Consider the following 54,970-nt stretch of genomic DNA (forward strand, 5'->3'; position numbering starts at 1 on the left):
TGAGTGAGCGGCCGCATGGCACCCAGCTACCGGCTGGGCCTAAACCACGACACAGATATTGTTTAAAACTATGAATTCTAATTCACCCATTTTCAGGAGAATATTCAACTGAGGTATCAATATGTTTCCACGCTTCGGAATTTTCAGCAATGTTGATGGGGCTTTTTGGCAGTAGTAAAAAGCAATTTCTTAAAAATGGATAGAATCCAGAATATATGTAGGTTCAAGGATGTACCGTGTGGTGAGAGTATACTTTAAAAGTGTCTTGCCTTTAAAAGGTGGGGCTGAGTCATTTTTGGTTTGAGTTCGATGTCCACGTCCGCTTGATTAGTTTATAAGCAAGAAGGAATCATCTACTGGTAGTCAACTGTAATTTGTTGCTTGGAAGTCCAGTTGTCTCTCCCACCAACTGTCTTTTTGTTCAAGTGATCAGGGATACATTTTAGAATTGACAGGACTTGCAACTAGAACCTTGCCGTGTTTGTCGTGCTTGGGCTAAAGGAAGGATCTGACCACTTTTTACACAGCTAAATTAGTTCTGCATTATGACATTACTAGAGATTTAATTGTTAGCTTTATATATTCTTGATCAGCGCAGTTCAATTATGGTATAGTGAAATATGACTTTAAATTCTTTGCTTTCAGTAACTTTAAAAGTATTACAAATAATGAAAAGACAGTATTCCAGTGGGTTTGCTTCTTTCTTCATTGAAATTCTTTTTGAAACAGCAGTGTATTGGCTTTTCTAGTTGATGGCTGTATTTATCTGGAAATGCAGAATACTCTCCCAGGTTTAGACTTCCACCTCATTTATCATCAGTAATGGATGGCCTGGGAGACCAAATCCAGTAACTTAAAGCTTTTTAAGGGAGAATGAAATGCTTTACTAGCAAATCTTGCCTTTTGTGAAAACAAGCATTTATATGCAGCGTATCATAAGTTAGCCAAGTCTCAGATTCTGCGCTCAAGTTTGTTCTGGTTTGGCTCCACTGTGCTGTAACCACCCCTGGTAGTTTGTCAGCAGTTTTGGAAGTGTCCTTCCGGGACACTAGGATCTTTTCTCGAGGTTTGTACGTCTCCATTATCCTCTTTATTTGTTGCGTTTACTGCCTTGTTGAATTGTGTAGGAACACAAAACTTCCATCTCTTTTCACTTTTCTCACACTTCAGCTGTTACCGCGATCTTATACGCAAAGTGTTTTGGTTAGGAGAGAAGAGGGGTGTGGTTTAGGGATGAGGACGGTAATAGATACTTTTCCATCATACATGAATCTTTTCTTCTTTTTCTTTCTTTCTTTCTTTCTTTCTTTTTTTTTTTTTTTTTTTTTTTTTTAGTAATTGCAGAGGCTGTCTATTCTATGGTCCGCCAGGGACTGGAAAGACACTGGTTGCTCGTGCGCTTGCTAATGAATGCAGCCAAGGTGAGAGGAGAATAGCCTTTTTTATGCGAAAAGGTGCCGACTGCCTGAGTAAATGGGCGGGGGAATCTGAACGACAGCTTCGGTTATTATTTGATCAGGTAAGGTTGAAACGTGCTGTGTGTTCTGTCCGAGTGGTAACTGTAATCTTCTGTGGTCAGTATTTTTAAGAACAACTCACTCCTTTTTGGTTTTTGTCAGTTCTTTCCACTGAAATGGGTTTGTTAGTGTTTCCTTTTTCAGTGGTTTTTTTTACGGGCTTGAAATCTTGAGATGTATTAGGGAAGATTAATAAAACGAGAAAACCTCGCAAAGCAAACCCCTGCTACCCACCTCAAAAAAACCCCACCAAAACCCCCAAAATAACCATCAACAAAAAAACCCCACCAAACCCAAACCAAAACAGCCACAAAAAGGGTTTCAAGAGGCAAGAGATGGATGGTGGCTTTAGATCCGAGGGAAACAGATGCAGGCTGACGGCATAGTCATTTAAATTCCTAATGGAAGCTTGCTTTCAGAACCTGTAATTGAATTAAGTCTCGGCTCTGTTCTCGGCGGTTGCCAAATAGCTGTAAAAACTACTGCTCTGATTTGTTTCCTGTCACCCGGTCTCAGTGGCTTGACACAAGCTGCCGTCTTCTGTTACTCATGCCCCTCACTCCATTAGCCCAATTAGTAGAGATCCCTGATGCCAGTCTGAAAGATCTAGTTCCAGTGACTTCCCAACCAAAACATTTTTAATGCATTTTCTCTTTAAAATAGTCCCGGTTTACTTATGTCCATATTCCTCTGTTTTCATTCGAGGCCTACCAGATGCGACCTTCAATTATCTTCTTCGATGAGATAGATGGCCTTGCTCCTGTGCGGTCCAGTGAACAAGACCAAATTCATAGGTAGTACATTTTTGGTATCTACATAGAAGCTGCTTGATCTTTGTGAAAAGACCACCACAACCTGTTTAACTTTATGTGATACATTAATTTATCCTGAAAACTAGTAATTCAATGCTAGTAAAATTCAGATGATTTTCAAACAATAACTGAAACCAATTCACTCAGCTTGATATCAGCACAAGGCCTGTGTTAGCTTACTGGTTTTGTTATGTCCTAAATTAAGTCTTTCGCTAATTGGCGTCTCATCAAGAAAAGCTTGTCCTTTTTGAGTGGTCATTGCAGAAGATTGCGTAGAATGTAACAAAATTTACTAAACCAGTGAATGAAGGTTATATTTTTTCTGTTAGCTCTATTGTGTCAACTCTTCTGGCCCTTATGGATGGCTTAGACAGCAGAGGAGAGATTGTGGTCATTGGAGCCACCAACAGGCTGGATTCTATAGATCCTGCTTTACGAAGACCCGGCCGCTTTGATCGAGAGTTCCTCTTCAGCTTGCCAGATAAAGAGGTCAGAACTTAAACTCAACCTTAATGCTCATGTGACAAAGTCCCTCTTTATAACAAAACCACGTAACAATGCAGGATTACAGAGCAGTTAAAGTCAAACCCAGTGTTGGACAACTTGGGCAAAAGAGAGACTGTGGAGGGCAGATCCGGTACTGAATATATACCATTAAGAGGATTTCCACAAGTAGTTAGTTCTGTAATTAGTTTTGGTTTCACTGTGACCAGCCAAGAAAATGGGATGCTGCTAGTCACTGAAACATGTAAGAAAGAGTGAATGCCCCAATTAGCTGTAAATTACTGCTATCTCATCTTGAAAATGAAAGAAATGGTGTGCGCACAAGAATTCCTTTTTGCAAACAAAAACTTTTCTCAAGGCTGGTGCTGGAGCGATTGAATTTTTTTCCATTCCCAAATCTGTCCATGTTTGCTGACTGACTTAATCCACTTAGACACTTTCATCCTGAAGTGGTCTTGCTCTCAGTTCTTGGTTTACGAATGGATAGTGGATGTACCTGTGCTGGATGGTTCCCAGGCTGCGTATCCTGGGAGGGAAGTATTTTGGGAGCTGACATTCTTACTGGTAACTTCTTATTGGACAAAGATGCGAGGTACGCTGGACAGGTGTGGGGCTTGGGAAGCTTCTAGTTCAATGGCGATAGCTAAGCAATGAAAAAGTAGGTGTATAGCAACCAAAAAATATGGGGAGGAAGATAGTGTGGAACCCTGGTCTTGTGTGTTTTAATTTGGCTATGGTTGAAGGCTAGTAAAAGTGCACTAAACAGCATCTTTAACAGAAACATTTGTCTCCAGTTTTTATCTCCTTTCAGGAACAGGAGAGGAGGTGCCGTGAAACACATACACTATATGATTCCCTACTGTGGAAGAATTCTAGAAATCTGCCGTAATTAAACTGTGTACCAGGGAATACTTAAATAAAAGATCTTGCTAAGATCGGAGATGAAGATAGGCAACGTTTGACATTTTCTGGATCAGTGACAGTAGTTTGAGTCATAATTATTGTTCGTCTTTGTAGTAATTGTAGCAATTACTCTGCAAAAGCAGAGAGCGTATTAATCGAACTGTAAAATACTTAAAAGTTTAGCAGATAAACCAAGTATTTGTATTAATGTGAGGGTGTGGGGGGTTTTGTGTTGGTTTGGGGATTTTGAAGAGAAAACTTTGGACAAACTAAAATGCGACCATTTTATTTCCAGGCTAGAAAAGAGATTTTCAAGATTCACACACGAGATTGGACCCCAAAGCCATCGGACATGTTTCTTGAAGAGCTAGCTGAAAAATGTGTTGGTAAGTTTGAAAATACAGTGAGTTACTGCATGGGACTGAGTCCGAAGGAATCTGAGCTTGTAGCAGGCAGTACTCGAGCTCTTGCACCTTGCTGCAGAGTGAGGCGGCTGGCACGCCGTGGGAGCAAAGAAAGTTAGATGCTTCTTTTCTTTTAATTTTCTTTCTGTCTCTCAGAACGTTGAATGGGTTTTGGGCATCTTCCCTGGGAGCAAAGTTTTGATTAGGGGGCTGCTTAAGAAGCGCAGGATATCAGGCTGCGAGCCACGTAACAAAACTTCTCTGCAGTGCAGTAACTCTTTACATTCTCTCTTAAACTGTTAATTTTTGGCCGCATACAAAGTCTTTCAGTGTTGCGCTTGGGGAACCTTGGCCTTGACTTCTGTGTTGCCTGAGACTGATGTAACCTTTGATTCTTGTTTTCTTTGTTAGGGTGCTGTGGTGCTGATATTAAATCCTTATGTGCTGAAGCTGCCCTCTGTGCTTTGCGCCGCCGCTATCCTCAGCTATACAAAAGTAGCGAGAAACTGCAGTTAGATGTTGCTTCTATCAAAATAACAGCAAAGGATTTTGTCATGGCTATGCAGAAGACTGTTCCAGCTTCACAGAGGGCTGTGGCTTCACCTGGGCGAGCGCTATCATCTGTTTCAAAACCACTGCTTGAAAACACGTTAGCAAGAATTTTACAAGCCTTGCGAAGAGTATTTCCCCACGCAGAGTTTGCACTACAGAAGGACCAACAGCCAGGTATAACCATAACATTCACTACTTTAAAATTCTGTCAAAGCAAAAAATTCTCATTTGTGCAATCAACATACACAAACCTCTTGGCCATAATGACAGTAGAATTTCAGAATATGCATGTGCATGCTTTTATTTCAGGAACATGGTGGTTAGGTTTTAGTCTGGATTCTAAACTGAAGTGCTGGATGGGAGCTGTGAATGACTCACAATAGGCCGTAGAGAACTATGCGTTCTCTACTACAGCACCCTGTTTCTGACAGTAGCTAACATCATATTTGTCATTTGTAGAGATGGATCTGAGGTTTAAAGTATGAGGCACCTCTTTCAAAATATTTAAATAGAGGGGAAAAAGGTATTTTTACATGAATGCTTCTAATTCCTGTCTGAAGAATGTCAGGACCACAATGCAAGCATAAGCGGTTTAAGCTAAATACTGTTTTAGCTATCGTGATTTTTTTTTAGCCATAGTCTCTTAACTTAAATGTTTGTGGATCACACTGTACACTTGTACAGGAGATGAGAATGGTTTAGTAGTGTGTACTTTGGGACTTGGCTTAGCATACGTGAGCTCACACCCCTGACTGCATCAGCCCTGATCAGGTTTACTCTGTCAGTTGGTGAGAGCAAAGAAATTGATAAACTCACTCCACTCTTGATTAATGGAAATCTGTTAATAGTTAGTTATGCTAATCTCTGGAGACTGTCCTACCAGGATGACTCCCAGTAGAGCCAGGAGATAGGTTAGCATTGGTAAAACAGAGGCAGAAATCCACCAACAAAACAAAAGCAGAGAGGCTAGGGGATTGGTAATTGCATCCCTTCTCTGTTGTCTGCCTTCCATTATCTACTCATTCGGTGATCTGTGAGGAGCCTTACTTAGCAGGTGTGTTGGTCTGTATATTCTGACTCACTAGTCCTACACAAATGGAAGTTTGTGGCCATCGCACTCGCTTAATTCCCTCGCTTCCAGTGCGGGAACCTGCCCCAGAAAGAAGTGGCCTTGTTGGGTTTTTCAGGTGTCTCGGAACCACCAAAGTTGTTCCTAATCATCTTTCTTCTAAGGAGAAAAAACCAAACCACCTCCCAAGCACTTTAGGACAGCTTTGTAGAGACTTGTGCAGTCTCCTTAGGTCTGTGGTAGGACGAACTCTTCAGAAAACAGCATTCGGTGTGTGCCCTCAAATGAAGAAATAGAAGAAAAGGGATTTCCAGCACTGATTTGAAGCTGTGTTAATGCGAGAGTGAGATATGGAGTATTCAGGAAAGTTAACAAACCTCTCTTGTCTTTCAGACAGTGTAAATCATGTTTTAAGAAATTATGCAGTTGACAGTGATGAGGAATCGCCATCAATCTTTGAAGATAAGCCAACTCATCAAATACCCAGTAGAGAAAAGGAAAAATTCCTCAATTTTAGCAGGTAAATGTTGATATTAAGCTTGTGACATTTTAATGTGGAAGTTGTATAAGCCAACAGTTGAAAAAATAAGATTGTTGCCATCACTGTTGGGTCAGTTATTTTTCTCCGTTTCTATCGCTATGCTGTCCAGAAAATGTGACCAGCTGAGTTTGGTTAGGTCTCTAAGACCTTTGACTTCAGCCAGTAAAGGTACAGTGGTATTGTGCTGGAAAAAACAAATGCTCTTCACAAATGTGTTTCATGCTAGGAAAGCAAGATTACTAGGAAATTAATACACAATTCAACAATGAAACAATTAGAATGACTGAATACAATCTTGTACGTATGTAGCGTACTGCTGTAATTTAACTAATCCAATTGCATACTTCAGATACAGCTAATGCGTTTCAGCGCCCACCTTAATTTTTTCCTAGAAACGTTGTTCTGCTCCTTCCTTCCCGCTATCTCCAGTAACTACGGCCAAATTTCAGCTGAACTTGACAGATGTAGAGATCTCGTAGTTACTTAAGCTCAAGACCTACTGAAAATTGGGGTGTACAGATCCCGATTGGTGTGTGTTGAGAGAGTGAGCGAGAGCGAGTTGTATTTCTCCTCCATATCAGGTTACTGACCAGTTGTCGTGTGTGTATTTAGCTGGACAAGTCCCCGTGTGTGATTTAAGAGCCATTACTTAAGCCAGCCAAACGAATAGCAGAGATGCTGGGGATTGGCAGGATTTCTTTGGGGAGCTATGGTACAAGGTTGTAAGAAAATGAGCTTTGATAGTCTTCCTGATCACAGACCAGCTTATTATTTACTGGAACATGGAGAGTATTTACCAAAAAAAAGAGGTTAGGGAAAAACCTTTAACATCTGTGTGCCTAGTCATCACTTCATTTTGAAACTTACTATCTTCTAATTGTTCTAGAAATGCTTATTACCAGCCAACATCTTGCAGGCCACGGTTCTTACTAGTTGGAGAGCCAGGATGTGGGCAAGCTTCTCATTTGGCACCTGCGGTAATACATGCCCTGGAAAAGTTTCCAGTTTATACGCTAGACCTACCTGCTTTGTTTGTTACCGCCACATCACCGGAAGAAACATGTGCACGGGTATCTTTTTTTTCTTTTTAATCTCATAGGCTTCATGAACTGTATATAAACTAGTAAAATAAGCAAAATTCATTGTTAATAGAGGTGGCCTGGTTTGAACGTGCTGTTAGGTTTACTTCTGTCCGAAAATGCACGTTTCTTTTTAGATCATATAATCCCGAGTAAGGATGTTGTACATGGCCGTATTTTCTATTCCAAATTAAACCGTGAGGAATTTGCTAGCAGCTTGGGACTGACAGCGTAGGAGTTTCCTGTATCTTCATGGGAGGAAAGAAATTCTAGCCAATTGATAATGAAAATTCAAGTACGAAAGGCTGTGCTCTCCCCTGTCCATCTGCAGTTGTAGGGTAGGTACTTCTGTGCCTGGGTAGGTACTTCTGTGCCTGGGTAGGTCACCCCTGCTAGCGAGGGATGACGAGGGGCATAGACCTGCTGCTCCCAGCCCTGCCTGTGTCTTCAGAGACATCTCCCTTCAATCTGCCAGAGAGAGCAGTTCATGTGAAAATCTGCCTTCCAAAGCCAAAATAGCTTTAACTGTAGAAGGCAGCAGCATATAATAATACCCCCAAACACAGTAACCTTGCAGGTATTCAGCTGCCGTGTTTTAGATGCTGTGGGATACAGTGCTGTTGGTGAGGTCTAACGTATTGAAATGAGTGTCAGACAGGGGAACTAAAGTTAATTTCATGGCTCCCATGTCACATTTGGCTCTCAGTGGTAACCTCATTGGGAGCTGATGTAGCTGACTGATAGAAGAATTCGGTCCTGCTTATTAACACAGGGCTCCCGTCCTTGGAGATGTTCCACAGCCCTCTGGACATGGTCATGGACAACGGGCTGCAGGTGGTCCTGCTTGAGCAGGGGGGGTGGGACCAGGTGACTACACCCTCCAGCTGACCTCCCAGCCAGCCTCAAGTAGCCTGTGACTCTGTGAAATGGATGCCTAGAAGAGGATCCTGCCACCAACGCTGTCACCATCAGGCAGCCATCGACAGCTCCACCAGGAAGCTGCACCCCTGGAGAGGAGCCCAGGCCGGAGCAGGCCACCCACAGCCCCATTCCCCGTCCCCCTGTGCCGCTCGGGCGGGAGAGGGGGCCGAGGCATCGGGAAGGGAGGAGTGAGGCTGAGCCTGGGAAGATCAGGGCTGGGAGGAGCTGGTTTTGGTTGGTTTGGCTGCTGCTCTCCTGCTCCTTTTTGAATTGGTGACAGATGACATCCACCTTGCCCCGGCCAGGCCCCTCTGGCCCAGGACTGAGCCAGGACTGAGCCAGGACTGAGCCAATCAGCGGAGCCAGAGGTGGCCTGTCAGCCCCAGCTGGCCTGGGGCGGGGCCAGAGGCCCAGCAGCCTGAGGAGACTGGGGGGAGAGACGGGCGGGGGGCAGCTGGGGGGGCCCTGCTCACCAGCCTAAACCAGTTCCCACCAGTGTAGCACTGGTTCGGGACCCCCCTGGTAAGGGCAGCACAAAGCCATGTCCCTTTTCCCACCCAGAGGCCGGGCAGGGGAGGGCTCATCCTGCCAGCGCTGCTCATGGCGGTAGAGGAGAGAGCGGCCTGATCCTGCTGAGCGCGCGCAGGGTGGCTCCCTCGCCTCGGCTGCCCCTCGGCCTGGTGCTGTTTGACAGGCCGCTGCAGCACACAGGCCGGGCAGGTTGCCTGTTGAGCGCTGGGGACGGCTGCCCCAGGGGAATGGGGAAATGTCTCCGCTCCACCCTGCTGCGGGAGCTGGGCTCAGCCTTGGTGTGGAGGGCCGAGAGCGGGTGCTCTCCAGACAGCTAAAGACACGACTGGCTGCGTGTTTTCCTTGCGGAGAAGGACCTGGGAGTCCTGGTGGACACCAAGTTAAGGGCGAGCCAGCAATGTTCCTTCGTGGCCAAGGCGGCCAATGGCGTACTGTGGTGCACAGGGTACAGAGGGTCTGATATGCAGGGCGGACCCTCCTCTTAGAGAAGTCTGCTGCCTCCCTGGGGCCCGTGTTAAAGACGATACGAGGAAACTCCCCAGCCTGGTACAGCCCTCTGACTACTCCCCACTACTGCTCCTCCATGTGGGTGGGGACAAAGCTGCGACGCATAATGCAAAAGCAATCAAAAGAGACTTCGGGGTCTTGGGACAGTCGCTGAAGGGATCTGGAGCACAGGTTATTTTTTCCTCCCTCCTTCCAGTTGTGGGCAGCAATGTTGGGAGGAACAGACGGACACAGTCCATAAAGACATGGCTCTGTGGCTGGTGTCACCGCCACGGTTTTGGGGTTTTTGACTATGGGTTGGCCTACACGGCACCAGGCTTCAGGAACTCTGATGGGATTCACCTCTCTCAAAGGGGAAAAAGGCTCTTTGCCCAGGAGCCTACCAATGAGTCTGCCAATTCTCCTGGTGGCCCTTGGACAATTGGTAGGGTCGTTTGAGTATTCTCCCTTATTTGGCAAAACAAGGACGAGGTTTCCAAGGCGCACCTTAGCACTTGCGACCCACACATTACTCTCTTGTCCCCTGGAGAGGCTTTGGGACTTTTCTTAAGTTTAGTTGAGGACAGGAAGTCATCAGCAGGATGGGAAATCGCTGAGATGGGAAGTTGTTCTGGTATGAAAAAGCAAACCAGTGCAAGGCTGGATGAAGCAGGTGCTGGTGGAATGATTGCTGTGGGGACAGACACCCTAGAACAGAGTTTGTCCCAAACCAACCCCAGACTCCCCAACTGCCGCAGGCGGTACAGCACTAAGCTCCTGCTCGTCCTCAACGAGCTTACCCTCTGGGTAAGCCCCCAGCTCTGCCTGCCAATATCTCAGCCCATCACCCCTCTTCGCTTCCCCCAACACAGAGGTTCCCCCTACGGATACCAATGGCATTGGAGGTGCCTGGCGTGAGCTTCATGCCCACGGCTGGGGACAGCAGGTGGTGACAGGGACGCTGGTGCCCCACCAGCCGATGGGCCTAGGGCCATGGGCCGTGGTTGATGGGAAGCCCCGGCACCACGCGGCTCAGCATTGGGTGCAGGGCCTCCCTGTGGTCCACACCCTGCCCGGCAGCACCAAGAAGCCGTTGCAGCCCTCCGACAATGGCATGGGTCTCATCAAGGACAGTGTCCCCGACGTCAGCCCCCACCACCCCATCGCAGCTTTACCACATGGCAGAACCCAGGCAGAGCCCAAAGGTGAGCTCTGGGGATTGGCAGAGCCCGCGAGCAGGCATCCCATGCTTAGGAAAGCTTGCAAGGACACCGTCCCCGATATCCCCAGAGTTCCCAACAGCCTCCTGCTTGACTGCCCTTCTCAATGAGCTCCCTGACTTCTCCGAGTACGTGGCAAAGGGTGGCTGCCCCAAGGAGCAATCAGCAGTGGTGGGGCTGAGGGACAGTGTGTGTGTCGAGGGGGTTGGTTGTTTTTCCTTTTGAAACCTCTTACTTTGAAATAAGAAAGGGAAGAAAAGACATTAAGCATCTACAAAGAGACAAGGCTCTACCAGAAGTGTAGGATCTAGTAGCAAGAAGGGACTGTCAGAAGTGACTCGAGTCAGAAAACGGGAAGGGTCAGCAAGTCCTTAAGCACAATTCACAAAAGTGAAGCAATCCTGGCAGCGTAGTACTTCTGGCCATCCAAATACTTGATCGGCAAGGGGTCAGGCCTTCAAACAAGAGGACAGCAGAGCAAGGAAAATGTGAAAAGGGAAGACATATCTTGAAAGGCAATGCCTGAAGAGGCACCTCATTTGGAGGAAGGAGAGACTGGAAGAGATCTCCAGGCTCGCCATAAACTTACTGAACGCCATATGAAGCAATAAGGGGTTGGCTGGTTGCTTTCTACTTTCTTTATTCCCATTGGAAGGCTGTTGCAGAACCCAGATCTTCCCAGCATTAAGAGTTTTCTTCCAGTTTGCTGCTTCAATTTACTCAGGGCCAGGCGGTACGCTTTTTTTCAAGCTTAGTAACTCTTCTCCCTTCATGCTGTTTCCTGCTTCTGCATTCACAGCAGTCACCCCGCTCTTCTTCCACTTGCTCTTCTAGCCCAAGCAAATCAAGGACTCCCGATGTCATCGCGCATCTCCATCTCCCATGTCCCAGCAATCCCTGCAGCTCTCTTCTGCCGTCATTCCCAGGGGAGTTCATCTTTCTTGTACGGGAAGGACCAGCAGGGCAATGACGTCAGATGAGCTGTGCTCTCTTCAGTGGCATTCACCCTCCTCTACGCTCCCTGAAAATACTTTGCCTGACACACTGCAGTGTAGCACTTTGCTATCTCCACATCACACCGCTGGCTCCCAGCAGCTCTCTTCTGCTTCCCTTTAGCTACCTGTAGGTCTTCTGCCCCCTCCTCACTTTTGGCCAGATGAAGAACATCCAGCCGATGGCTCTGAACTACTTCCCCCTCCTCTAAATATCTTCTTGGTGGGCTCAGCTTTCTGCCCTTCAACTTAGTAGCTTATCAGAAGAGGACGAGGATAGCACTGGTTTTTCCCCAAGTAAGCAAATACTTCAACTGTTCACTTAAATATCAAAATTAAGAGGAAGGGAAAAAATGACAGCAAAGTGGAAAGTGAAAGTTTAATTTGGTGCTTAAGCAACTTGCCTACTTATGCTGCAGCTGTAGCAGAGGGCTGCTACTGAGCTGTCTGATCACCATAAAACCAACCACCTAAGTGGGGTTTCTCTTTCCTCTCCAGAGGGTTTATCACCCGGAGCAGGCTGAAGTTCTGATCCTGCAGACTGCTCCCCAGTGCTTGTCTGCTCCCTCTGGGCACCAAAGACAGCTCTTTGAATTCTTTTGCAGGTACAAGCTTGGTTTCCTTTCCAGTCTGAATGAAATGAAACCAGACATTTAGCAAGAAATGCAGCATGATGCTCCTTACCTTGCGCTCATTTTTCTCTAATACTAGTTCAGTATTTTAGAATATTTGAGGATATTAAATTAGAAACTTTAACATGCAAAAAAAATAACAAGAAAGAAAGAAAGAAAGAGAGAAGAGGGAGGAATTCTCTTCTACCGTGGCTGTTAGTTTCTTAAGCTGCCAGTAAACGTTAATGTCTTTGTATTACAAGGCCACGATTGCAACATTTCTGCAATTTGTGGATGTCATTGAGATATTGCCTGCCATTCAACAGTTCAGGCACTCCACCTACACTTATTCACGGATGTTTCATTTTTTTTTAAATGTTTAAAAGATTAGAGTCCACCCCTCCAAGGTATAATGGGCAAAAGAGCACATTTTAGATGAAATTAAATTAGTATTAATGTTGGTGGTGGTTTTGTTGTTATCGTTGTTGTTGTTATTATTTATTACCTTCTTTTTCTGTCACATTAAACTCTCTTAATGTCAACCCACGAGTTTTACTTTTTATTTTGTGATGCTCTCCCGCATCCCACTGGGGCAGGGGGGTGAGCAAACGGCTGTATGGTTGGTTTAGCTGCCTGCCGGGCTCCACGACGACAGCAAATTGCTAAACAGACTCCCACACTGTGGCAATCATGCACGAAGGAAAATTTTAGGTTGTTATGCAGAGCTTTAACCAGAGTCCTGGCAACTTACTTTGGGGCATGAAAGGTGTTTGTGTTGTCTGAAACAGGAAAGAAAAGAAGGAGTTCACATTCAGACTGCGTATTCTGAGCTGTGTATTCATTAGCGCTTATTGCTTGAGAATAAGGTGACTAAGGATTGGAGAAGAGGAGGACCGTCCTTGGAACCTTCGAAGGTATTGAATTAGAATGAGGTATACTTAGAAAAGATGTAGCAAAGGGATCTCGACCAGAGGAACGCTTGTTAACAAGGAGATGTACATCCTTGAAAGTCAAAAGCCAGTGAAATTCCTCTAACTGGTGTCCTTAGAATGAACTGTCCCCTTAGAATATGAAAACCACACCTCCAGTGCTAACACCACCCCCTCCCCAGATAAAGACCCTGCCTCACTGGACATGCGTAGTGAATGTAGAAGGTCCTGTGTCTTGAAATGGAAGCGAGCAAAGAGTTCCCCAGCTGCAGTTTAGAAGCTGTGACTAGGAGGCAGAACACCCGGGGCTGTACAGATCTCCAATGGAACTGCCACTGGTGTGCTAGCTTTGGGGGAAACTGCCTAGCACCCATCTTTGCGCAAACATGGAAGAAACAATATCTCGTCTCGGTGCGTACGATTGGCTGCTTACACACTGGGCTAAGGAAGCTGACTTCAAGGGACAACATTTGCACTACCTGAGCACCAGGCAAAAGCCTTTCTGGACGCACCACCTCGTCTGCTCGTCCTCCAGAAAGCAGCAGGGGCAGACACGGTGGTGGGGTCGGAAACAGCAGAGGTATGACAGCTCCACAAACACTGGGACAACGTGCCTCGTCTAGGAGGGTGGTTCTGATGAGTCCCAGGAGCTGGTGTGCCTCTTCCTGGCATTCCACCTCTTGGGGCTTTATCTGGGGGTTGGGTTTGGTTTTTCTCCCCTCAGACTGATACATTGTAAGTAAACCCAAAAAGGTTGTTTCTCAAATGCCTCAGGCATGTGCTTAATCCAAGGAAATACCTACAAAACGCCTAGAGAAGGCAAAGCCTCCCACCGCAGAAGGTGGCCTTACACCAAAGGGGTATCTGCAGAGCTCTGTCTCGGGAGGGCAGAAGAAACCCTGGCAGAATGAAGCGGGCAAGCCTTTTCTTGCCCGGAGCAGGACCGCAGGCTCCCTGCTGAATGGCCCCACAAATGAACCGAGTGTCACACACCTGTGTGAACGTGGTATTCCAAAGGGAGGCCCTTGGAAGGCAGGGCTAATGCAAACCAGCCGCAGGGCTCTTCTCTGTAGAGCTAAGGTAGCACTTTGCCAAAGCGTCGCTTACTGCACCGGGGTGTCCTTTGCCACCTGCTAACGCCGACATTTCTGGTTTAGGCCCCCGTTGCTTTGCCTCCAACCAGCCCAGAGACCAGAGTAGACTCCCTGCTATGGGCAGAAGAAGTAAAGAGACTTTCAGAGGAAAGAAGGTAAAAAGAGTTCACCTCCGGTTAAACCAAGACCTGATTCCAGGTGAGGCTGCCTTTATCTATCTAATCCCATTGCGGGATGGAAAGGTTTGCAGGCTCTCCCCAGGAACAGGCAAACCAAAAAAAAAGAAAAAGAAAGAGCAAAGAGGCCTGGGCGGAGGAGAGGGAGTGCCTCCAAGAAAAGAAAAGGAGGAGGAGAGAAAAAGACGGGGGCTGGAAGGTGCCGCAGGTGAAGAGGCCCCGGGGTGTTCCCGGCTCTGCTGTCCTTCCTTCCCAACTCTGAAGGCTGCTCAAAGTCCGTCAAACTGGCTGGCAAGGGCCGGAGAGGGATGGTGCTGCACAAGGTTTGGAAAGAACTCCCTGGCAGCTGCCTGGGGGCTCCCCATCGAGCCCTGCTGCATGGCACAGGGCCACGGTGTATCTCTGTGCACTCGCAGCTCTCTAAGGGCATTGCCCATGGGGATAAGGCGCCAGAGCCATGCCCTAGTCAGTGCCAGCAGTAGCTCTCTCTTCTGGGCTATAAACAATTCCTTGTCAACTGCGTTCCCCAAAGAAAGGGGAACCAGGTCCTGCCCGTTCCTGCCCTTGTGGATTTATCAGTGCTTGCTGGCTCTGTCGTTGTAGGTGCCGACATCCTGTTCCCGGCTGAACCACTGTGACTGCCGGGCTCCTGCACTGGATCTCCACAATAAAAGGATCTTTTCTGTCTTCTGACTGTGTCTGCCCTACCATATTCTGGACGAGGTAGAGGTTATTTGGTGATGAATTGCACTGGAGGAGTTTGGGAGCATCCCTTGTCCCAGAATCCTTTCCAGCGGGCACCAGGGCTGAGTTCAGAGGCTTTAGGAGTCCAACCAAAGCACAGAATCACAGGGAATGGCTGAGGCTGGGAGGGACCTGTGGAGGTTGTCTGGTCCAACCCACCTGCTCGAGCACGGTCACCTAGAGCAGGTTGCCCAGGACCGTGTTCTCTTGGGTTATGAATTTCTCCAAGGACAGAGACTTCACAACCTCCCTGCGCAACCTCTGCCAGCATTTGTCCCCCAACAGTAAAAACTTGTTTTCTCATGTGCAGTGGGAATATCATGTGCTTTAATTTGTGCCCCTTTCCTTCGGTCCTCTCAGGGCACGCTCCTACCGTGAAGGTGGGCTGTAGCAGAGAGGATGCATGGCTGATTTTCCACCTCTGTAACAACAAGCCCATGCTCCATTGTGAATTCGACTGCAGGTTCCTCCTCTCATCCCAGCCAGGTGCCTTTGTGGTCCCTTGGCTTTCCTGCCTGCTCTTCTGATTCCCTACGGCACAAAGCAGAGAGGAACCAGTGCAGCACTCAGCTCTTCAAGGGCTGACGTAACCAGTAAAATGGGCAAAACTGTTCTCTCTCGTTGCCCGGGTGTAGGAGGATATGTTTTTAGTGACACCAAAGGCTTTTGTGACCCTGTCATTTTTTTCCTCTTTTGTTGTATGTTGTAATTTAGAGGAAAATTGATCAAGGCATCCCAAACCAGTCAAGGCTTGGTGGTGTCAAAATAAACCAAAAATCCATTTGGAAGACTGTGTTGGGTTTGCGTGGCAAGGTTTTGGTAGCGGGAGGGCTACAGGGGTTGCGTCTGTGAGAAGCTGCTAGAAGTTCCCCCTGTGTCTGATAGAGCCAATGCCAGCCGGCTCTAAGACGGGCCCGCCGCTGGCCAAGGCCAAGCCAATCAGCGCCTCTGTGATAACATAGTTAGGAAGGAAAACACTTAGAGGGAGAGAGCTTTTGCAGCCGGAGAGAGGAGTGAGAAGATGTAAGAAACTCTGCAGACACCTAGGTCAGTGAAGATGGAGGGGGAGGAGGTGCTCCAGGCACTGGAGCAGAGATCCCCCTGCAGCCCGTGGTGAAGGCCATGGTGAGGCAGGCTGTCCCCCTGCAGCCCATGGAGGAAGGATGAGGGGGTGTAGCGATTCCACCTGCAGCCCGTGGAGGACCCCACGCCGGAGCAGGTGGAGGCACCTGAAGGACGCTGCGGCCCGTGGGAAGCCCGCGCTGGAGCAAGTTCCTGGCCAGACCGGTGGACCCGTGAAGAGGGGAGCCCACGCCAGGGCAGGTTTGCTGGCAGGACTTGTGACCCCGTGGGGGACCCCACGCTGGAGCAGTTTGCTCCTGAAGGTCTGCACCCCGTGAGAGGGACTCCATGCTGGAGCAGGGGAACGATGAGAGGAGTCCTCCCCCTGAGGATGAAGAAGTGGCAGAAACACCGTGAGATGAACTGACCGTAACCCCCATTCCCCATCCCCCTGTGCCGCTGAGGGGGGGAAGGTTGAAGCCGGGAGTGAAGTTGAGCCCGGGAAGATGGGAGGGGTGGGGGGAAGTGTTTTAAGAGTCGATTTTATTTTCTCATTCCTCTACTCTCTTTTGCCTAGGAATAAATTAGATGAATTCCCTCTCTAAGTTTGGTCTGTTTTGCTCGTGACAACAATTAGTGAGTGATCTCTCCCTGTCCTTATCTCGACATGCAAGCATTTCGTTATGCCTTTTCTCCCCTGTTTAGTGAATGAGGGGAGTGATAGAGCGGCTGTGGTGGGCACCTGGCCTCCAGCCAGGGTCAACCCACCACACATTTAAAACTCTCATTTCACTGTAAGACATTCCAGAACAGCCACAAAATTACACGCTCAGAGGTGAAATGAAGTGTTGTGGCTTACATCACATTGTCAGGAGACACCCCCACACCTGCCTAAGGGCCTGGCTGGCCCCACGGGCAGCCCCAGCCCTCAGCTCAGCCGGGCCACAGGTGGAGCAGAGACTGAGCCTGGCCAGACCAACATGGCCGCCGGGCAGCCCTGTGCCCCAGAACTACAGCATGCTCCCAGCATGCCGTGGGGTGCTCCTGCTTGCGGTCTGACCCTGCAGGGACACCGTTCCCCGGCCCGGCCCGGACCCCGCAGGCCCAGAGCTGGACAGAGGTGTCACCGAAATCCGGGAATAAACCTCGTAACACCAATGCAGTGTTAAAAGGCAGGCATTCTTTATTGCAGTGCTGGATGCACGGGGGATAGCTCCACCCAACGTGCATGCCAGGTGATCACCAACACACAGGTTATATAGCATCAAAACATACATATTCATTGTTTTTCTCAGAAAGGGCAGTCCTCTGATAATCATTTCTTGGAATCCATTTCCATATCCTCCTCCCCGTCACGCATGCTCAGTGATTTGAGTCGGTGGTCCTCAAGGGTCTCTGGTGGTCGTCAGTGGTCGCGCACCCGTGTCCGCTGGGTGAGCCTCTTCTTGCAGGCATGCGCAGTATCCTTGTTGTGGGTGCATCTGTCCATAGCAACTTACTTCATAAGATTAATATTCCCGGGCCTATTGTCCGGTTGGGTAGGGACTGTACAAGGAACACAGCAGCATTGTACCTTGCCATGGTCAGTGAGCTTCATTACCTATTACCTTGGTTACAAACTAATTATCTCAACCTGATTCTATAGTTTCTGTTTCACAGCCCCTATCCCACGGTTACAGAGGGACGGTGGGAACAAGGGACAGGGAGTGGAGGAAGGAAAAATGGTGGTGAGGAGGCGGCAGAGGGAGAGAGCGGGAAAGAGCTGGAGGGGAAGGGCAGAGCGCGGTGCGGGAAGAAAACTAGTGCTAGGCAGCAGGCCAGAGGGATGGAGGGAGAAGAAGAAGGGCAGGGAGGAGGCCAGAGGGACGGGCCGACACAGGCAGGGCGAGGGAGTGGGACGGGGGCGCAGAGAGAGAGAAGAGGAGTGAGAGAGACATGGGCCAGGGAGCAGGACCGAGGGACGGAGGGGAAAGGGTGAGAGGGAAAAGGGAGAGAGGAAGGGAGAGGCAGGGGCCGAGAGCAGGACACAGAGCAAGGGGAGGACGGGAAAGACTCCCGAGAGACTGAGAAACAGAGGGATGCGGGTCAGGAGAAGGAGGCGGAGAAGGACAGAGCAGCCATGGCCGCCAGGATGGAGACGGAGGGAGAGCAAAAGGGGATGGGGAGCAGGAGGGAGGCGCAGAGAGAAGGGAGAAGCACAGTCCGCTGAGCAGGCAGGAAAGGGGGGCCAGGCTGCAGGAGAGAGAGGGAAAACAAGAGCAGGAAGCGGGAGACGGTGATAGAAGAAGAGAAGGACAGGGAGCACGAGAGAGAGATGTGGAGAAAGACAAAAATGGCAACGGGCTATGGGACAGGCAGGGAGGAATTAGGAAAGACAGAGAGGGAGTCAGAGGGAACCAAAAATAGTGTCAGTCTATAGGGCAGAGAGGGAGGAATCGAAAAACAAGATGGAGGAGCCAGATGGAGAAAGAAAGGGAAAGTAAACAATCGTGAGGGGCTGAAGAGAGAGAGGGAGGAATTTAAAAATGGGAGAAGGGAGCTGGAGAGGGAGCGATGGGGAGAGACCAACAATAGCAATTATGGGCAAATGCGCCATTTCTTAAGCACTCCCTGGGAACTGCATTACCGGGAGCCTCAAGAAATGTTCTGCCTGCAAAACCCCTGCCCCGGGCCCAGTCCTCCCCCTAACCTGGGTGACGAGCATGGCCTTGCAGAGTGACGAGGACGGGGGAAAAAAAGCCCAGCCTGGGGGGAAACATCAGGTCCCTCCGACGTCTCTTCCTCAGCCTCCCTCGGGGTCTGAGCATCTGTAGGGAACGTGCCCAGAGCCTGGCTGAGCTGGGGTGCAGGGGAACGCTCCCCACAGGTCTCGCTAACCACCGGCGTACCCCTTCCACTGGCAGACTCCGCAGGGAAGGACGCCCACCCGCTGCCCCGCCACGCTTCCCTGTGCCCAGGATGGACCCCCAGCATGGCCCCACCGGCGCTCCCCAGGAAGGGGCACATGAACGTCACAGAGTTTTGCTTCCTCGACAGCAAGACCAAGACTGACCTCTAGCCCAGACCAGAGACGGGGGAGGACAAAACCAACCCAAAATCACCCCAAATCCCCCTCCCATCTCCACCATCGGGGAAGATGGGGCAGCACACACATGTCAGCATTGCAAGGCCATCGCTTGCCCTTGGAGACAAAAATCACCTCCCAAAAACCCATGGTTAGATGGGAAGCCATGGTGGGAATGGAAAATCAGCACTGAGGACAGGAAATGATCATCAGGATGGGAAATCGCTGAGATGGGAAGTTGTTGTGGTATGAAAAAGCAAACCAGTGCAAGGCTGGCTGAAGCAGGTGCTTGAGGAATTATCACAGTGGGGACAGACCCCCCCTAGGGCACAGTTTGCCCCAAACCAACCCCACACTCACCAACCGCCATGGCCGGTACAGCAGCAGGCTCCCACTCGTCCTGGTGCGCCTGCCCTCCGGGTAAGCCCCCAGCCGGCTCTGCCTGCCAATATCTCAGCCCATCACCCCTCTTTGCTTCCCCAACAGAGAGGTTCCCTCCCCGGTCAACCCCAAGTTGACCAATTTGGAGGCCGCAAAGTGCCCTCGGGGCAAAGGAAGCTACCTGCATGCAGGGCTGCAGGAGGGAAAGCACTGGCAGCAGGTGGAGGGAGGTGATCCTTCCCCTCGGCTGCATCCGGCTCTGGGCTCCCCAGTGCAAGACAGACATGGCCATACTGGAGAGAACCCCCACCCCAGTACTGCCCCCAGCTCCGCCCCCAGTTTCCTTTGGGGTTGGGACGTTGGTCCATTGGAGCCAACAGCCCCCAGTGCCGGCAGGAGGGAGCTGTGCTGGCACAGAGTGGCGCTGGGAGGAGGCAGGGCCCAGCTGATCAGCGCTGCCTCGGCACCAGCACCCCGCTTCCTAGCCTCACTCATGCTGGCTGTCCCGCATCCTTGGTGTCAGGCTGCGCTGCGCACCGTGACGGTCCTCCTGGCCTGGGCAGGATGGGCCAGGCCAACTGCTGCTGTGTCTCCAGGTGGGCTCCCCCCGCAGCTCTGGGACGCTGGGGCACAGCCAGGTCCTGCGGCAGCGGCGTCGCTCATGCCTGCCGCTCTCTGCTCTGCAGGGAGGCTCTCACCAATGCCGAGCCGGTGCTGAGTGCAGACGTGCAGCTGATCCATGGCCGCAAGAGGAGCGAGAGGTGCCTTCTACTCCTTCTGGGGGAATCAGTGATCGCCAAGTTGCAGTAAGACCCTGGGACCCCAGCTGCCTTTCCCCCATCCGCCACCGTGGGACCAGGGCAGGGACACGCTGGCACCAGCCCCAGGCCCTGGGACCTCGGTGCTGGATGCACCAGTGTGCGTCCTAACAGCAGGTGGGAGACAGGGCTCTGCCTGGCCCTGGACCAGCTGTGGGTGCTGAGTGGCGGGAAGGAGGCGGCAAGGGAGGAAGAAGAAGAGGAGAATGTCAGCAGCGAGGGCAGCGAGTCCCTCATCCTTGTCTGGCCCACCAGCTCCTGCCTTGCCACCTTTTGGTGAGTGGTGGTGCCACGTCCCACAGCAGGGCTGGGCGGTGCGGCACAGTGCTGGCCCCTGTCCTCTCTGGCGTCTGGCAGCTGCAGTCACGGCTGGCAAGGGGCAGGAGAGGTTCTCAACCGTGCCCATGCCATCCTGTGAGAGGCCTCTGCCCACCGTGCAGAGCCTGGGCAGGGAGCGGGCAGCACGCCGGCAAGGAGGGAGGGAGGCTGGGTTTTCCTCCCTGACGCTGTTTCTCCTCTCTTTCTGCACCTCATGGGTGGCAAAGGAGCTGTGAGTGGGCACACTGCTGGGGTAAGCCGGGGGGATTCTCCAGGTGCAGCCGTACGGGGGAACACAGGTCCCCTGCGGGCAGCTCTCAGGCACGTAAGGGATGAGCAGGAACAGAAAGACTCTTCTTCCTCTGCAGCAGGGAGAGTCAGGCGGGAAGCAGGGCTGTGTGCCTGGCAGGCAGGAGCTCTGCAGGCAGCTCTGCCCTCTGTTTGGCTCCGGGGCGGTACCCAGGGGTGTTTGGGATCCCTTTTGCTGGAGAGAGAAGAGCTGGCTTGGGGCTCACTCTTTCTCTGTCCTTTCCCAGTGCACAGGCAACCTGAAGGAGCAAAGAGAGCCCGGGTGACGCGACTGCCCTCCCTCAAACTCCTGGAGGAGGAGCTGAGCAGCCACCGTGCCGTGAGTGTCTCTCTGGCCTGGGCTGTGTCCCCCAAGCCCTGCAGAGCCTCAGACAGTGGTCCAAGGGGCACCTTCCCTTGCCACACAGAGCATCTCATGGGCTGCAAAAGGGATGCTTGGGAGAGCCAATGTGACTGTTAAGCAGGTATCCTTTATTGCAGCGCTGGGAGTCGCACCGGGATATTTCCACGAATGTACGTCTCGACGAGAAACAAATTGTACGTGATTTATATTGCAAAAGAGTTTACATATTCATTAGGTTTCTGGTAAATTTAATACATATTCATTATTATTCTGGGAACTCCTGAATATATGCTAATGTCCTGATATACCTGCGCAGTTTCTTTCTCAGGTGGTCGTCAGGGGTCGTCCTCCTCAAATCTTCCTCTTTCTCCTCTTCTTCAGTGTACACAGTTGGGCAACCTCTTCTTCATGATCTCCGTTTTGCAAGCTCAGCAACCTTGTTATCCGTCCTGCCCAGATGGTCCCAGGCTTCTTGGCCTATTGGGCCCCCTTTATCAGGGTGCCTCAAACTTTGTGTCTTTTCTAGTTCATACCCAAGGACTGTTCCCTAATTTACGGCTTCTCTTATCCTGTTTCTACATTCCGGCTATTTTACTAATTGTTTTCTTTCATACTGGAGCATGAGACAGGGGAAGCCTGAGTTTGTGGGGCCTGACTCAAGTGTTGCCAAGTTATACATTCTGTTCTAAAATTCTTCTATGCTAATTAGTTTCCCTTATTCAACCTTGCGTGGCCCCACTGGTGCAGGAGGCTCTGCGGAGGCAGCCCCGGGTCGTTCTGACCCGTTTGCCGCTGCCGCCAGGCCTCATCTCCTGGCGGGTGCTGCCCAGATTGGCCAAGGCGGGCGGCAAGCCGGCCAAGTGCCCCACGCCAGCCAGCACCCCCAAGATGAACGAGACCTCCCTGCGGGACAACATGCCACCAAAGCAGAAGGAGAAGAAAGGGGTGGTGTGCCAGGTGGCAAACTACAGGAAAACCCTCTGGGAGGGAAAGCCAGACAGGGACGGTGCGGCGGCAGGCCGCAGCAGGCAGCAAGCGGGCAGCAGCAAGCGGAGAACATCTGACGGGATGCCCACCGAGTGACCTAGAACCCGGGGGATGCCAGGGGGCAAAGGTCCTTCGTGCAGCGGGAGGGGAGAGGTTTAATGTAGCCAGTCCACTGAAACCCCGCAGCACGGAGATCTTAAACCACTGGCCTGGGGCTCCGGCCCTGTGCCCGGCCCAGGGACCCTCACTTGCCCCATCCCCTGGCCTCCTGCGCTTTAAGCTACAGCTCCCCGCTGCCCGGGGCTGCGATATGATCAATGGGACACGCAACACAGCGCTGTTGACTGCCAGCACTGCCGGCGTCAGGGCCCAGCAGGGCCCACCAGCTCCCGGCAGCACCAGGCCGCACGCTGCTGCAGCACCCCGGGGCAGCCCCCGGGAGGCCCCAGGTCTGGGAAGAAGCTGCAGAGCTGACATTCTGCCACGGCTGTCTGCTGTCCCGCTGACTCCGTGCTGTCCCTTGGGGGGGGCCTCATGGCTTTCATCGCTCCCCGTGCAGATGGAACTAGATGATGTTTGAGGTCCCTTCCAAGCCAAACCATTCTCTGATTCTCTGATTCTATGACCCCCTCCAACTACATACTGGGCCCCCTTCCAGGATAAACCGGATCCCCTTAACTCCCCCAGCACAGATTTGCCACTGTCCCGTTACAAACTAGATCCCTTTAACCCCTCCCAGCACAGACCTGCCCTGTCCCAGTTCTGGATCCCTGAGCAGGGCAGGGGCCAAACCGACCAGCTGACGTGGGGCAGCAATAACAACCAGCCCAAAACTGGGGCAGCCAAGCGGGGCAGGAGCAAAACTGCCAGTCCAGCCACCCCGAGGGGGAATCTGGCAAAGCTGCGGCAAATAGAAAGCTAAGAGACCCTGGAGGGAGCAGAAAATGTGAAGATGCAAAAAAGCCACCCACAAATGGTTTTTGGAGGCCCAAGGCGAGAGAGCAGCTGGGTGGGGACATGGCAGCCAGACAAGGTCAACCCAGCACCGTTGCTGAAGGAGTTTCTTTGGTAGCGCTAGTTCAGAGTCCGCATAGGGCTGTATCTCGGGGGGCAGGTCAAATTCATTGGAAATGAACCTCTAAGAGACCAGGTGCTTTGCTCCACGAGTCTCACGGACAGGGTCCTGTACCTGGGAAGAGTGGCCCAGAACCCTCAGCATACAGAGCGTTCCAGCCAAAGCAGTGAGCAGGCACGCTTGCAGCCCTGGGCAGGTTTTTATTCATCTGGCTGGTGTAGCTCGGGGAAAAGGTGGGAGCTCTGCCGGCGGACAAAGAGCCCTTGGCCAGCAGCGGTGGGGAAGCCCAGCGGCTGATGGCTGTGGGAGGTGCCCGGGCCCTGGCAGCTGTGTGGCCTTGAGGGGACACGTCCCCGTGCGGACCCCGTGTCACAAAGGGGCAGTGATGCGGCAACCACCCGGCGCTTGTGACCTCACCGGACTGGGGCTTTATAAGCTGAAAAGCGGGCCAGCGAAAGCCAGTTGGGCTGAGCTGCCCTTTGGGATAACTCGGCTCCTTCCCTCGCTACTTGCACACCGACTCTTTTCAACCATTTCTCCATTACTGCCCACTTCTCCTCAACTTCCATCCTCTTTCAAAGGTAACTGTGATTGGACTTTCAGGACAGATTATAGAGTAGGTAGATACGGGATCAAAGTATAGTCTGCTCCATACCTTCTGTTAAAGCCGAAAGGTAGCTCCTGCATACACGGCAGGAAAGTGTGGGCTGCAGAGCCAGAGGGCTCTGCTGCTAAGGGTAGCCACAGGTCAGCAGCAGGTCCTCCTCAGAGAAGGTGGCACGCAATGGGGCTTTCAAGGGGGCCGTGGTAATTGCTGTCAGTTGGAGTCCTGCGACAGGGACAGTGGGGCCATCGGCCTGCTGCTCTCTAGGAGTTACAAGTACCACTGAAGCACCTTTGATGGCAGACGCTGATCTGTGGGTTGCATTTGCCAGGTTTTGGAATCATTTTGTGGAGCTACGGTTCTTTCTTTCCTATCAGGTGACGGGATTGGCGCTGATCTGCTCTTTCTGGAGCACGTCCTGACAGCCTCTGTCATCCAAAGCTTTCGCCTCTGTTCCTGAGAGGAGCGATGGCCGCAATGGGGAACGACTCCTGTGAGTAACGGCTTCACCAGCAGGCTTGGACTTTGTGAATCCCCAAGGGTAATGGACGTGGCTGCTGCTCCATCCCTGCATGTTGACGTGCTGACATCCGAGGGTGACTTCGGGGGCGTTTCCTGGGAGCAGCCAGACTTATCCAGGCATTTTGACTAGACACAGGAAAATGCGTTTTATCACTCCTCCGCCACTAGTACAAGACTTTGAAAGATGGCATTGCTCATAGAACGCCCTGACATCAGTAGGGTTACCTTCTGTGAAAGAGACTTGCTTGTCTTCCTCCATTACAATCAGGAAGAGGGAAGACTTCCTAACTGCGGCCTTCCAGTACCTGAAGGGGCCTCCAGGAAAGCTGGAGAGGGACTGTTTATCAGGGAGCGTAGTGGCAGGACAAGGGGGAATGGGGTGAAACTAAAAGAGGGTCGATTGAGATTAGACTTTAGGAAGAAATCCTTCCGTGTGAGGGTGGTGAGGCAGTGGCATGGGTTGCCCAGAGAGTGTGTGGAGGCCCCATCCCTGGAAGTGTTTAAGGCCAGGCTGGATGAGGCTTTGGGACAACCTGGTCTAGTGGAGGGTGTCCCTGCCCATGGCAGGGGGGGTTGCAACTAGGTGACCTTTGAGGTCCCTTCCGACCCAAACCATTCTATGATTCTACGATTCTACGATTCTATGACTTGACCTGATCATCCAATTCTAGACTCTAGAGGGAAAGGAAGGTAGCCCAAGGCACGGAAATCAGTGTGGGTTTGTTGGACTGTGCGCAAAGTAAGCAGGGGAGGAGACTGTTTTCCAAAACTCTATCTTGACCAGACAATTTCAATGGCACTGTAAGGCTTCCCCCAATGTTGCTCTCTTGGAGGTTAGAGCTGCTTGTCTCCTGGGTGCTCCTGTACAGAACTTGCCTTTTCAAGTATGCTTTCGCGCAACAAAATCGTGTCATCTCTTTTCATATGTCATTTCCCTGCAGTCACTGCCGAGGGAATGCCTTCGCCACAAAGGATCCTCTTTCCTCCGGAGAAGGTTTGCATGGAGTGGCGGCAACGACAGAGAGCTGGAGCGGGACTCCACAACCTGGACAATACGTGCTTCCTCAACTCCGTCCTGCAGTGCTTGACGTACACACCCCCTCTGGCCAACTACCTGCTCTCTGGGGAGCACAGCCAGGCGTGTGAGTACTTTTACGAACATCTCCTTCTAAGTCTGCTGGGCACTTCCCACTTTCTGGCTTATTGCACAGAAAACTCTGCTCAGTTAAGCGTCCCTCCAAAGAAAGTTTTCTATGCACCAAAATGCCCCGGGCTTGTTGCGACATTGGCACCTTGGGAGAAGAGCAGTGGAGACTGTTCTTAGAACTTCAAGATCTCCATTAGGTTTCCCATCGCTATGGGTATTTTGCTAACCTGAGAAGCTTCCCTCCCTCCCGCCCGCCCTCCCTCCCTCCCTCTCTCTTCAGGTCGTGAGCGAGGCTTCTGCATGATGTGCATAATGGAAGCACACGTTAACAAGGTCCTGCGTTCCTCAGGCAGTGCCATCGAGCCTTTGGCTGTCATCAATGTCCTCCCACGTAAGTCATTTCAGGTGCTTGTGCAGGTTTTCTTCTGTTCTTGTAGGACAGAACTACTGACTTCTTCTTTCTTAGTAATAGGAGAACATTTTGAGCTTGGCATGCAGGAGGATGCCCACGAGTTCTTACGCTATACTGTCGATGCCATGCAGAGAGCTTGTCTGAGTGGTAGCAGCGAGTAAGCACAAGCAAATTCCCTTTTCAATGTTCCCAAGCCCTTTGGACTCCTTGATGTGCTCTCGTCAAGGGAAAACCCATGCCCAGAGTTTTCAGACAAAGTACACCTCTTTGAGGACATAACTCTCTGCCTCACCATTTCTTTCCAGCTTGGACATCTATTCTCAATCAACTACCATCATCCATCAAATATTTGCGGGCTTTCTGAGATCCAGAGGTACTTTTTGCTCTCCTTGGACTTGTCTGTGCCCCTCTGCCTGCCTGTGATAAACAGCTGCCCGTGTGACTGGCGGAGTAGGTATGACGAGCGTAAAGCGGCACAGTCGACTTCCCCCATCGCTGAGCATTTTGATTTGCCTTCCAGTCACATGCTTGAGCTGCAAAGCGGTTTCCGACTCCTACGAGGCCTTCCTGGATGTTCCTTTGGATATAAAAGTAAGGGGGGTTTGTAATTGTGCTCCAGGATGTCCCGAGGCACAGCGAGGAAGCTCCTGATAGCCCCGGGAATCCCTTGGAAAAGAGGGAAACGGTCAGCATAATGCCCTCTTGCTGCCTCCTGCTGGGCACTGCTTGCGGGTTCACGGTGGGTCTCCTCAGCGTCGGCTACCTGGGTCGTCTTGTTGACTCCTAGTGCGTGTTTGGGCGAGGGCGTTTCCCGCAGCTCAGCGCTCTCCTTTCTCACTCCTCCAGGCAGCCTCCTCTGTCAGCGCAGCTCTCAAGGACTTTGTGAAACCCGAGCAGCTGGATGGCGAAAACTGCTTTAAATGTAGCAAGTAAGATGATTGCTAATGACGTGTGAATACCAGACCCTGCCTGAAGGTGCTGCATGCCCTTGAGTATCAGTCATCGTTTCACATAGCATAGGTGCACAATAACGAGACGCAGGTGTTTTTCCGTCAGGCCTTGTGGCACTGAATAGCCTTACAATAGCGTAAGGATGTGTGAGACGTGAAAGCTTGGCTGGCCTTCTGGGGGAACAAGGGTGCACTTAAGGGTGCATTTCAGCACTTGGCTCTGGGCTTGCTTTCCAGGTGTGACAAGAGGGTTGCCGCCTCCAAGAGGTTTACAGTCCATCGCCCGCCCAAGGTTCTCACGCTGTGTCTGAAGCGGTTTGACGATTTCATCGGCGAGAAGATCAACAAGGTGTGTACGCAACTGGAGTGCAACTTTCTCTTCCTGGAGCAGGAGATTTCCCCAAGCAGTACGCTCTCTCCCAAGCTGTTCATGCTGAGTGTTTTGTGTTCCCTTCTGGGGAGGGGAGAGGAGAGTTCCCGTGGGAGGACGAGCACGTAGTCTGCTGCGGCAGAGCTGCTTTGGCCGAGAACAGTTTCCTGCCACCCAAACCATTACCTGTTGCTTTAGGGAAAACCCAAGTGTTGGTGAGCACCGACGGTGTATTTAGACCCCGCTGGCCTTTAGTCCTGGAAGGCTGAGGCATGTCGTATTGGAGGATCGTTTCTGAGCCCTCTTGGTCTCTCCGTAGGTTGTGGAGTATCCCAAGTACTTGGATCTTCGCCCTTACATGTCTGAGACAGCTGGAGAACCGCTCCTCTACTCCTTATACGCCGTGGTGGTGCATAGCGGTGTCAGCTGTGGTTCAGGACACTATTTCTGCTATGCAAAGGTAAAGAGCAACTCCCTTCCTAACAAGGGAAACACGGCAGTGTTACTGGCAGCCGAGGTTTTGGGCTAGAAGGTCTCCTGACCGGCTGGAATGGATTGGCTTGGGCGTACCCTTGGTTCTGTAGTTATCTGCCTGTGTTTTTGTGGAGAAACCATGCAGTTCATCTCCAGATATCGTTGTCTTTTTTTACAGGCCAGCAATGGACTGTGGTACGAGATGGACGATATGCATGTGGATCTATGTGGCATCGAGAGAGTTCTCAGGCAGCAAGCCTATTTACTGTTTTATGTCAGGTAACAACCAGTACTCAAATCGTTTTCAGAATATATTTCCTTTTCCTGGATTTGCTGTTTTTCTTCTCATCCTCCTGAGCGTTTCTGTCACAGGAGACAATTACTGCCTGCATCATTCAATGCTGTCAAACAGAAGTACTCCGCGTCAGTCCTTCTCTTCCCTTGCTGGGCTTTAGGCTGCTGCCCTGGTGTAAAGTGCTACTTGTCTGCTGTCAGAGGCTGGCTAATGTAGACAGGAGGACTTTAAGGGGGCCTACAGGAAAGATGGGGAGGGACTTTATCTCAGGGAGTGTAGTAATAAGATGAGGGGTAATGGGTTTAAACTGAACGAGCTTGATTTCTATTAGATACGGGGAAGAAATTCTTAATGGTGGGCGTGGTGAGACCCTGGAAGAGGTTGCCCAGAGAAGTTGTGAATGCCCCATCCCTGGAAGTGTTCAAGGCTGGGTTGGATGGGGCGTTGAGCAACCAGATCTAGTGGAAGGTGTCCCTGCCCATGGCAGGGGACTTGGAACCAGACGCTCTTGAAGGTCCCTTCCAACGCAAAGCATTCTGTAAATCTAGGATTCGATGAAATGGAGGCCGTAGGGGGTATAAAGACGAGCTCTTGCTCCGACAGGGGCAGACGTGTTGGGAAGAGCCCAATCCAGTTTCCCATTGGTAGTCTTGGTTACGTCTTCCCTCTGTCGTAGAGTCCGCTCCAAGAAAATGCCTGAACCCTAGAGGAGGCTGAGGAGCAGCCCTAAACGGAAATCACTCTTTTTCTCTCCAGGCGCTCTGATTTGAAAAGTGGAGAAAGGGCTTCTTCCGCACAGGTGCCATCATATGCCCCTTCCTTCTTCAAGCAGTGGGCGGCTGGCAGCAAGCAGGTGGGTCCTGTGAGACCACAGGATCCGCCCCGTTTGACTAAGGTAACTCTGGGGAGGTGGGTCAGGGCACCAGATGGACAGTGGATTTCTTTCTGGCATCTTGGCATTGCTCTCTGTTCCCTCCCACGCTGCAGCGATCTTCACAGCCGCAAGGCTGCTCCCTCCCAAAGCCTCCCACCTAGACCCATCCTAGCTGTCCGCCTTTGGCCCTTCTGCCTTTGCAGCCCGCCAGGAGAGCCTTTGGGAGGCCCTTAGCTGTCCCCTCCCACAGCTTCCGGGGGTTCCCCACTGTTCTGGTCTTGTCAGGAGGAAAGGGCAGGACCTTTTCACAGCTCTCTTTGCAGGACGTGGCGGTGGGCACGGAGGACTCTCCAGAGCACAGCAGCTCCTCCGCAACAGCCAGCACCAGCCAGCTCACCGTGGCAGGTGCACGGGAGGCCTCTGCAGGCTGGCCATGCCCCACCTGGCCAGGCAGGCTCAGCATTGTCTCCTTCGTGGGCTTCTGCTTGAATCGCTTCTTCTGCGGCTGTAGAAGGCTGGTGTCCAGAAGAAAAGCTGTGTGCCAAGTGCGCTGTCAACCACTTGACCCTGTGCTGCCCCCCGTGCAAGAAGACAGCAAGGAAGAGAAGCACGGATTCGGCCCTTCCTCCCGCTGTGAGAGGAACGGTGCCAGGGAGAGGGCCCGGAGCAGATCCCCACAGTGGGGCAATGATCTCCGCAGCTGGCCTGTGGACACCACAGACTATGACTGCTCAGCTGCCAGGAGGAGGAGAACAAGTCCTCCACATTGTTGCCAGGCCCCAAAGGTTGGCGCAGCTTCAGGGCACTCCAGTGCCAGCTCCAGGCAGGCTCCCACACCCAAGGCTGCTTGGGAGCAATCCGTTCCCATGCAGAGGGAGCGGAGCAGATCCCCGCTGCGGGGCGATGAACTCCAAAGCTGGTTCGCGGACACCACGAACTATGAGCCCTCAGCAGGGAGGAGGAGGAGGAGGAGACCTAGTCCTCCAAGCCATGACTGCACTCCCAGGGATGCCACAGCTCCCAGGCCCTCCAGCGCCAGATCCCAGTTGGCTCCCGCACCCAGGGCTGCTCAGCAGAAGACCGTGCTGAGGAAGAGAGAGCGGAGCGGATCCCTGAGACGGGGCTATGCGCTCCGCAGCCGGTTTGTGGACACCACGCAGGATGAGCCCTCAGCAGGGAGGAGGAGGGTTTCAGCGCCCTGGAGATGCGTGTCAGACACACACTCAGGGCACTGCTGTGGTGATGGGGGCACACTGTGATCCTGGGGGAAGAAGGAGCACAGCATCTTTCTTCTGCTGTGCCAGAGAAGAGGAGCGGGAGAAGAAAAAGGAGGAGGAGGAGGAGGAAGTCAGGAAGCACCAGAACTGCCGCCAGCAGGGACCAAGCTGCACAAAGGGCACCAGCGGCCCAGCCTGTCCCTCCTCCCAGTGCTGCCTCTGGCCACGAAGAGCTCGGAGAGACCTTCCAGAGACTCGGACAGCTCTGCCGCCTGGCCCGCCTGCCCACGGGTCCCTCGAGGAAGACCTTTAATCCCTGCTCAGCTGTTGGGATCGCCTTGCCAAAGCCCAAATTAAAAACACTTGTTGGCCTTGCATACGTAATTCATGGGGTGTTTTCTTCTCTGGAGGTTTTGGGACAATTGGTGGCAATACCCAGTGTGGGAGGTTTATGTGACGGGATTTTGAAAGCAGTGTGCTTGCACATGTCCATGCTGCCATCTCTTGGTTTTCAAGGTGGAGTTCAAGGCACTTGAACAGAAAGGGGCTGGATGAGCCGACAGCAAGGGGGCCTGAAAGAAGCTGAACGGCTGGGCCCAGAGGGTGCTGCTCAGGGGCGCCAAGTCTATTGCGAGGCCGGTAACTAGCAGCGTCTCCCAGGGGTCAATACTGGGTCCGATCTTGTTAACATCTTCCTTAATTAATGGTCTGGGGGACAGGGCAGAGGGCACCCTCAGCAAGCTGGCCAATGACACCAGACTGGGAGGAGTGGCGCTTAGGCCAGGGGGGTCGTGCCGTCATCCCCAGGGACCTGGTCATGCTGGAGAGAGGCTCTGACAGGGGCCTCCTGCAGTTCAGCAAGGGGAAGTGCAAAGGGTGCTGTGCGGGTGACGAGCACCGGCACGGGCTGCCCAGGGAGCTGGTGGAGCCTCCGTCCTTGGAGATGTTCCACAGCCCTCTGGACATGGTCATGGACAACCGGCTGCAGGTGGTACTGCTTGAGCGGGGGGGTGGGACCAGGTGACTACACTTTCCAGCTGACCTCCCAGCCAGCCTCAAGTAGCCTGTGACTCTGTGAAATGGATGCCTAGAAGAGGATCCTGCCACCAATGCTGTCACCATCAGGCAGCCATCGACAGCTCCACCAGGAAGCTGCATCCCCTGGAGAGGTGCCCAGGCTGGAGTAGGCTCCTGGCAGGAGCTGCGGCCCCTGGAGAGGAGCCCAGGCAGCAGCAGGTTCTGTGTGCGGAGCTGCGGCCCGTGGGCCCCAGGCGGGAGCAGGGGAACGGCGTGAGGAGGAAGGGGTGGCAGAGACAAGGCGCTGTGGGCCGCCCACAGCCCCATTCCCTGTCCCCCTGTGCTGCTCGGGCGGGAGAGGGGGCCGAGGCATCGGGAAGGGAGGAGTGAGGCTCCAAAGTGAGACCAAATTCATAGGTAGTACATTTTTGGTATCTACATAGAAGCTGCTTGATCTTTGTGAAAAGGCCACCACACCCTGTTTAACTTTATGTGATACATTAATTTATCCTGAAAACTAGTAATTCAATGCTACTAAAATTCAGATGATTTTCAAACAATAACTGAAACCAATTCACTCAGCTTGATATCAGCACAAGGCCTGTGTTAGCTTACTGGTTTTGTTATGTCCTAAATTAAGTCTTTCGCTAATTGGCGTCTCATCAAGAAAAGCTTGTCCTTTTTGAGTGGTCATTGCAGAAGATTGCGTAGAATGTAACAAAATTTACTAAACCAGTGAATGAAGATCATATTTTTTCTGTTAGCTCTATTGTGTCAACTCTTCTGGCCCTTATGGATGGCTTAGACAGCAGAGGAGAGATTGTGGTCATTGGAGCCACCAACAGGCTGGATTCTATAGATCCTGCTTTACGAAGACCCGGCCGCTTTGATCGAGAGTTCCTCTTCAGCTTGCCAGATAAAGAGGTCAGAACTTAAACTCAACCTTAATGCTCATGTGACAAAGTCCCTCTTTATAACAAAACCACGTAACAATGCAGGATTACAGAGCAGTTAAAGTCAAAACCAGTGTTGGACAACTTGGGCAAAAGAGAGACTGTGGAGGGCAGATCCGGTACTGAATATATACCATTAAGAGGATTTCCACAAGTAGTTAGTTCTGTAATTAGCTTTGGTTTCACTGTGACCAGCCAAGAAAATGGGATGCTGCTAGTCACTGAAACATGTAAGAAAGAATGAATGCCCCAATTAGCTGTAAATTACTGCTATCTCATCTTGAAAATGAAAGAAATGGTGTGCGCACAAGAATTCCTTTTTGCAAACAAAAACTTTTCTCAAGGCTGGTGCTGGAGCGATTGAATTTTTTTCCATTCCCAAATCTGTCCATGTTTGCTGACTGACTTAATCCACTTAGACACTTTCATCCTGAAGTGGCCTTGCTCTCAGTTCTTGGTTTACGAATGGATAGTGGATGTACCTGTGCTGGATGGTTCCCAGGCTGCGTATCCTGGGAGGGAAGTATTTTGGGAGCTGACATTCTTACTGGTAACTTCTTATTGGACAAAGATGCGAGGTACGCTGGACAGGTGTGGGGCTTGGGAAGCTTCTAGTTCAATGGCGATAGCTAAGCAATGAAAAAGTAGGTGTATAGCAACCAAAAAATATGGGGAGGAAGATAGTGTGGAACCCTGGTCTTGTGTGTTTTAATTTGGCTATGGTTGAAGGCTAGTAAAAGTGCACTAAACAGCATCTTTAACAGAAACATTTGTCTCCAGTTTTTATCTCCTTTCAGGAACAGGAGAGGAGGTGCCGTGAAACACATACACTATATGATTCCCTACTGTGGAAGAATTCTAGAAATCTGCCGTAATTAAACTGTGTACCAGGGAATACTTAAATAAAAGATCTTGCTAAGATCGGAGATGAAGATAGGCAACGTTTGACATTTTCTGGATCAGTGACAGTAGTTTGAGTCATAATTATTGTTCGTCTTTGTAGTAATTGTAGCAATTACTCTGCAAAAGCAGAGAGCGTGTTAATCGAACTGTAAAATACTTAAAAGTTTAGCAGATAAACCAAGTATTTGTATTAATGTGAGGGTGTGGGGGGTTTTGTGTTGGTTTGGGGATTTTGAAGAGAAAACTTTGGACAAACTAAAATGCGACCATTTTATTTCCAGGCTAGAAAAGAGATTTTCAAGATTCACACACGAGATTGGACCCCAAAGCCATCGGACATGTTTCTTGAAGAGCTAGCTGAAAAATGCGTTGGTAAGTTTGAAAATACAGTGAGTTACTGCATGGGACTGAGTCCGAAGGAATCTGAGCTTGTAGCAGGCAGTACTCGAGCTCTTGCACCTTGCTGCAGAGTGAGGCGGCTGGCACGCCGTGGGAGCAAAGAAAGTTAGATGCTTCTTTTCTTTTAATTTTCTTTCTGTCTCTCAGAACGTTGAATGGGTTTTGGGCATCTTCCCTGGGAGCAAAGTTTTGATTAGGGGGCTGCTTAAGAAGCGCAGGATATCAGGCTGCGAGCCACGTAACAAAACTTCTCTGCAGTGCAGTAACTCTTTACATTCTCTCTTAAACTGTTAATTTTTGGCCGCATACAAAGTCTTTCAGTGTTGCGCTTGGGGAACCTTGGCCTTGACTTCTGTGTTGCCTGAGACTGATGTAACCTTTGATTCTTGTTTTCTTTGTTAGGGTGCTGTGGTGCTGATATTAAATCCTTATGTGCTGAAGCTGCCCTCTGTGCTTTGCGCCGCCGCTATCCTCAGCTATACAAAAGTAGCGAGAAACTGCAGTTAGATGTTGCTTCTATCAAAATAACAGCAAAGGATTTTGTCATGGCTATGCAGAAGACTGTTCCAGCTTCACAGAGGGCTGTGGCTTCACCTGGGCGAGCGCTATCATCTGTTTCAAAACCACTGCTTGAAAACACCTTAGCAAGAATTTTACAAGCCTTGCAGAGAGTATTTCCCCACGCAGAGTTTGCACTACAGAAGGACCGACAGCCAGGTATAACAATAACATTCACTACTTTAAAATTCTGTCAAAGCAAAAAATTCTCATTTGTGCAATCAACATACACAAACCTCTTGGCCATAATGACAGCAGAATTTCAGAATATGCATGTGCATGCTTTTATTTCAGGAACATGGTGGATAGGTTTTAGTCTGGATTCTAAACTGAAGTGCTGGATGGGAGCTATGAATGACTCACAATAGGCCGTAGAGAACTATGCGTTCTCTAATACAGCACCCTGTTTCTGACAGTAGCTAACATCATATTTATCATTTGTAGAGATGGATCTGAGGTTTAAAGTATGAGGCACCTCTTTCAAAATATTTAAATAGAGGGGAAAAAGGTATTTTTACATGAATGCTTCTAATTCCTGTCTGAAGAATGTCAGGACCACAATGCAAGCATAAGCGGTTTAAGCTAAATACTGTTTTAGCTATCGTGATTTTTTTTTTAGCCATAGTCTCTTAACTTAAATGTTTGTGGATCACACTGTACACTTGTACAGGAGATGAGAATGGTTTAGTAGTGTGTACTTTGGGACTTGGCTTAGCATACGTGAGCTCACACCCCTGACTGCATCAGCCCTGATCAGGTTACTCTGTCAGTTGGTGAGAGCAAAGAAATTGATAAACTCACTCCACTCTTGATTAATGGAAATCTGTTAATAGTTAGTTATGCTAATCTCTGGAGACTGTCCTACCAGGATGACTCCCAGTAGAGCCAGGAGATAGGTTAGCATTGGTAAAACAGAGGCAGAAATCCACCAACAAAACAAAAGCAGAGAGGCTAGGGGATTGGTAATTGCATCCCTTCTCTGTTGTCTGCCTTCCATTATCTACTCATTCGGTGATCTGTGAGGAGCCTTACTTAGCAGGTGTGTTGGTCTGTATATTCTGACTCACTAGTCCTACACAAATGGAAGTTTGTGGCCATCGCACTCGCTTAATTCCCTCGCTTCCAGTGCGGGAACCTGCCCCAGAAAGAAGTGGCCTTGTTGGGTTTTTCAGGTGTCTCGGAACCACCAAAGTTGTTCCTAATCATCTTTCTTCTAAGGAGAAAAAAACCAAACCACCTCCCAAGCACTTAGGACAGCTTTGTAGAGACTTGTGCAGTCTCCTTAGGTCTGTGGTAGGACGAACTCTTCAGAAAACAGCATTCGGTGTGTGCCCTCAAATGAAGAAGTAGAAGAAAAGGGATTTCCAGCACTGATTTGAAGCTGTGTTAATGCGAGAGTGAGATACGGAGTATTCAGGAAAGTTAACAAACCTCTCTTGTCTTTCAGACAGTGTAAATCATGTTTTAAGAAATTATGCAGTTGACAGTGATGAGGAATCGCCATCAATCTTTGAAGATAAGCCAACTCATCAAATGCCCAGTAGAGAAAAGGAAAAATTCCTCAATTTTAGCAGGTAAATGTTGATATTAAGCTTTTGACATTTTAATGTGGAAGTTGTATAAGCCAACAGTTGAAAAAATAAGATTGTTGTCATCACTGTTGGGTCAGTTATTTTTCTCCGTTTCTATCGCTATGCTGTCCAGAAAATGTGACCAGCTGAGTTTGGTTAGGTCTCTAAGACCTTTGACTTCAGCCAGTAAAGGTACAGTGGTATTGTGCTGGAAAAAACAAACGCTCTTCACAAATGTGTTTCATGCTAGGAAAGCAAGATTACTAGGAAATTAATACACAATTCAACGATGAAACAATTAGAATGACTGAATACAATCTTGTACGTATGTAGCGTACTGCTGTAATTTAACTAATCCAATTGCATACTTCAGATACAGCTGTGTTTCAGCGCCCACCTTAATTTTTTCCTAGAAACGTTGTTCTGCTCCTTCCTTCCCGCTATCTCCAGTAACTACGGCCAAATTTCAGCTGAACTTGACAGATGTAGAGATCGCGTAGTTACTTAAACTCAAGACCTACTGAAAATTGGGGTGTACAGATCCCGATTGGTGTGTGTTGAGAGAGAGAGCGAGAGCGAGTTGTATTTCTCCTCCATATCAGGTTACTGACCAGTTGTCGTGTGTGTATTTAGCTGGACAAGTCCCCGTGTGTGATTTAAGAGCCATTACTTAAGCCAGCCAAACGAATAGCAGAGATGCTGGGGATTGGCAGGATTTCTTTGGGGAGCTATGGTACAAGTTTGTAAGAAAATGAGCTTTGATAGTCTTCCTGATCACAGACCAGCTTATTATTTACTGGAACATGGAGAGTATTTACCAAAAAAACGAGGTTAGGGAAAAACCTTTAACATCTGTGTGCCTAGTCATCACTTCATTTTGAAACTTACTATTTTCTAATTGTTCTAGAAATGCTTATTACCAGCCAACATCTTGCAGGCCACGGTTCTTACTAGTTGGAGAGCCAGGATGTGGGCAAGCTTCTCATTTGGCACCTGCGGTAATACATGCCCTGGAAAAGTTTCCAGTTTATACGCTAGACCTACCTGCTTTGTTTGTTACCGCCACATCACCGGAAGAAACATGTGCACGGGTATCTTTTTTTTCTTTTTAATCTCATAGGCTTCATGAACTGTATATAAACTAGTAAAATAAGCAAAATTCATTGTTAATAGAGGTGGCCTGGTTTGAACGTGCTGTTAGGTTTACTTCTGTCCGAAAATGCGCGTTTCTTTTTAGATCATATAATCCCAAGTAAGGATGTTGTAGATGGCCGTATTTTCTATTCCAAATTAAACCGTGAGGAATTTGCTAGCAGCTTGGGAAGCTGGGAGGTGCTGCTAATAAATCCCTCTTTATCGCAAGAAATCCTGCCCATTCCGGTGGGATCCAGAAAGTTGTTTTCATTGCTGCTTACGAGACTCTGCTCCCAGTAGGTGGCTCTGCATCAGCCTGACTGCAGGTCACGCACTTTTTGTAGGCTTTTTTATTAAATATAATAAAAAGGCAATCAAGGTTTTGGGGAAAAGAAGTGTTTCTTTTTTTTTTTACATATGTACGTGTGTGTGTGTGTGTGTGTGTATATATATATATATACAGCTTCGACTGGCCCCCGGGCTGAGGCGCTGCGGAGCCGGGGCAGCCACCCGCTGCCTCGGCGGGGCCGGGCCGCCCTCTGGCTGGTGTCCGCCGCCTGACGGGCGGGGCGGCGGAGCGGCTCGGCCCCCGCTCCCTGGCCACGGCAGCTGAGGCACCGGCCGCCGCTGCCCGGCCTCCCCGCGCACCCGCCCCGGGGCAGCGACGCGCAGGGAGGATGCGAGTGGACGCTGCGGGCGGCGGCGTCGGGAGTTCCCGGCTCACCCCCCGCCCCAAAAGAAGTGCAGTAGTTTGTGAGACGCAAGATGGCGGCGCGGTCGTGAGCGAAGGCGGCAGGCGGGAGGGCGGCGCGGGCGCGGGCTGAGGGGGCGAGGCGGAGCGGCGCCGTCAGGCGTGCTCCCCGCACGCCCGCGCTTGCCCCCGGGGAACCGGCCAGGTGCTCTCCCGGCGGGGACGGGGCACCGCCAGCGCTCTCGCCGCCCCGCGCCTCCCCGGGGCAAGGGCGGCTCCTGGCCGGCGGGGGCGGGCGGGCCGAGCCGGGCCCGGCGGCAGCAACCGCCCCGCTCGCCTCCCTGTTGTCTGGGCGGCGGCGGGCGAGCGGCCGGCGCTGTCCCCGCGGCCGGGGGGCATCGCCTGCCGGGGGGCGGCGGGCTCCGAGCAACGTGGGGGAGCCAGGGTGGAAGGAGAGCCGGGGGTAACTTCGAAGTTAGACTGCTGCGTGCTCCCCACGCACAGACACACACACCCCCGGCCCGCAGGGGGGTTTAAACCCCTTCGAGTCCGAGGACGATCTCCTCTCCCCGTTCTTCCCTCCTCCGCCCTGTGCCAGCTGCGAAGCCGGGAGCCTGGGCGCGGCTTTGCTCGCCACAGGGCAGAGGAAGATTCGGCTGACTCGTCAGTCAGAGAGTCAAGAAGTTCAATCCCGGTGCCGACATACGGGGTTAGACCGGAGTTTTGAAAGATTGTGGCAATGAACCCAGAGCACGAATTAAGCCTGAACTAGCGTGAACAGCTGGTCTGCTCAGAAAGAGCTGGACAGCAGAGGCCTGGGTGCTCTTTACCCACTTTTTCCCCGCGGTCCCCTGCAAAATGACTGCTGTTTGGATGCAAACCACACCACGATCCAAAGTGGTACTGCAAATATCTTCAATACTGCTTCTGGGCTCTTTCCTCAGACCCCTAAGGTGCCCCCAGTGGTGCATTTTCAAGCCTTTCTCACCACCTCCCAAGGCCCTGGGATGAGCCAGCCAAGAGGCTGCAGAGGCACTGGGGCAAGCGCCCTGCTCCACTGCAAAACCACCATCCTCCCACCGATGGCTGCATCTCCCTCTGCCCGTGCCCGCTTCTCCCTGAGGGTGCTGCGGGCCCTCGCACCCGGTTCTGCTCACATCTGCTGGAGACAGCCCTTGAGACAGCCCTTGCCCAGCTGGGCGCTATCGCAAGGACCCTGTTTCTCTCGTGCATAACTTGCCCTCCCTCGTCTGCATCTCTTTGCTGGAGCCAGATATTTACCCTCGCTGCACATGCTGTCAGCTAGCCAGAAACACTAATATCCCCGTGGCAGAGCAACAAAGCCTTCCTAAGGATCCTCTGTGCCGCTCAGCCCGAGCCCTGCAGCTCCTGCCCTTCTGGGACCCCCCGCTGGCTTCGGTGGCTGCTGGGAGTATGGAGGAAAGGGGTTAGGTCCTCCTCAAGACTCTTTATTTGCTTCATTTTATCATGGTTGCCTTTAATTTTGAAGGCGCATGAATATGAAGTGTACAAATCACCGGAATAATACTGTAGCTAATTTTATGGCATCTTTAGCACCATCCAAAAAGAAAATAAAAAAAAAATCCAACAACCAAGCAACTCCCCCTGCAATGGAGCAATCTAAATAAAGGTTTTTAGGCAATACAGTATTTGCCCGGATAGTTGTCAATGTTTCCACTACCAGTTTGTCTTCCTAAAGGAACTAAGCTTTGGCATGGCTTATATCAGAAAAAAACCCCACCATATTTAAATGTTTCCAAAGGGGTATGGGATGGAGGGGGATGATGTGAGTTAAAATCTCTAGGGGTGCAGTAAAATGTTGGCCTAAGAGCCTCAGAAAGGAAACGGCCTCAATTTACCTGTATTTACTTGCCCGTGATTGTGTCAGCATTGCAGCCAAAAAGAAAGGCCTGTAACGAAGGCCTGCTTATATTATACATAATAAGAAAACGTAGCCAAGAAGAAAGGCCTGTAATGAAGGCCTACTTGTATTATAGGTGATAAGAAACTCTTCATTATTACTTTAGGTAGAAGGCTAACGATTCTTAGAATGAGCACCTGCTACACATCATGAGAAAAAGGAGGAGCTACAAGACACTTCAAGGTCCTTATGTACATACTTTGCAGAAAGGGAGGACATTAATTGCCTCCGGCAACATCCTTATCTTGGTGAGGCGTATAGCAAACAATTACCAACACCGAAATATTGAGAGACTAGGGGAAAGGTAATTTGGGCCAGGGTCCCCACGACCACCGACTCATAAGCCCCCTACCCAAATTATCCCACCTACTCAAAAGATAGAGGCGGAGAAAGGAACTGAGCATGCGTTCTAGTTTGCATACTAGGCGAAGAAATATGAACCAATTATTGTAACGGGGAGCGTACCACTTTGTAATCTTTGTAACATTTGTGTATAAATATGACAAGAGAACCAGCGTTAGGGGTGCCTGATTAGAGGAACTATCCTCCTGACACCCAGCGCTGCAATAAAGGAAATGCCTGCTTCTTAATGCTAAATTGGTGTTAAGGAGTTTTCTTTCATTCCCAAATTTCAGTGACAGCACGGGAGGGAGCAGAGCAGAGCAGGAGCCCTCACACAGCCAGCCAGGTATCAGCAGCCAAGGTGTGGGTCCTCCTCGGGAAGAGCCAACTGCTGACGGTAGCGGTGAGGATATAATTTAACACCGCTCATTGCTAACGCCGAGGTGAGCTCAGCAAGCATGGGAGCTGCTACCCGCTGCACAACATTCTGCTGTGAAAAAAGCTGTCTCTATACGTCCGCACAGAGAGGCACGCAGACATGCACGTGCAGATACCATTAATAAAAGCTGTCTTTCAGAAGCCTTCCTCTGTAGTGTAAGGAAGGTCAATGATTTTCTTGTCAGCAGCAGCTTTGCTTGAAGGAGAGCCTTTAGGACATGGCTCATCCTGTGGTGGGGAAGCAATGTTTCTGCATTAATCATGAACCTCCTTTCTTTTTTTCATGACTATATTCTGCCTGATGTAAGTATAGCCTGCCTGACAGTCTAACACAGCCAGAAATGGTGTTTGCTTTATGGAGGAGGTGCAAATCCAAATAGAAAAGGATAGAGATATTCCAAGGGTCCTGTGTTGGGTTTGCATGGCAAGGTTTTGGTAGCGGTGGGGGTCTACAGGGGTGGGTTCTGTGAGAAGCTGCTAGAAGCTTCCCCCTGTGTCTGATAGAGCCAATGCCAGCCGGCTCCAAGACGGACCTGCCGCTGGCCAAGGCCAAGCCAATCAGCGCCTCTGTGATAACATAGTTAAGAAGGAAAAAAACAGTTAGAGGGAGCTTTTGCAGCCGGAGAGAGGAGTGAGAAGACTTAAGAAACTTTTCAGACACCAAGGTCAGTGCAGAAGGAGGGGCAGGAGGTGCTGCAGGCACCGGAGCAGAGATCCCCCTGCAGCCCGTGGTGAAGACCATGGTGAAGCAGGCTGTCCCCCTGCAGCCCATGGAGGAAGGATGAGGGGGTGTAGAGATTCCACCTGCAGCCCGTGGAAGACCCCACGCTGGAGCAGGTGGAGGCACCCAAAGGAGGCTGTGGCCCCGTGGGAAGCCCATGCTGGAGCAAGTTCCTGGCAGGACCTGTGGAAACAGAGGAGCCTATGCCAGAGCAGGTTTGCTGGCAGGACTTGTGACCCCGTGGGGGACCCACGCTGGAGCAGTTTGCTCCTGAAGGTCTGCACCCCATGGAAGAGACCACGCTGGGAGCTTTCAGCTGCTGCAAGCAGAAAAGGCAGGATGCGACAGAGGTGTATGGTCACCATCCCGTGTGAAACGATTTCTAATTGCTGCCACATAGATGACTGCATGCGTTTCTACATGTTCATAAAGCTCTAGGCCTATTACCACGCAAATAAACGAACAAAAACCCCCAAACAAAACCAAGCAGCTACATTTTGGAGGTTCACCTAGCTTATTCACTGCAGGTGAATCCTACAGAGGCTCTCTGGTACGAGCAGCTAGTTCCAATGGCATCCATGTTGATGAAACAAATTTTCCAAAAGATGCGTTTCATGACTGTAGCTCTCATAGCTGAAACATATCTAAGGGCTCTACTGTACCATTTCCACAGTGGGCAGTAACTTTGGAGCACACACTATTAGCACCCTGACTCTCTGAAAAAACCTGTGTGGCTTCTCTACACACAGAAGCAGACATGAACAACAACCCCCCCCCCCCCCCCCCCCCCCGCAATCTGCTTCCTTAGGAAGCCAGCTTTAAAAAGTTGGTTTCACCTCCACAAATTAGGTCACAGCTTAAAAAATGTGACAGAAATTGTGTTGGCAAGCCCCTGCACCGCATGGGATTCCTATCTGGTCCCATTCTCCCCACACAGGGGAAACAGCCGTGTAATACTCCCTCTCTCGTCAGGGCAGGTAAAGAGCAGGCCTCCTCTGCTTTGGCCAACCTCCAGGACTCCAACCTAGCAATTTCCTAACTTCCTCACTGCAATATCCCCTGAAGATGAGGCCCTTGTTCTACCCTCTGCAATTCACGTAAAGGAATCTCCTTTACCCCCTGCAGCTAGGCCATTTTTAACCCTTTCCCCAACTGTAGCCTAGGATAGCGGCTTCTACGAGGGACTGGAAAACCCTTATAACACTGTAACTGTATGAATGTAAAATTCTCACACTGGATTTTGAAAGAATTTCAGAAAAGTAGGTATTAGTATTTTATCCTTGATGAGCTTTATGTCAACCTAACTTCAGGTTTGGAGTCATCGCTGCTAGAAATAAAGGTTCTTTTCAGGTTCCTAATAACTGAAAACATGCAAAACCCAAAACCAAACCCCCAAATCCATCGTAACAACTGTTAAGACATTAGGAACCAACAGTACTAGCAGGCTGCTAGTGGGCTATTTTCAAATTCAACAAGCCCTTTTAAATTAAAGATGAGGAAGAGAACCAAAATCAAGAACAGCAGCCTACACCAGCTGCAGCAACACAGCAGTCACAGTCCATCACAGGTTGAATTATTTCACAAGCTTTATATCCTCCCAAAAATTGTGCTTGACACACTGCTGTTCTTCGTGTGCCGCCGTGGAGCATCTGGCTTCCTCTGCAGCCTCCCGTCGGGCAGCCTTCTCGTCTCCAGGCTGAAGAGACCCCATCTCCAGGCCCCAGGGACCTCGGTGGCCCGCTGAGGGACTTCTCCTGGCGCAGCGGCTGAAGCTGTGACGCCATGTTGTCTTGTCCCCTTTTCTCGGGGCTCAGTGCAGAAGAGATGACACCCCTTCAGAAGGGGTGAGGGGTAGGGCAGAGGACGGGGGACGGGAAGGAAGCCTGCAGGCCGGCCAGGCGCGGAGGGTCAGCCTCCCGGCTAGCGCCGAGCGCGGAGGCAGGGCCGGCGGTAGGGCACTGGCCGGATGACCCTACGGCACCGCGTCGATGGTGGTGTGGAGGGGAGCCCTGGCACGATGTTGTGGTGCCAGGGGAGCCATCCTGGAGGTGGATCCACCTCCATCGGCTCCTCCTCGTCTTCAGGTGGATCCACCTCCATTGGCTCTGCACCATCAGCTACGCGGTCCTCTTCCACGTAGCTGATGGTGCCTCCCCTCTGACGCAGCCTCTTCCTCCGCTCCTCCTGCAGCTCCTCCTGTGGGCGACCACACAGAGGTGAGCGCCCGCTCGCTTCGCCTCTTTGAGTCTTCATTCTTCCAACTAGTGGAGAGTCTGAGGACTCGAAAGCTCAGCGAATGTGGGACAAGTGCTGGGGGGCCAGTATTTATAGGGTCCGGAACAGAATGTGGTGAGGTAGCTTGTGACATCAGGAGGCCACTGTGATGGCTATGCAAATAGCCATCAAGGGCTATCCTGGCAGTTGGGGAGCCTGTGGCCTTAAAGGTACCCTACTGGGGGTAGGGGAGGGCGGCCCTTTCCTGGGGATCGCTCCCCCGTGTCCATTCCTAATGGAGGGACATTTCAGGGATCAGGTCTGAAATGTGGGTAAAGATTTTTCTGAGGAGGGATGGAGATGTTTGGACTCTACCCACCCAACCTTTTTGGCTCCATTTTAAAGGCCAAGGGATTGGTACAAATCTGTGTGAGCCAGATGGAGACTTTCCACCAACTTTGGTGGAGCTTGGATCAGGCCCAATGTGAGTGGGTTCTCCAGAGCTCGGGGAGAAGAGGGGGGAGCTTTGCAAGGTCTAAGTGGTCCAGAGAAATGAGGATCGCTCAGCTGCCATCCCCCTGGAATGAGCACATGGTTGTTTCCGGCAAAGGCAATCTGTTCTTTCCACTCCTGAACGTTTATTTGGGTCAGGGTGGGAAAATCCGATTTAGTTGCCAAAGTCTCACTGGGGTGGTAAAAATATAAATACCACCTATGATTACGTGTGTATTCTGAAAAGTGGTTAGTGAGTGTGTTTATGACATTTGGCCACTCGCAGGGAGTTACTCTCTCTCTGCCCCCTCCCCTCAATTCACGTGCTTCCACTGAATACGAGTCCTGCCGGGGCCTGTAAAACCACTGCGGGGGGATGGAGCCAGAGCGATCCTGTACCCGGCTCCTCGCAGGGCTTCCCGCAGCACAGCCTGCAGAGAGGAAACCTCCTTCCATGCTCTTGGCCCCACCTGAGCGAGCCATTGCACGGATGTGTTGTGATGCTTTCCCAGTGCTAAAGCTACATCATCTGTTCAGGGACCCATTTCACGCCTCACCTACCAAGGATGTGAATTGTTCACAGCATCATCCTTGGACCCTTCTCCCCAACAGGAGCAGGCCACGTGTTTCATGGTGGCAGCGCTGAATTTGACCTGTGATGGATCAAGTGGGGCAGAGGGCAAGGAGGATGAGTGCTATGAAGATGCTGTTACCATCCTTCTACCAACCTAGCAGAAGAATCCATTGCTGCTTTCTCAGGGTGGATGGCAATGGAGCCCTGTTGTGATGTGATTCACGTTTGGTTACTGGGAAAATGGAGAGGAGCTTTACCGACTATGTGTGAAGCCACATGACATCTAAAATCACAGCAGCTATCAATCCATCCCAAACCCGCAGTGCTTTGTGCAGAGCACTGCTTACAGATGCAGTTCTCAGCCTCTCCCAGCCCTGGCCAGACAGGGAACAGCAAGAACCCAGAGCAATTTTGGCACTGCTAGGAACAGATCGGATCCACGCTGCTCCAGCCCTAGAATGCATCATCTCCATCCAAGAGCTACAACTGCCCATCCCAGCGCTGTTCCTGCATGCATCTTTCCACTAGAGGAAACTTCAGCTGGAGAAGACGGTCTTTCTAAGCTTTGCATCCAAAACAACGTGATTACACCTTGGTTTCTGAGTGTTACGTAGGACAAAGGCAGCACGTCACAAAGCGGGGCCACTCACTGTGGCTTTCAAAGTGAGATTTACATTTGTATCGTGCCTTACGTACCTTGGTCTTGTAGAGAGGGCTGGGATGTGTTTGCAGACTAGGTGGCCTGTGAACTGGGCAGATAGTCCAAAATAGTCCTTTTTTGGCTATTCGGAACTGCCAGTGGATTTGTGCCTCTCGTCCAAATGGTGCTAATTAAAACCTCTTCAAGCTCATCCCCCTGATTACGGAGAGAGGGCTGAGACCACAAGCAGAGCACAGTGGAGGATGCCACAGCCCATAGGCTGACCCCACACCACCCTGCAGACCCCACGTTTGCATTTAGGGCATTATTTACTCTGCTACTAGCAATGTTCTCTTAAAATATATTGAAGGAGAGACTGGGAAAATGAAGTGTATGAGATTTAGCTCGCACTAGAGGATTTCAGCATCCAAGAAAGCCAGAGTGTCCAGTCCCTCAGACTTAATAGAAACCTCCTGCTTTATTAATGTTGCCTTATTTTTTATTTTTTTTTTCCCCTTGTCCACAGGTCCTGGGCAGAAAGTCAAAGCTGTATTTGAGGAGCTTTCCTGGAGGTTTTCATTAATAGCAGGGCCAGCCAGGGAATCCACTGCAAATGTAAAAATAATAGATTTGAGAGCCCTAAAAGGATGGAGATTTACTCACTGTGGAAATATTAGTAGGAGCGGGGCGTTCCCATGGCTCGGCGTTGCCTGCCTGTGAGCTTTGAAAGCTGCCCGAAGGCCAAGGAGATGCTGGGGAATGGGAGCAGGAAGGAAGGTTGCCTCTGAGCGGCACGGCAAGGCAGCTGCGGGGCTCTGCTCAGCACTGATCTTCCACTGCTGGTGGACATGCCTAAACATAGGATCGTTTCAGGTCCTTCCCAGGCTAAAGAGAAAAAGGTTAGGTGGACAGAGAAGATCTGCTCCTTGTTCCCACCTTGGAGATGAAGGTGCAGGGTGGTGCTGATCCTCAGCAGGTCAGGAGGGACACGCAGAGATGTGCGCAGGAGAGAGGGATGCTGCTTGGTGCGAGAGAAGGACAACAGCATCCAGTTCTTGTGGGGATGCTGAGACCACGTCCCTTGCTTCCAGCTGACTCTTGCCAACAGGACTGTAACCGTGGGATAGGGGCCGTGAAACAGAAACTATAGGATCAGGTTGAGATAATTACTTTGCAACCAAGGTAATAGGCAATGAAGCTCACTGACCATGGCAAGGTACAATGCTGCTATGTCCCATGTACAGTCCCTACCAAACTGAACAATAGGTTTGGAGATGTTAATCTTATGAAGTAAGTTGCTATGGACAGGTGCATCCACAGCAAGGACACTGCACATGCCTGCAAGAAGAGGGTCACGCAGCGGACACGGGTGCGCGACCACTGACGACCACCAGAGACCCTTGAGGACCACCGACTCAAATCACTGAGCATGTGTGACGGGGAGGAAAATATGGAAATGGCTTTGAAGAAATGATTATCATAGGACTGCCTTTTCTGAGAAAAATGATGACTATGTATGTTTTGATCCTACATACCCTGTGTGTTGGTGATCACCTGGCATGCACATTGGGTGGAGCTGATTCCCCGTGCATCCAGCGCTGCAACAAAGAATGCCTGCCTTTTAACACTACATTGGTGTTACGAGGTTTATTCCCAGGTTTCGGTGACAAACCCAAAGGTATGCTGTGGCATTGCTTCACTTTTGGCCCCTTTCCTCAGGCTTGGTAACTCTTTTGCAGAGTCTGCTTTTTCCTCTTTCTAACAGGGGATGTCTGGGGTTTCACAGGTTGCTTTGTTGTGGGGCACCACCTGTACCCCTGGATTTGCCTTCATAAATGCATCCTTGTACTAGGAAAGAAACGTAAAATTACCAGTCGTGCCAGTGATGACATTATACTATCCACAGGGATAGCAAAGCTAAAGATACAAACAGATTTCCTCTGATTTCCAATATAACCTACAAGTAATCCACAGAACATAAGATCATCCTTTCACCTCTGGCTAATAAGAAAGCCTTGTCACCTCTTGATCATCTGCTGCCATTTTTTCCCCCTTTTCTCCTGGCAAAACTTGTCAAATTCACTTTCCTCTAAACTGTCATGGTTTTGGTCAATCTGCTTGCTCTGAGGAATCTATTTCATGGACAAACTCTAACCAGTTCTGCTCAGCATGAAACTCGGGAGTCAAGAGCGCAGCCTGGAAACTGGTGACAACCCACTGACTTCAGTGCTAGAAAACTATTTTCTTGGACTTCACGCTTTTCATATGCAGCAGTAAAGTAAGAAAGTATAAATTCCTGAGCTGGCCGTAGCATTGTTGTTGCTCAAGCATGTATTGCACATGGTAATGCACCTTTCTTGGATTTTGGTTGTTCAGATGAGGCGCCTCCAGCCTTTCTCTTTCTCCTTGGCATAGCTGAATTTCTCCTGTCAAAAGGAACAGGGCTGTACTGAGGGAGGAGGTTGAATTTCTTCTCAAATAATTCTTCCAACTGTGCTAAGCTAAAGGGCAGGCAAAACCAATCAAATTAAATGTCACTCCATTTCTGTAGAAAAAAAATATCTTGTTTAGGAGAATGTGTGCATATATACATTCCTGTCTACATAATGTAGAGAGAGGGGGAAAGAGAGAAGCGCGCACACACGGTAAACATCATACTGTTAACCCAAGTTTGGGAGGAGAATGTACACTCCAGCTTCTGCATTTGTAACTCAGTACAAATTGATTAGTTGCGTATATTAAAATTAGAAAAAATACAGACATGGGTTTCACGCTGGGGACGTTTAGCTCTGTTTGCTGCACAGATTGGTACAGGAGCTGTGTCTGCTCTGTGAGGGGAAGGAAAACAAGACCATAAAGAAACCAACCAATAACATGGTTTGTAAAACCTCACGTGAAAGTCCTAACATTGGAATGGAAACAATAACAATTCAAAGCAGAGGAATCCGAGTGTCCCAGAACAGTAGCTTGTTTCCCACTTCTCTTACCTAGCAGAGAGATGCATCAGCCCCAGTGCGTGAGGATTTACAAGCGGTGACTCAGACTGCAGCGTGGGGCTCTGCAGGGCTACAGCCCCCTCTCCCTCCGGTGCTGCTTTGCCAGCACCCGTTTCTCCTGACTTTTGTGGTACCCACCCCACGGATAGATTTTCACTGGGCTTTTTGTCCTGCCGGCTGCATCTGTTTCTCAGCCCCAGCTCTGTCTGCTTGGGAAGGGCGACGTGAGGCTGTGCCCCCTTTCCCACTGCTGGCACTCTTCCTCCAGGTGCCACCGCTCTGCCAGGACCGGTCATCTCCGCTGACACATGCCACCCTGTTTGTGCTGTAGCCAGGACTGCCTCTGGTCTGCTCCCGTTTACAGCAGTATCGCTTCGGAGTAAGACCGTCCATGCCAGTGCTGTGCTTTGGGGGAGCTGCATTCAAGCCCTGACAAGGAAGAAGAAAAATCAGAGGTGGCATTCCAGATTTTTCAGTTTCAATGGGAAAAGACTCCCAAGGCAGGTTCCCTCCAATCCGTGGGCCAGTCTCGATGCACCAGGTGTTTTGGAGAGGCTAGCACTGTTCTGGTGTCAGATTATGTTCTTCTGTCCCGACACCCACCAAGCCTTTGTTTTAAGATATTTAGGAACTGGATGACGTTTCTGTGAACCTGCAGCAGCTTTGAAACCTGCCAGTTGCATGGTCTTGGGGTGCAAGTCGGAGGGGTTGTTCAGTTTGCGCGCTGCCGTGCCCGCTCCAGCAGTGGCACGGCTGATGGTGTGCCCCAGCTGAGGATGCCTCTGCAGATACGCCTCATTTTGCAGAGCCAAGAATAGGAACCCTGACAAGCATCAGCATTTCCAAACCTGAATCTAGATAAAGTTAGTGCCAGGTGAGAGGTGGGTGACAGGGTCTCAGCTTGGGCTGAGCCCATGCAGAGGAGCTGCTGCAAGGCAAGAGTCCCTTTTCCTCGATGACAAGTGGCTTGAAGGGTTTGCGTTCTCCGCTCCACAATAACTTGTAGTAAGCAGGGTGCAATCTGCTAAACCTTATTGCGATTGGTTGTTTTTACTGGTGAAAAAAGAGTTTACAATGGGTAGAGATCATTATGAAAGGAGGCCCACAGCCTTTCACACGTGCTGGTCCTCCAGGTACATGCAAAGAGAGGTCTGTGTGGATACCAGAGCTCCTGCGAAGGAGCTCAAACACCCAACCAGCATGTTTCCAGCCAGCTGAGACCTCTGGCCACCGGTGGCCTGGGAGAGGGAGGGAGGGAGAAGTGAGTTTTCTTACCAGCTGGGGAAAAAGCAGTGAAGCCTATGGATGGAGATGGACTGCAGGGTCAGATGCCAAAGCAGCCTTCCTAGGGCTGCTGGTCAGACCCCTGACAAGCCCCGGTACCCTGGGAGGCAGCAGCCAGCCCTGCAGCCTGCTAGCGAAACACTTGAGCTCCAACACGGCTCCTCCTTCTGTGCTTTTCAACAGCCCTGCAGCCCCCCAGCCCCAGCCCACTGCGCTGGTGGGCCGGGGAGCTGGAGGCATTTTCCCAGCGCTCTGATCTAACAGCACCAGTGGGACTGTTTCCAGCACACTGCCACTGGAGGGCTTATCGGCCTCCCTCCCTATCTCCCACCACCCCGGCCTGATAAACGAGGGGCTGGTGGCAGCCGGGGGAAGCACCCAGAGCAGGGGATGGAGCTGGGGACTGGCCAAACACAAAGGTGGCAGGGCTGGGGTGCTTCTCCCGTGAGCCCCTCCCTGTCAATGAGGATGTTGATACCTGTGACTATGGAAATCTTAAGATCAATTCAAGCAATTAGAGCCATTGCTCAATCGATGTAACCAAGCAAAAGGGAAACCATTGTCACTTAGGAAACAATTAGTTGCAAGATAAGGAGCTCTGGAACAATCTCATTTTAAAGAGCTGGGCCTTGGAAGAACAGATGTGCAAAAAAAGATAAGAGAGTTACAAGGTGATCCCAAAACCAGCCTTGAGGGATAAGGTATATGTGATACCAGGAGTGAGTCTGAAGACCCCCGAGGTGTCAACAAACATGGGGGAAAGACATTAGCATATGCTAACGAGTTCCCAAGGAAGATCCCTGCCTGTGATAAGCACTACTGGGAAAGATACTGAATATGTCTATGAACATAGTAGAAATACTTGCTAGTTTTGTCTTTTGGGTGTGCACCTTAGGTGGAGTTATCCCCCGTGCACCCAGCGCTGCAATAAAGAATGCCTGCTTTCTAAAACTTCCAAATAAGCCTTAGAGAGTGAATTCTTTTGCCGCTTTCCGGTAACAGTGTGGTGGAGGGGAAGCAGCAGAGCAGGCCCTTCCCCACAGGGTAACAGAGAGCAAAGGGTCATACTGGGGAGCAACCAGCTTCCAGGCCTGGGGCAAAGGGAATGCCCAATGGAGAGGTGATGGGAGCATTGTGGGAGCGAGGAAATACATCCCCACAAAACTCAGAGGCACACCAGAGTGGCTCTAGTATTTCTTGCCAGGTGGAAAGTAACTGCTGACACCTGCCTATCTTGGGCAGGAACAGGTTTTCCCTAAATTAGCCTAATTAGCAGGGGATAAAAAGCAGCTCACCTGGGGCTGTGTCTCTCTGCTTTGTGTTGGAGGGGTGGCTCTGAGCTGCAATAGCCTGGGAGCATCTGGGATGTCCTGGATGCTAAAGGTGTGTCTCCCTTACCCACTGAGCAGAAAAGTTCAAAAAGACTTGTTTTTTTTTTTTTTTTTTGATCTTCAGGAAAGATGCCCTGGTGTGTCCCTATGGACACCTGAGCAGTCCCTGTGCATCCCTGGGGGTCCCTCAGCTGCTCCCTGGCTGGCCTTCAGCTGCTGTGGGTGTGGGACATACAGCTATTGCTCTCTAGTGGCTCCTGGCCCTGGGAAGGCTGGCTCCCCCCACCCCTGGCACCGGGGATGCTCGGGTCCTGCTTCGGTCTCCCCCACTCCGGGACACCTGGGCCTGGCATCGTGGGTGTGATCGCACCCGGCAGCAGCTTGCCCACGCCCGGAGGTGGCTCACCCACTCGGTGGCACCTTGTCCCTTCATCTCATGGGGGCTGGACTGTACCAGGAACAGCTGGTGGTGGTGTTTTGGGGTTTTTTTGCCCAGGGTTTGGTGTGACAGACCTGGCTTGAAGCCCCCAGGCATGGCTGATGGGCACTTACACCTCGCACTGGGTTGTTTCCCAGCCTGGGAGAAGGTTTTCCCCGAGCAGGGAACCTCATGTTGGAGATTTTGGAGAATAAATGAAATAGGGAGTTTGTCTCCAATACTCCATAGCTTTCTTGTAATGCAATTTAAACCGTTCAAGCTGAGAGCGCGAGGCTTTGGTAAAATGCATGTACAGGAAACCCAAGAGGGAGGTAGTGAGACTGTGTGGGAGCCAGGGCCCAGCTCTGCAGCATCGCTGTGAGGCAAGAAATTGAGGAAACTAAGAGGCAAGCTGAGGGAATGGAAGGATATTTGTAAAGGGGAATGGACTTTGCCTAACTCCTGGGATTGAGGGAGGGTCCTCCCTGTGTGCAGGGCCTTGTGAAATGCTGGGGAATCACCATCTATTTTGGAGGGTTGTGGTGGGTTGACCCTGGCTGGGGGCCAGGTGCCCACCAGAGCTGCTCTATCATGTCCCTTGGTCACCAGACAGGGGAGAAAAAGTATAACAAAAAGCTTCTGGGTCAAGATAAGGACAGGGAGAGATCACTCACTAGTTATTGTCACGAGCAAAACAGACTGAACTTAGAGAGGAAATTCATCTAACTTATTACTAAGCAAACAGAGTAGAGGAATGAGAAATACAATCAAATCTTAAAACACCTCCCCCCACCCCTCCCATCTTCCCAGGGTCAACTTCACTCCTGGCTTCAACCTCTGCCCCCCCTCAGCAGCACAGGGGACTGGGAATGGGGGTTAGGGTCAGTTCATCACACGTTGTTTCTGCTGCTTCTTCCTCCTCAGGGGGAGGACTCCTCTCATCGTTCCCCTGCTCCAGCATGGAGGAGTCCCTCTCATGGGAGACAGTCCTTCACCAACTGCTCCAACGTGAGTCTCTCCCACGGGGTGCAGACCTTCAGGAGCAGACTGCTCCAGCGTGGGTCCCCCACGGGGTCACAAGTCCTGCCAGCAAACCTGCTCTGGCGTGGGCTCCTCTCTCCACGGGTCCACAGGTCCTGCCAGGAGCTTGCTCCAGTGTGGGCTTCCCACGGTCCACAGCCTCCTTCAGGTGCCTCCCCTGCTCTGGTGTGGGGTCCTCCATGGGCTGCAGGTGGAATCTCTACACCCCCTCATCCTTCTCACAGAAGCCACCCCTGTAGCCCCCCACGCCCCCCCAGGCTACCAAAACCTTGCTATGCAAACCCAACACCGGTTGCTAACCAATTTGTGGCTGCTAATCATGTCCATTCACCCAACCTGAAGTGAATGATAGAAGAAAGCTTGTAGTTGGCAGTGGGTGCAAGTAATATTTTATTTTCTGTCAAAACCATGTCCTTTGATTGAACTTTGTTCATTATAATCTAATTCTAATACCAAAACACACCTCCATTCTAAAAGCTACCCACCTTTGAGGTATGAGCACCCCTCACTGGGCATGCTCCTTGAATTTCTCTAAGCATATAGCTTTAAATCGAAGCGAGAAAACTTTCTACCCATCACAATAAGGTAACTATGTGATGCAAATGTAATTTTGTAATGGTTTTGTAACCTAAGTGTATAAATGTATAAGGGATTAAAGGCTAGGTGTGCATGTTAGGAGGAGAGATCCCCCATGCACCCAGCGCTGAATAAACCAATGTTGGCTTTCTAAACTGCATTTCTGTTTGGAAAGTTGTTATTGCCCTTTGAGCGGTAACAAGGGGGACCGGTATGAGTGAGGTGAGAGGTGCTGGGAGTGGAGAAATAAGCAGGGCTCCTAAGGCCTGGTTATTGACAGTTTGTCTCTTTTTTTTTTTTTTCCCTTTTAGAGGGCAAACACTGAGAAAAGAAACAGTCTGTGGAAACACAGCATTTTGAAGAAAAGTATATGGTGGGAGTTAAAACTAAATCTTAACTAAAACGTGCAGATACCTATTAATGGAAGAGATCCTCTTTCTGCAACTTGTGGAACTAGGTTCATTTTCAGTTGGGAGGCGGGTGAGTCCACTTTCTGCAGGAAGGAGGGGTTTCCTCACCTGAGGGAGTGGGTGATTTTGCCTGGGTTTGGAGCAGCTTGGGCGCTCCCTCCCCCCCTTGCTCTGTGTGACTGGAAGGCTCCAGCTGGGCATAGCACTTCTAACCGGTTCCTGGTGGGACTCCCCCAGGGGTGGGGTGCTGCCAGTACAGGCCTCAGAGCATTAAAGGGCCCTCCTAGGGTGAGGGATTGTTGCCGTAGCATTCTTTCAGCCTCCTGCAAGGCTAGACTGACCACAAAGAGGCTTTTCTCCCAGACCCAGTATCGCTTTTCTGCAGCTTTGAAGCTGCCTGAGTGAAACCCTCCGTTGCACGCTGCCACACGTGTAGAGATGCCCCAGGAAGGGCAAAACCCCGTTCCATCTGGTGCGGATCTGTGGGGTGTGCTGGGCCCAAAGCTTGCTATGCCCCTGCTTCAAAACCCAGCAATTTTGGGGCTTCCTCATGAAGAGGGGTCCAATCCAGGAAGCTCTTTTGCACGTTAGATCGTACAGGGGACGAGCTGTGGCAGAGAAATCCGGACGATGCTTCCTCCAGAATACCAGCAAGCCTAGGGTATGTTGCAGCTCCTTTTTGTTTTCTGGGCTTTCTCTCTGTTGTAAGGTGGCCAAGGTTTTGTTGGAATACACACGGCTCCTCCTTTCCACCAGCTGCCTAAGCACTTCACCTCAGCGAGGGAAGTTGTACCTTTTCTGCCGGAACCTGAAGTTCTCAACTTTCCAGGTGAGTAATTCTTTTCTTTTGGGTTTGTCCCACTGCAGGGCCCTCGGGACCCCCCCCCCCGCAATATATCATCAATGTATTGGTACGTTTTAACTCTCCCCTTGGGGATGATTTCTGGTAATGCTGGGGCCATGGCGTGATGTGCCAAGGTAGGCGAATGCCCATATCTTTGTGGCAAAGGAGTAAAGGTCTATTGTATACCTTCCTATGTGAATGCAAATCTATCTCGGTCGCCTTCCTGAAGAGGAACCATGAAAAACATATCTGTTACATCAGTGGGGGCTAAAATGTTGTGGGACTGTTCCTGTATGGTGACAATCAGTTGGGCTGTATTAGTCACGGCCGCAATCAGGGGACCAGTGCCTGCGTTTAAGGGCCAATAATCGATGGTTAGCCGCCACTTCCCATTTGGTTTGCAAACTGGCCACACTGGAGAGTTATCAGGGGAGTGAGTTTGAATAATTACCCCCTGTTCCTGCAGCTCTTTTATCATGGGAGCGATTCCATCTGTAAAAGAAATGTACCAGACGTGAGTTGCCCTAGGTTTGCTTTCTTGCAGCGCTGGATGCATGGGGGAATCAGCTCCGCCCAACGTGCACGCAGGTGATTACCAACGCACAGGTTATATAGGCTCAAAACATACATATTCACCTTTTTCTCAAAAAAAGGCAGCCCTATGATAATCATTTCTTGGAATTCATTTACGTAGTCTCCTCCCCGTCACGCCTGCTCAGTGATTTGAGTCGGTGGCCCTCAAGGGGTCTCTGGTGGTCGTCAGTGGTCGCGCAGCCGTGTTTGCTGGATGACCCTTTCTTGCAGGCACGCGCAGTATCCTCGCCGTGGATGCACCTGTCCGTAACAACTTACTTCATAAGATTAATATCTCCAAACTATTGTCCGGTTGGGTAGGGACTGTACGTGGAACGTAGGAGCATTGTACATTGCCATGGTCAGTTAGCTTCATTACCTGTTACTTGATTACAAACTAATTATTCCAAGCTAATCATTGTGTAGTTTCTGTCTCACGGCTCTATCCCACGATGACATTTTCCCCTTTTTGGAAGTTTCCTTCCAGGCTTGAGTAGCTTTCTGGTTAGCATAAGTTTTCTTATAGCTAAGCTTCTATATTTTCTACAGTTCTCTCTTTTGTTTTTTTTGCATCCTGCAATTATTTATATCTCCAGCTCCT

The 54,970-nt window shown here is 50.7% G+C and overlaps 2 protein-coding genes across 2 annotated transcripts; both read left to right on the forward strand.

Annotated features, from left to right (window-relative positions):
* The first annotated feature begins 1,398 nt into the window (after positions 1 to 1,398).
* LOC129200948 (ATPase family AAA domain-containing protein 2-like) lies at positions 1,399 to 2,992 on the forward strand. Its single transcript, XM_054812201.1, has 3 exons — positions 1,399 to 1,519; positions 2,223 to 2,311; positions 2,659 to 2,992. Exons 1-3 carry the CDS (start codon positions 1,445 to 1,447, stop codon positions 2,828 to 2,830), a joined length of 336 nt encoding a protein of 111 aa, XP_054668176.1. The 5' UTR covers positions 1,399 to 1,444; the 3' UTR covers positions 2,831 to 2,992.
* Positions 2,993 to 24,523: 21,531 nt separating this feature from the next.
* On the forward strand, positions 24,524 to 31,331 carry LOC129200932 (ubiquitin carboxyl-terminal hydrolase 42-like). Its single transcript, XM_054812185.1, has 11 exons — positions 24,524 to 24,539; positions 25,510 to 25,710; positions 25,996 to 26,106; positions 26,182 to 26,284; positions 26,433 to 26,500; positions 26,648 to 26,718; positions 26,974 to 27,056; positions 27,315 to 27,426; positions 27,767 to 27,907; positions 28,100 to 28,200; positions 31,115 to 31,331. The coding sequence occupies exons 1-11, from the start codon at positions 24,524 to 24,526 to the stop codon at positions 31,329 to 31,331; spliced, it is 1,224 nt and encodes a 407-aa protein (XP_054668160.1).
* The last annotated feature ends 23,639 nt before the right edge of the window (positions 31,332 to 54,970 follow it).

Source organism: Grus americana, unplaced genomic scaffold, assembly GCF_028858705.1.
Source record: "Grus americana isolate bGruAme1 unplaced genomic scaffold, bGruAme1.mat scaffold_69, whole genome shotgun sequence".
NCBI lineage: Eukaryota > Metazoa > Chordata > Aves > Gruiformes > Gruidae > Grus > Grus americana.

What these genes read in the sequence shown, in the direction of transcription:
- LOC129200948 (XM_054812201.1), top strand. Translation starts at nt 1,445, where the DNA reads ATGCGAAAAGGTGCCGACTGCCTGAGTAAATGGGCGGGGGAATCTGAA. An exon ending in TTCGGTTATTATTTGATCAG is followed by an intron (nt 1,520 to 2,222) that starts GTAAGGTTGAAA and finishes TTTTCATTCGAG; the next exon opens with GCCTACCAGATGCGACCTTC. An exon ending in GAACAAGACCAAATTCATAG is followed by an intron (nt 2,312 to 2,658) that starts GTAGTACATTTT and finishes TTTTTCTGTTAG; the next exon opens with CTCTATTGTGTCAACTCTTC.
- LOC129200932 (XM_054812185.1), top strand. An exon ending in ATGTTCCTTTGGATATAAAA is followed by an intron (nt 26,719 to 26,973) that starts GTAAGGGGGGTT and finishes TCACTCCTCCAG; the next exon opens with GCAGCCTCCTCTGTCAGCGC. An exon ending in ACTATTTCTGCTATGCAAAG is followed by an intron (nt 27,908 to 28,099) that starts GTAAAGAGCAAC and finishes CTTTTTTTACAG; the next exon opens with GCCAGCAATGGACTGTGGTA.